The sequence below is a fragment of the Setaria italica genome, chromosome II (genome assembly GCF_000263155.2).
Source record: "Setaria italica strain Yugu1 chromosome II, Setaria_italica_v2.0, whole genome shotgun sequence".
NCBI classification, from domain to species: Eukaryota; Viridiplantae; Streptophyta; class Magnoliopsida; order Poales; family Poaceae; genus Setaria; species Setaria italica.
In genome coordinates this window covers 12,732,942-12,805,030 of record NC_028451.1, presented here as the reverse complement: position 1 = coordinate 12,805,030, position 72,089 = coordinate 12,732,942, and the positions used below count along the sequence as shown (strand labels likewise).

Sequence of the window (72,089 nt, the reverse complement as noted above, 5' to 3'; positions counted from 1 at the left end):
GCATTTCACCCAAGAGTATTCCCAAGGGTATCGTATTTCCCAAAGGAAGGCAGGTAGGTCAAAAGAGTTTACTATGCATATGAGTATATTATAGATGGATAGAGTCAATACTCAATGCAGGGGAAAGGTAGATAGATAGATAGATAGTGTGACACACACATGAATCATCTCAAGATAACTAAGCTAGGGAGAAGGACTAAGAGTTAGCTCTAGGTTCATATGTACTTCCTATATACTGCACAGATCATACAAGCATATCACACATAAACATTCTATAGAACTCAGGCCTATGCACCAAGGCACACACGGGGAGACAGTACTTGTACTGGTTCTACCCAATAAAGTTACTATAATTTCCAAACTCCTACAACGTACCTGAACGTGGGGGATTATGAAGGACCAATAGGGTTGTCAGCACCTGCGGCCTACCCTAGCAACCCATGGGGCAAACTCATATCCAATGAAGTTAAGAAATCCAAGCACCATGCTTGCATTGTTAACAACACTCCAGCCATACTGGGCTACTGTATCAATGGCTGAAGCCACCATAAACATGGTCATTGAACCAATGTCATAGCATAGATCAACTAAGCTATACAAGGTATATATATGCACACAAAGTATATGAGAACCTAACTCTTGCATATGAGAACCAAACACAACACTATATAGAGAAGATGTATACTTTGAATAGAATAAAGTAAACCTAGGAATAAATGGTAAAAGAGCCATACCCTAGACTCCAAGGAGACCTGGAACCTGAAGTAGAGCTACTCTAGCCTAACTGCACTAAGTTGGAAACTGAGAGGGAGAGAGTGAATCGCTAGTTGTGTGTGTGTCCTAGAATGGAGCCCCTCCCCTCATATTTATAGGCTCCAAGAGATAGTTCTGGTAGGGGATCTTTGGGGAATATCCCATAACTGGTAGGGGAGCCATCACTAGTCGCCACATGGAAGCAGATCATGAGGGTAGCCAGATGCAGTTTGGCCGATCCAAGGGTTCGGTCGAACCAATAGTGGCCTCTCTCACAACCATCTTCACGTGGTAGTCTAACATGTGGGTCCCAATGGCGGTTGTGTCCGTTATCCAGTGAATTGAGGTGGTTGTGGAAATTTATGTGCCCTTCAATTCATGGGATGCACACCTGGCCACCTCCCATTGGCTAGAAGTCTGTTTCTTGGATCCATAGAGGGTGCTTTCTCCATCCTTTTGTGATTATTCACTTGCAACCAAATATTCTCCAAGGACAAGTGAAACTACATTATTTGAAACCAAATATGCATGCAAGAAATGTCAATCCTCATTTATTCTTGAGTATATTGACCATCATATTTGGTACTTAATGACTATCAGCAACTCCCCCAAGCTATCCCTTTGATCGTCCTGAGCCAATGCTAAGACTTAGGTAGGGTAATTAGGAGTTGCTACTATGTTGTATTCATAAGTTATGCCAAGCCTACAACAAAATATTCTACCAAGAATTGAATAAGTTGGCATTGATCTTACCTCTTACCTAACTTCTGTGGGGCATGTAGCTTCACCTTGTCTTGGGTGGTTGAGAGATAGAATGGTTTTATAGAGCACCATTCACTCATCCTTTGATCAGCAAATCAATTCGGAGGTTTTGAAATTTTTTCAAAAGAAATCAAAGTTTCTCAAATGATACTCTCGGATCGCTTAATGTGTATGATTCCTCACCAAGGCATAGGATTGCCTTTCTTTCACAACCTACTCCTAATAGGCTTATATGTGGAGTTGTAGGTAGAGAAGAATGAAGGCATACCTGTTCCTCATATATTACTAAGTCAAAGATTGGATCCTTTGGAGAAACAAGTCATACAATCTGATCAAGATGTGCATGTGTGTAGATGATGAATATGGTGGATGGTATATGAATTCCTTTTTTGTATGATCCTTCTCTCTCCTTGCTTTTTTTCTCTTGAGACATGGGCTATCTCTCTTTTTTTCATCATGCTTTCATGAGCATGTACTTTATTTCTTTTTTGCATAGCTCAAGTCTCTTTCGCAAGGATAACTTTGGAGAGAGAGGTGATAGAAAACATGGAGCTTTATTTTATGGATGCATGAAATGATGATTGCTAACTTCCAGTGTAGAAGTTTAGCATATGGTGGTGGCATGTACGTGATTTTGATCATGGGAGTATGACAGGTTTCTCGCTAAGGGTCACAACAATTTGACAAAGCTCAATGAGAGAATGAGTTGTATGTGTGGAGGCTATGTAATAGGATCAACAGATGACCTTGGATAGAAATTTCTCATCATCAAGGAACTTGTCATTTTAGCATTTTCAAAAATAAAACTTTGGATGTCAGCATCACTTAGAACAAGATCATAGCAGCTCTATTCTACCATATCATATATCACAACAACATAGACATGGATCATGCTTTTTGCTACCCACAAGTTTCAAGCTAAGGTTTGATCATGCAAGCCAACAAACTCAAAAGCATAGGTAGGATACTAAGTTGTAGCAAGACATATGAGAGGAAATAAACAGAGCAACTATTCATCATTTCAAACATGGAGAATTAAAATATTCTTACCGCGCATAGGAAAGCAATAAATATTTTTGGTTTTTTTAGATTTTTGTTTGTTTTTATCATGCATATTCTGAAATTAAAGCGGTAAAGATACAAGTTACCTCTCTTGTGGGGGTCCTCTCCCAAGTTAGCTCCAGGCTCACTACTGCTGGTTGGGGTTGTACCCCGTCCAATGAAAGTAAACCTCTAGCTCCTCTCGCTGGTGCCATTTGTTGAGTGTACTTGACAAGTTGGTTCTCCATACTTGTAGCGCAAGAATGCGAAAACATAGGGCAGCATCCAAGCGGGAAAATGAAATTTCCCCAAGCAGTTGCTTACCCTATGTCCGAACCCATAACAAGAAGCAAATGATGGAAGAGAGTTTCCTTACTCGTTTCTCCTGAGTGAAATTGGTTGAAAGAACCTAAGAGCCAAATCAAGAGAGGAGCAAGTACAATGGTTGGGCAAGACTCATCTCCCCCTTTACTCCTTGCAGACCTTAGGAGAACACATGGTCAGATGATGACCGGGGGTAACAACTGGAAGTTGTTGAGGCAAGTGAGACCTAAAAGTGATGGATTTGGTCCAATTGGAGATTCGACCGACACATAGTAGGTCTCCATTGCTACCCCCTATGATACAAACTTCCTTGCAATCATGTGAGGTCATGAAAGGGAAGTTTGGCAATTTGTTCAAGGAAAGGACTTAGAAGAATTTTCAAAAAAAAATCAACTCAGTTTCGTTTTCAGAACCTTTTGTGAAAAGGGGAAATGGCCAAAAAAACTCCAACATGCAAGGTTGGAAAAATATAATATGCAAATGCAAATGTCGAGGAAATCCAAATTCTGGGAAGCAAATATGGGATAACTATTGATTTCCCTATTGGCAAGGACTCACCAAGTTTAAGTCCATTGAGCAGGAGTCTTCTCCAGTGTGTTCAGCTTGATGATGTGGCGTCTGCTTCCGAATAAGTAGATGCGGACGCATGTTCCAATTTCCACCACACTTTCTTGATATTATGAGGTTTCCTTGGTGTGGTTGGTTGCTGCTTGGACTTTCAGGGTTGCGAATCGAGTCGCTGCCCAGGCCTCATACTCATTCTTTAATGCTCAATAACCATAAGTTCTTCATGAACGAGATGAGGTTGTCCATTTCTGGGGTTGTCCCTTCAACCTCCTTGATATGAGTGTTGATTCCCTACTTGCTTTTGATCATAGAGCACTGCTCCTTCCTTAGACGGAACTCAAACTTCTCCTCCTTGCAATTAATGTGGATTCAGATTACTCCAGCCCCCACATCAATGCATGCATCCACGGTGCTAAGGAACAGGCACCCAAGGATGAGCGGAGATTCCTTATCGATATCCATATCAAGCACTAGGGAAGTCAACGGGCCTGAAGCAATCCCGGATTCTCACCCAAATGTCTTTAAAAATTCCTGTTGGGTACCAAACTGATGAATCAGACAGCTGCAGTTGCATAGGAGATGGAGACAAGTCTATGTAATTGAGGTGATTAGAAACTACCTTGGGGATGATGCTGACGCAGGCTCCAAGGTCGCAGAGGGCATGGTTGAAGCGATGTGTCCCGAACATACAAGTGATCATGGGACACCCCATATCTTTCTTCTCCTCAGGAAGCCGATTGAGTATAGCTGCACTACATTCTTCCATAAGCTTCACCTCCTTCGAAGTAGGCATCGGTCGCTTGTTGTTGATGATGTCCTTGAGATATCATGCATATGTGGTACCTGCATCACTTCCAGTAGTGGAACATTGGTGTGGATCTTTTGTATCATTCCCATAAAGCAAGTGAATTGCGCATCCACGGACGGCTTCCTATTGTGCTGGGGGAACGGCAAGATGTTGGTGTCGAAAAACTCATGCGGCGCTGTTTTCACCTTGAGCGCCTTCCTTCTTTCGGGTGCCTTTCTTACCTCGGCTAGCTCCTTCATGTTGGAGTGGCCTTCATTGGATGCCTCAACTTCCTTCATTCCTCCCTTGTTCTTTCTTGCATGGTTAGGATACGGTGGATCGCGAGTGGTCTTATCCCCTCTCGTGGTCACCACACTAGCATTTTCACGAGAAGACTCGGGTTGCCCCAGAATCTTCCTGATCTCAGTAGAGGGAACAACAGCAGTCAGCTGAGCTAATAGAATTTTGTTAAAACTCAGCTGGTTCTTGAAAGCAGAAGAAAGACCATCAAGTTTTATTTTGAGGATATCCATGGTTTTCTTGTTGGCAGCTAACTTTTTAGTGAAACTCTCATTGATCTTAGCTTGCCGAAAAATGAGATCTTTGAAGGAGGGTTGGTCAGGATTGAAAGAATTACCATTATTACCTCCTTGGTAAGGGTGTTGCTGGTTCCACCCTTGGCCTCCATGTGGACGATATCCGTTGTTGTTGTCGTCCATGTACAACACATCCTCCTAATGTAAGGTAGTTATTCCACAAACCTCAGGGTAGTTATTCCCTGAGTGTCCAATGTTTCCACAAACCTCACATGTAATGTGGGAATCCATAGCTTGGACGGTGTTGGACATGACAGCCTTCTCTTTGGTGTAGTCATCCAATCTTTTGATGAGGACGTCAATCTTAGAGGTAAGCAAGTCTACTTCCTTGATGGTATGCGTACCTCTCTAATGGGGTTGGAGTCATTCCTCGCTCCACCCGTGATTAGAGACCATCTTCTCAATCATTTTTGTAGCAGCATAAATGGTAAGCGAGAAGAATGCTCCTCCATCAGCAACATCAATATTGCCTCAGGTTGTTGGAGTCAACCCATTGTAGATGTTTTAAAGAATGAGCCAATTATCCATCACATGGTGAGGACAGGCCGGGATGTACTCCTGAAGCCTTTCCCATGCCTCAGGAATTGATTTCGTAGTTGCTTGCTGGAAACTCGAAATCCTTCCATGAAGGCCGTTGGTTTTGCCCAATGGAAAGAACTTCATGAGGAATGCCACCAAGCACTTATCCCATGTATTAATCTCTGAATGGCTCGCATAGAGCCATTGCTTCGCTCTCCCAAGAAGAGAAAACAGGAACAGTCAGAGACCAATAGCATCTTCACTCACCCCTCTAATGTTGAAGGTGCTACAGTGCTCCAGGAACTGCTGCAGATGGGTGCTCACATCATTGGCTTTCCCACAGAATAGGCTAGCCTGCACCATGGTAATGAGACCCATCTTAATCTCGAAGCTTGCGTTCCCCGTGTCCACCTCAAGGCCTTTCAGCACCTGAGAGGCTGAGAAAGCGGAGTACTCACGAAGATTCTTCTGGGCTATTGCTTTTGACATAGATGGTGCAAAGGAAGCTAGGTCAACTGCCGAGAGAGTAATTCAAGGAGGAACGACACGAGATCATACCCTTCTCACAAGTGACTTCGGATTCTCAGTGAAATGAGTCGGCAAGTCGAAACACGTCATACACTATCTGTCTTCTCATCAAAGATGGAAAAGACACATCAAGGTTAGCCTGCTTGAGTAAAGATCTACCAACTATGAATATAAACATATACAAAGTAAAAACTTTTAACCAGTGTCTTCCCCAGCAACAGTGCCATAAAATGCTTGTTAGTATATTTAATGATCACAAATAAATCTGCAAGCACACGAATATACCATTGTAGCATTTCACCCAAGAGTATTCCCAAGGGTATCATATTTCCCAAAGGAAGGTGGGTAGGTCAAAAGAGTTTACTATGCATATGACTATACTATAGATGGATAGAGTCAATACTCAAGGTAGGAGTAAGATAGATATATAGATAGATAGATAGATAGATAGATAGATAGATAGATAGTGTGACACACACATGAATCATCTCAAGATAACTAAGCTATGGAGAAGGACTAAGATTTAGCGCTTTGTTCATATGTACTTCCTATATACTGCACAGATCATACAAGCATAATGTACATACACATTGTATAGAACTCAGGCCTATGTACCCAGGCACACATAAAGAGATAGTATCCGTACAAGTTCTGCCTAGTAATGGTTCTACCCAGTAAAGTTACTGCTAATTTCCGAACTCCTACAACATACCTGAACGTGGGGGATTACGAAGGACCAATAGGGTTGTCACCACCTGCGGCCTAACCCTAGCAACCCGTGGGGCAAACTCATATCCAATGAAGCTAAGAAATCCAAGCACCATACTTGCATTGTTAACAACACTCCAGCCATACTGGGCTATTGTATCAATGGCTGAAGCCACCATAAACAAGGCCATTGAACTGATGCCGTAGCATAGATCAACTAAGCTATACAAGATATATATGCACATAAAGTATAACATGTAGCATGGTCTCAAGGCATACATGAGAGTATATAAGCCTGCACTTCGATAGAAAAGGTATACAACTATATAAAGAAGATCTATACTTTGAATAGAATAAAGTAAACCTAGGAAAAAATGATACAAGAGCCATACCCTAGACTCCAAGGAGACCTGGAACGTGAAGTAGAGATAATCTAGCCTAATTCCACTAACTTGAAAACTAAGAGGGAGAGAGTGAATCACTAGTTGTGTGTGTCCTAGAATGGAGCCCCTCCCCTCATATTTATAGGCTCCAAGAGGCGGTTCTGGCAAGGGATATTCAGGGAATATCCCATAACCGACGCAGGGGAGGCATCACCAGTCACCACGTGGAAGCAAATCATGAGGGGAGCCAGAGGCGGTTCAGCCGAACCCCTGGTGGCCCTTCTCGCAACTGCCTTCACGTGGTAGTCTGACATGTGGGTCCCAATGGCGGTTGTGTGCGTTAACCGGTGAATTGAGGCGATTGTGGTAGTTTGTGGGCCCTTCAATTCATGGGATGCACATGTGGCGACCTCCCATTGGCAAGAAGCATGTTTCTTGGGTCCATAGAGGGTGCTTTCTCCATCCTTTTGTGCTTATTCACCTGCAGACAAATATTCCCCAAGGACAAGTGGAACTACATTATTTGAAACCAAATATGCATGTAAGAAATTTCAATCCTCCTTTATTCTTGAGTATATTGATGGTCATATTTAGTACTTAACAATCGTCACCAGCAATATATGTGATATGAGTTTGTCTTATCCTTCATACCCTACCTTGAGGTCCACATATAGCCATCATTAGAAGATAAATGAAGAAAAGCAAGTCAAATGCCTCGGTGAGGACATATACTCAATGAGTAATTTGAGAGAATCAAATGAGGGGCTAAGCAAGGTTTGTTTTGAAAACTTATTGAAAAATCCCAAGCTACATGACATGAGGAGTAGATGTGACTTGATTCAAGGTTGTTTCTGTGGCAGAACCACCCAAATTAACTCGGCTAAAGTGCACTCAACCTCGCCTCAAATGCGAAGGGTCACTTTAAACGAATTAACCTGGTAGTCTATCGGGTTTCACCCGATAAACCACTTGTCTATGATCAAAACAAAAGCATTCTCACATGAAGGTGAGTCCAGAGATTACAACAATCTAGATAATTATTACGAGTCCCACAATAAGTTATTACACCCAGCTGTTCAAATGCAAAAATTTAGAGTTTCAGAGGCAGCAGAATAAAACAATAGTCCAATGTCAATACAATAATACCATGGTGAAGCCTGCCATGATATCAATCTTCATGTTCCTCGCCAACCGAGGACGGGTTCCACTCGACCGTCCAACCCGGAGGGAGTTGGGTCGGCCAGGTCAAACTAGCAACCATCTCATCAATATCAACCATACCTGAAAACATAGCCACAAGCAAGGTTGAGTATACTAATACTCAACAAGACTTACCCGTCAGGTGGGATCTAATCCACTGACTCCTAGACATGCAAGGCTGTTTGGCTGAGGGGATTGTTTTGCCAAAAGCATGTAACGTAGGTCCTTACTTTGAAGTTTTTAGCAGCAAAATTCTAGTAGATTAACCATTCTAGGTAAGCACTTATTCTAAACAAGCATGGTGAACAAGCAATTAGATCAAGCATCAATATTAATCAACATCCTTTGTTCCACTTCTTACTCAGTGCAGAAGTGTAGTCAAGCAGTTTCAAACTGTGAGAGGTAGACGATTTGAATCGAGTTTCTTAACCTTGCAAGGTGAACCTAACCCCACGACATATGTGTACCACGGCAGGCCCACCCATGTCAGCCGTCCCCATCAATCCCTAGGCACGTGGTCAGGCCCACTTCCCTTGAATACAATGCCCCACAGTACCGGACAACGTTGTACCGTGACTGCACTTGTACCCACATGATGCACCAGGGGAAACCGGGTTCCAAAGAGAGTGGGGCGGGCTACCTATGTCCCGGTTCGATCAGGTACTAGGCTTTCCCATCCCATACTAGGTATTAGATTTGTACTTTCAAACACTTGACCATAGCTCAAAACACATTTCGACCTTAGCATCTTTTCCTAGACAGATGGGGCAATTCCACCGAGTCAGAATCAAATCCCGGCCCCGCCCGTCATCCTTATGGTTGCAACATAAGTAAACAAGCAACTCCTATAACTCGCGAGTGACAGGAAATCACTCGACTTTTACCGGGTCCTAATTAGCATTGTAGCTACTCGATCTATCATGCTAGTGTTCAAACATAGGTACTTAAGATCATGCAGCTACGGTTTCAAACAACTCCTATGAACGTAAATGCACAAACATAAGTATCATAGATGTTGCATAAACTTTAAATCAGGGTTACGCTCTGGGGCTTGCCTTCCTGATCTAAGTTGGTCAGAGGATCGTTGGAAACCTGGCTAGGGTCTTGATAAGCCTTGATCTAGTGTAGCTCCACGGCAGATTCCTCCTCAGTTGTCGGTAGCAGCTCATACGTTCCGTCTGCGAGATTTGTTTCTACATGAGATGCATATGCAATAATTCAAGATTTCACAATTTCATATGCAGGATACATTTCATATGATAGTGCAAAAGTATTACAACCACAATGACCACATTCACCTAGATAAGGTTTAAACTTAACTTTCTTCATAAGGTAAAGTGCCTTTGCGTTTGAAACCCTGGGTTTGATTGATGGTGATTCCGTACATATATATTGTTCTTTCATTCACTTGAACTCTAAAAAAAAGGTGGGGTCACTCTAGGGTTGCTCCAAGTTATTTGGAAAGTTATCCTGTTTCTGAATTTTTAAACAACCTAGATTTATATTTCCCATTCTACCCTTCTTATTAACTATTTGTTTTTATTTCATTTAACTAGCCATAACTTCAAAAAACAATTATGGTTGCATCAAGTGCGATCTGGTGCTGAAAATGTTACAGAGGCTTCTTAATGTCATCAGTGAGCTACTGTGAAATTTTTGTACACATTTGATTTCTAGAAAAATCATTAAAAATAAAACAACACCCTAATTCAGATTTCATATAGCTATTTTTAACTCACGTTTCAGTGATAGTTTCATTTTGAGATTTTTACAGAAGGTTCGCTGGTTTCAACAGAGGCTTCTGTAATGTTTCCATGATTTATTAAGCAGGACATCTATTTTCCATATTTTAATTGTATATAACCAAGTGTAAACATATCAGCAAGGTAAAACAGATATCAAACAGAAACTAACATTTTTCCTAGTGATACATTTGTATCAGGAATTCAACAAAAGTGGTTTTGCATTTTTACCTATTTTCTTCCATTTATAGTGTAAATAATAAAATTAAGCCTATCATTTCAACATTTGACTCAAACTAGTGGGTTCAACATCTAGACTAGTGTCACAAGATTCATATATAGAATAAGCATGTCACAAGTAAATTAACAGTGGTGGATTTACATTTTTATCATTTTTGTAGGATTTATAATGCATTTATTGGCTTAAACACAAAATAAATCTTAGAGAAAAATCTACAACAGTAACATGTCCAAAACTATTTTGCGAGGAAACTACTCATGACCAGGAGTCTAACAAAGTTGGATTTGCATTTTTAGTATTTTTCTACAATTTCCTATGCATTTCCAAAGTTCCAGCCTTTTTAAATCGAAAATAAAACAGAAAAGATAAAATGTTTCGCGCTCAGGCCACTCGAACTTTCAAACTCTTACAACGGTACCCCTACGTTTTTATCTAAGGCCCTAGAAAGATTTAGGGACTTGCAATGTAGTCCCTGGAGGCTCAGCCGGTGGTGCTCCGGTGAAATCCGGCAAGGAGGGGCTCGGGAGAGGGTTCAGGCGTGACGAGGGGCTCACCTAGGCTTGACGCACTAAGGGGTCGAGGGCGGAGGTGGCTCATCGGTGGTAGTCCACAGTGGTGCTTTGGGCGTGGCGGCGGTGAGTGGTGTCCGGCGCTGGTGGTGGCGAAGTAGGCCTAGAGCAGGCTCGGGAAGCTTCTGGGCTTGCGTGCGGTGCACCGGGAGGGCTAGGGAGCGATGGCGATGGCCGGAGAGCAAGGCTCCATGGCGAGGTGAGGTGGCAGCATTGAGGGGTCACTAGCGGAGGGGGAAAAAGCTCAGTGAAGCGCCGGCGAGGCTTGGGGTCCCTTTTATAGCGATCAGCAATGCGGAGGGAAGCTAAGGGTGCCTGGAGGGGCTTGGGTTGCGGTTAGGGGACATCAGCGTGGCCAGGCAGTGGCACAGGGCAATGGCGGCAGTGGTTGGCCATGGCAAGGCCGCGCGCATGGGCTGGCTACGTGCATTGGCAGGAAGTGATCCGCACCATGAAGGATAGCTTGGTCACGTGCGAGTGGTCGAGCGAGTGGTCTTGTCGCCGGCGGGGACTGACTACGTGGCAGAGTCTCTCCGGCGGCACGACGTGGCGTTCCGGGCGCGTGGGCGCGCGACGGGGAGTGGCCAGGGAGGATGCACGCGCAGCTACTGGGCATCTCCGGGGAATGTCGGGTCGCATCATGGTGGTGGTTGGCCAGTGGGCCTGCGTGAATGCTGAGGCGCTGCGTGGCGTGGCGTGACACGGGTCGCGCGGTGACCGCGGGATGGAGCGCATGTGCGCCGTGGTGGCGTGCAAGGGCAGGATGTTTAAGCTAAGTTTGCGCAAGATTTTGAAATCAAACGTGAAATTTTTCAAATATAAAAGTTCTTGCCAAACTTCAAGCTACAACTTCTACAAAGGCCTTAGGTTAAGAACTTGGCTAGATTTTGAAATAAAAGCGTGCAAGAATCAGAGCAACGCTGGTTCTAGAAAGATAGTTTGAAACTTGAACTAAGTTTGAATTTTACTGAACTTGGACCCGAATTTTGAACACCTTCCACTCCAAACCAGTAAAAGCTCAAATAACAAAAGTTGTTTGTTTTGAAAAGTTCTACAACTTTTATATTGGGTAAAAGTTGAGTTGTTATATTAAATTTTGAATTTAACAACTACCCCCAAATAGTATTTTTTAAGGCATTTTTGGACACTTAGTGAAGTTGAAATGTTTCCAAAAGTTGGGATTTGGACTTTTGACGGTTTTTCTACTTTCCAAACCTATTTTGATGGTTTTGCACATTTAGTTTCTTGTTTGGCCCTATTTGACTTCAATTTGCCCTTTAGGTATTTTTCAAGTTCAATTTGAAATTTGAAAATTTACAAGTGGCAACTTAAGGTTTAGTGATGATTTGAGTGCTTAAACACTTTATTAAACCTTGGAATTGTTTACTTAAAATAGGGATGTTACAGCCTACCCCTTAAAAAGAATCTTGCCTTGAGATTCGGGTGATAAAAAACTTAGTGTGGCTGTGCACGTACCTCCTTGATTGAACATAAAACTGCGAAAATTCTTGTTGAGATACTCTTCTATTTCCCAAGTGGCTTCATCTTTTGTATGATGGCTCCACTGAACCTTAAACATTCTGATCACTTGCCTCCAAGTTTTCCTTTCCTTTCAATCAAGAACTTTGATTGGGAATTCCACATAGGAAAGACCTGGCTCTACGCACACTTCCTCGTGTTCCATAATTTCAATTGGAACTCGAACGCACTTCTTGAGTTGAGACACGTGGAAGATGTCGTGGATAGTAGAGAGTCTAGGTGTGAGCTTAACTCGATAGGCAATCAATCCACAAATTTTCATGATCTCATATGGACCAATATATCAAGGAGCTAAGTTTCCTTTTACTCTGAACCTCTGCACACCCTTAGTTGGTGAAACCCGAAGGTATACATGGCCACCAACTTCGAACTGTAGTGGTTTCCTCCTCTTGTCGAAATAGCTCTTTTGCCTAGATTGGGCGGCTTTAAGGTCTTCTCTTATTATCCTCACCTTTTCTTCCACCTCAATCACCAGATCTGGTACATACACTTTTCGTTCTTCTGCCTGGGACCAACTTAACGGAGTTCGACACCTGCAACCGTACAAGGCCTCAAATGGTGCTATCTTCAAGCTAGCTTGGTAGCTTGTCCTAGTTCTTGTCATACTGAATGACACAAGCTCGCAAAATATCTTCCAAGATTTGATTCACCCTTTCCGTTTGTCCATCTGTCTGAGGGTGATAAGTTGAGCTACGGATTAATTTAGTACCAAGGGCAGCTTGCAACTGTTCCCAAAAGCGTGCCACAAACTGAGCACCTCGATTGGAGATGATCATTTTGTTCAAGTCAGCTTGGGTGAAGATGTACTTGAGACTTTTATGTTCGGTGTAGATATTGCAATGAGCACCCATGAAATAATGTCTCCATATCTTCAGAGCATGAATAACCACTGCTAACTCAAGGTCATGTGTCGGGTAATTCTGCTCATGAGGCTGTGGTCCTCGTGAAGCGTAGGCAATGACCCAATTTGCATGCATAAGAACACATCGGAGTCCAGTGCCAGAAGCATCACAGTAGATGTCAAATGGCTTGGTGTTGTCTAGTTGGGCTAGGACTGGTGCTGAGGTCAATAACTTTCGCAAAGTGTGGAAAGCTTCTTCACATTTCTCGCTCCACACAAACTTGATCCCTTTCTTTAGCAACTCGGTCATTGGCTTAGCTATCTTTGAGAAATCCAAAATGAATCACCAGTAGTAGCCTGCTAGACCAAGGAAGCTTCTGATTTGATGAACAGAAGTGCGTGGCTTCCAGTCCATCACCTCCTGCACTTTGCTTGGATCGACTGCTATGCCTTTGCTGGATATGGTGTGTCCCAAAAATTTCACACTATCCAGCCAAAATTCGCATTTAGAGAATTTGGCATAGAGCTGATGATCTCTAAGGCGTTGAAGAATGATGCAGAGGTGTTGAGCATGTTCTTCCTCATTTTTGGAATATATGAGAATGTCGTCAATAAAAACCATGACAAACTTGTCAAGTTCGGGCATAAATACCGAATTCATGAGATACATGAAGTAGGCTGGAGAATTTGTGAGCCCGAAGGACATGACCAAGTAGTCATAAAATCCATACCGTGTAGAAAAGGCAGTTTTAGGGATATCACTTGGCCGGATTTTAATTTGATGATAGCCAGAGTGGAGGTCAGTCTTGAAGAAAACTCTAGCTCCGGCAAGTTGATCAAAAAGAACATCAATGTGGGGCAAGGGATACTTATTTTTGATAATCACTACATTGAGAGGTCGATAGTCCACACACATCCGTAGACTATCATCCTTCTTCTTCACAAAATGAGTTGGGCAGCCCCAAGGTGATGTGCTTGGGCAAATGAAACCCTTATCTAATAGCTCTTGAAGCTGGGTTTTCATCTCTACTAATTCTACAAGCGGCATTCGATAAGGTCTCTTTGATATCAGTGCCGTGCCTAGTTGCAGCTCAATGGAAAATTCAATGTCCCTGTCCGATGGCATTCCTGGCAAGTCATTGTGAAAAACATCAGCATATTCGCATACTACGGGAATAAACTCCAATCGGGACTCTATTGCCGGATAAGCGCATGAATTTATGCACTCTCGGGCTATCAAGTGAAGTGTTGTAGGTCCATGGGTAGGTGAGTTTATTTGGACAGCCCGTGGTGCAATATCTAGCGTGACTTTGTGCGGAGTCATCCAATTCATTCCCAAGATTATGTCTATCCCTTCCAAACCCAAGATAATAAGGTTGGTTTTGAAAATCTTTCTACCCATCCTGAGTGGTACAAAAGGTATCATTTGGTCGAAAGCAATTTTACTACTCAGTGTTGAGATCATATACAACCCTCTAGTATGATAGAAATTCAATCCGCATTTGCTACTGAACTTGGTCCCAATAAAGCTATGCGATGCACCAGAATGAAACAATATAAAGGCAGGCTGGTTGTGAATAGAGAAAGTACATGTCATAACTGGTGCGCCCTCTGCAAGGTCTGCAAGGTTGGTGAAGTTGAGCCTTTCCTACCTGATCTACACCTTTGACACATTGCCCTTGTTGTTCTGGTTCGAGCTCTGTTCTTGACCCTAGGCCTTGTTCTACGGACACTCTTTGGCAAAGTGACCTGGGTTTCCGCAATTAAAGCATCGATTTCCATTGCTAGTGCAGAGTGGCTATGGAGCATTTGGCCTTAGGCCCTGCTGCTGAAAATCGGGAAAGCGAGGAGCTCCCTGCTGTTGCGGCAACTTGATGACCCATCTGCCCAGCTGCGGAGTCCTTTGGGGAACTCGGGGTGGAATCAGCCTAAATTTTTGAGCCGGCGCACTGGGGGATGGCAATGGAGCCTTCCTTTTCTTGTTTGCTTTAAGAGCCATGATGTAATCTTCCTAAGAAATGGCCAGGTTTACTAGCTTATTGTAAGTGTCCACCTTGATAGGATTTAATCTCTCCCTGAGCTTGGGACTTAGACCTCTACAAAAGCGGTCCCTGTTCTTTTGATCGGTGTCAACATGATAGCCTGCATACTGACTGTAACAATCTAGCCTAATTAAACCATGTTTAATCTTAAGTAAAGTCATTAGAGCATAAAGAAGAGCAATTGGCAGTTGTGAAGACAAGTAAAAAGACACTTTTGCCCTCACAAGATAAACAACTGTTTAAACCATAACTCAAATTTTTGCTTAAGAACTTAAAAATCTGTCCAACTAAGAGTTGTAGAAATCAACTTTCGTAACAACTTTTATGTTTGGTGTTTTGCTTGAATATGAGCAGAAGACCTTCAAAAACTCGAAGTTCAAAACTGTATCAATTTAAGAAAAACAGATAAAGCCCCAACTTTGGAGCTCTTTATCTAAAATTTTCCAAACTAAACTCAAGCTAAACTCTATACAAAAGTTTTAGATCTTCACACCCTTAACAACTTTGACTAGAGGAGTAAGGTCGAAATCTTCACAGAAGGCTTTCAAAACCTAGGTCAAAGTCGGCCAGTTTGGTCAACCCAACCCCAATCAGCAATCTAGGCCAAGTCAGGAATCAGTTCAACCATGCATCTTGGCTTAAGATTATCTCACAGAACTTGAATAGAACACCAGAAAAACCCTTTATAAGAGTTTGAGAACTAAGTTTATACAACAACTTACTCAATTGGACTCTAGTCAAATTCACATCAGAAGCTTTTCAAAATTAGGGCTCAAGTAAGCCAAAACCCTTGAAATCAGCCACACTGCCATTTTTGCCTAAGTCCGAAAATCCAGCGTTCCTCCAAACTTTGAAGGTTTGTATCTTCAAATCTACTGCGATTTTGAACTCGGTTCAATTACAAAAGTTGAACTTGGATCTGAGGACTACAATGGTTGCAAAGGGAGTAAATGCTGCGCAGATCAAGAATCGGGAGTTAATTGCGCTTGAAGATCGGCTCGGCGAAGCAATCCCGCGGACCCCTCGGCTAGAGCACATGTGCACCGCACTCCGCTCGCCGGCCGCCACGTGGATGCCTCTCCCCGGCGCCGCTCCGTTGCCCCCATCCCCAGCCACGATAGAACGCACCTCCCCGTGCGCCCGCGACCGTCCAGCTCCCCTTGCCTCGCCTGCAGCACTGCCCCAACTGCTTGCCTTGCCGCTGCTCTATCCGTGCGCGCCCCGTGATGCTCTGGCACACCCCTGCCACCGTGCCCGCCAACCTGCACCCAGGACAAGATGTCGCAGCGCCTTGTCCTCGTCTGCAGCGCCCGAGCAAAGCCATTCAACTGTGCATGCTTGCCTCGCCTGCCGCACCTCGCCCACACGCCTGCCGCACCACCCACCGGCACCAATGGCCGCCGCCATGGCCGGTTAACCCCGCAGCCGTACCCCAACGCCCCTCCAATCCTTTTGGCCAGCGCCGCAGCTCCGTGTCGCCTCACCACTTCACCCCGGCCCTATAAAAAGGGAAGAAGACCGCCGGAACCCGCCCTTGCCCCCGCCGAAGCTCCCCTGCTCTCGCTCTCAGCTCTGCCACACCCCCTCTCTTTGGAGCTCCCCTCTTCGTCATGCTCCGCCCCTCGCCGACACCACCACCAGCTTCGCCGCCACCTTGCAAAGCTCAGGCGCTCGCCCGTCGCTGCCTCCAAGCCCCGACGCCGCCAGAAGTACATCGTCCCGCTCCGCCACCACCGCAGACCGGTCCGCCACAGTTTCGCCCTTGCCCAACCTTCTCCATGCCCCCAACCGCCGCCAATCGACTCCTGGTGAGCCCGCACTCCTTCCCCGCCACTTGCACCGCCAAAATCGCCGGCTAGTCATCGGAATTGCACCGACCGCCGCCGCACGTGCACTCGAGGGCACCCCTGTGTCTTCCCATTTCTTCCAGGGGCCTTAGTGTGAAAATAAGGGACCCTGCACGTTTAACCCGTAGACCTAGGGGCTAGATCGCAAGTTTACCTCGGTTTTTCTTTTATATTTGGCAGAAAATGTGTTTAACTTTGGAAATTCACCAAAACTCGTAGAAAAGTGAGAAAAATGTCAAATCCATTTTGCTAGACTCATTATAAAGTATAGTTGCTAATAAAAATACTTTTGACACATGTCTCTGCTAGAATTGATGTTATATGTTTTAATCCTTGTTTAAGCCATTTAAATCATAATACATTGCAGAACAATGCTAAAATGGTAAGTCCAACTCTCAAGTGTATGTTTCAGAGAATGGAAGCTTATTAAAATGATGTGGAGCCCAGCTCAGATGTTTAAATCTCTGTTTTAGTTTTATCATGGAAATCTGAGGTTGCTTTTGTCTTTTTGCACAATAATTAAACCAGAGATGATGAAAATGTGAAATAAGTTGGAATAAGTCAGTGGTGTAGTATGGTTTGTAGAAAAATATAGAACAAGCAGAAAGAAAATCACTTTCCTTTCTGGGGGAAGAATAATTAGGCCCCGTTTGTTTCGATGGAATTGAATCTCATTCTAGGAATCTAATTCTAGCAATTAGATTCAATAGGAATTAAATTACATAGAATTAGATTCATTTCAATTTTCTTGTTTGGATGTACAAAGAAACTAATTCCTAGAATTAGATTCCAAATATTGTTTGGTTGATTAGAGAGGAAACTACTTCTTTGGAAAATATAGGTTAAATCTGATAGCTTCAAAATTCCTAGCTTGGAGCTCATTATGCGTCGATGACACCCATGAACAATCTTTACGCAAGGACACATCATACACGAGTTACATACCTCCAGCTAGAAAAATACAGATAAAATACAAGATAATACTTTCAGATGAGCTATAGAAATCGTACATACAATGCCACATATTATTACAAGTTCAATAGATATTATCCATCACTTGATATAGATGAACTAGTTTCTTCACTTGTTGAGCTGTTTTAGAAGCCACCTCTTCCTCATCCTCTCTGGAAGCGCCAACAGAGACTCGTACTTGCGTGCATCACCGGTCAGGATATCAAATAGGTCCAACAAAGTGTCTTCATCCAATCCTTGTACTTCATTCAGTGTGTCTAGAATTTCTTTTGATGTTGGTCCTTTAGGAGCTTCCTCCTTTAGTGCTTCAGCGAACTTGTCCAGTTTTTCAGCCATCATAGAGGTAAAAGAGTCGCCTGACTGTTGCCTCTTTAAACTTCCTGAAGTTGCCGATGATGTGGGCTCTTTGTTACTAAGATCTTCCTTACTCATGTCTTTTGAGCTCTCAGCTGCAGTCCTTGCCGTTTCACCGGTAGCATGGTCTTTGCCAAACACCAAGCTAATTGAGTCCCAGTACAAGACAGTCTTGTGCCTATACCCAGAAGCTTCTTTGTTTTTTTACAAAAAATAAATGGAAGTTTAGAGTCAAAACTAGTACCCAGAAGCTCAAACAACTGATGACGACATGTCTGGTTGTTACATGTCTGGTTGTTACATGTTAAGCACCCTACACATGTTGGACTAAAGGGATTGTGTATCAGATTATCAGATCTTTGGGATATGATCACAAACTACTATAAAGTAGACCTGTGATCACAAACTAGCTATACTATGACACCGTGTTACACTGGATCCTTAGCACAGCCCAATCAAGAAGTAGACCTGCCCTAATGATCAACCTAAAAACTGCCCAGTGATCTTTTGACACTACAATATGGCAGCAAGCCAAAAGCCCAAAACAAAGAAATGTCAACTAAAAAAACCTTGCCACTCAATAGTTTTAGCTCGACAATGCAAATGCAAATGGTCACTCCACATTGCATGATGACCAGATATGGAATTACCGACATTCAGGCTTACCACTCAATATAGGCAAATTATGTACAGCTCTTGGACCTAAATTTAGTGGAACAGACAACCAAACAGAAGCGGGAATACCACCACTCAATTTCCCCAAGAATCCCTAGTGGGCTGTTAGTGAAGGCAGCCATGTTGCTGGACCCTCAGCAAGGAAACAGCCAAATCAGAGGCAGACATGCTCTGAACATAGATATGCTGCTAACCCAAAAATTGACCCCAGTAACTCATCAGATGACCTCTGGATGCTGCGACATTACAGCCAGGAGCCAAATTCAATGACACAAAACCTTCCCACCCAAATCTCTAAAATGCAAGAGTAATACTCACTCCATACTTAACACAAATTAAAGTAAATAAGTGGTTTTTGAAACTTACCGCCACATACTCTTCCCATACAGAATCACTATCAACAGATATTTTGTTTTTGTTCCAATCCCAACCAAATCCACTTGATTCCAGCATACCATTGATGATAGTGTAGTGTTTGTCAAAGGTCTTGTTCCTCGCCATGATGTTGTCTTTTGAGATATCCACATTACACTTTTCTCGGACATTCTTGATAGCAGCTGTATAGACATGAGACTTCCACCCATTCTGGCATCTGTCACCCTTGTTATAGTACTCCACAAATGTGTCAAGAAGAGCCTTGTCCATGTCGTCATTCCAAGAAATGTAACCCCTGCCCGAGCCTGACTTCTTGCTCTTCTCCATATCCTACAAGGAAAAAGTTCACAAAAGGTTGTTAGTAAAATATTAAGGAGCAAAACCAAATATCATAAGTTTGAGCATGCATTGATGATAGAATTTATCATACATTGACCACGTCTTGCTTGGTAATCAGCAAACATTTGGTTAGCTTTGGTATCCCTAAAATTGCTCCATTCATTTGTTGATTGAACATTGGTAATCATACCCACTTCACTTTGAACTTCATGAGGTTCAAAAGATATTACTTGATCAACTTGGTGTATAAGTAAGTCATCCATATCTCTCTGTCTATCAATTACAAAGTTGTGCAATATGCAGCAAGCATTAATGATCCTAATCTGCAAGAATTTAGTAGAAATGAGTTGCATGCTAGCTAGGGTCATTCAGAGATGAATTTCAAGCTAGGTTACTAACTACGGAATACCTGATTTTGCAAGTCAAAATATGAGTTGCTTCTTAGTATAGCCCACCTCATCTTCAATAGCCCAAATGTTCTCTCTATCACATTTCTAGCAGTTGAATGGTGCAAATTGAATAGTTCTTTGGCAGTGGATGGGTTATGCCCTTGAGCAGCCCACTCATTCAAGTGGTAGCGAGTGGATCGATATGGAGCAAGAAAGCCTGGTCTATTGGTGTATCCCGCATCTACTAGATAGTATTTCCCACTTGGAATAACAAATGCATCGTCCCGAGACATTGCATCACGTAGCACACGTGAATCTGAAGCTGATCCTTCCCATCCTGCTAAGACGTAAACAAATTTCATGTGACGATCACAAACCTCTAAAACATTGGTGGTAATCTGCTGCTTCCTATTCCTATACCTCCCTTGGTCAGCCAAAGGCACAAAAACGTCAATGTGTGTACCATCTAATGCTCCAAGGCAATCTTCAAACCACTTCCACTTGGAATCCTCAGGTTGTACAGCTGATGGATCAGGAAGCTTGATAAATTCATGGCATAATGATAGAATACCTCTAAGCACCACATTGAAGTGACGATAGATTGGCTCAAGTGACCATCCATATGAGCTACGAATCATCCTCATCTTAGTGCCATGACCCACTACAAGCAAAAAGATTGCTACCTTTTCTTCTACCGACACATTCTTGTTATCACACATACCACATCTCTCACGTAAGATGGCACATAGGTCATAAAATGATCTCTTAGTTAGGCGCAAACTATCATAGCAATAGACATTTGATCCTTGGTACAGATTTCTTAGCATTTGTTTGCGTGTAGCTACATCTCTCTCAGCCACTTCATCCGGATCAACGATATGTCTAGGTCTCTTACGCTGATACCAGTGCACAATCATGCTCATGACAGTAGAAACAAATAAAGCAGCCACTCTTTTTCTCTTTTTCCTACGTATCTCTCTCATTTGCTCCATGCTTGTATTAACCAAGTCTATGTTGTTGTCAGGCATCTAAAGCACATATGCAAAAAGGAATATTTTAATTTATCATCAAAATGCTACACTATTTTGGATAATCAGAAGACAAAAAATAATCAGTAACTTCATGTGTTACACTATTTTGGATAATCAGTAACTTCTTGTGTTAAAAAACAAGGATTTCAGATTCTCAGTTAACATATATCCATGGTACACATGGAACTATCCTTGTGGTGAAAGTTTTGAAGGTTTTCCTAATGCCTACCAGTCCAAAAAACAGAATGCACTCAACAAGGTTCATGGTCTTTACAGATTTCTAGTTTACATCAACCATAATTTTCTATAGACGATGGACACTAGAGGTTGCTTGTTTCTGTCCAGTTATATATTGCAGAACTCACGTACTTGTTGTTTCTTCCATTTGAAGACGAATGTGTAAGGTTTGGTGCAGTGCATAGCCACATACGTGGTCTGAAACATGTTCCACCTGAACAACCCTCATTCAATTTGATCAACAATCACCCCAAGTAAAATTTCAGAGGGACATATAATCTTTGGTAATTTATTTCTATGGCTACAAAATATTAAACGGGATCTGCTTCAACAAGTCTTGAAAAGAAAATCAGTTGGGGTTTCCATCAGTACCACACTACACAATGCATGATGACCCCGTAAAAAAAATGTACAATGTATCAGACTATCATATCTGACAATGTATCCACTCGCTAATCTTTGAACTTACAATGTATCAGTGCCTCAGCATATCAGTTCCTTGCACCCTTCTTGAAGCCGCCCAGCAACGCCTTAACCAGTAGCTAACAAAAGAGAAAAGAATCTGAGATAGTGAAATAATTGGCCTTAAGTAACATTAAATGAATAATTGAACCTAGGCAAACAGCACATCCAAGGCAAACAGCACATCCAATATTAACAGGCACATGTAAATGGTGATAAAACAGTTATTTTTTATCCAAGGCAAACATTGGTTCATGGAACGGGCAAAAAAAAGGAGCATTAGAAGCTATGCATTTGCATGAACCCTTGCTGACATCTCTTAAGACCACGTTCATCCAGTCAGCAACCATGAAGATTTAGCATCAAGCGTTAGATAGGAACCAATTGCATTTGAAAGGAAAAATGAGATGGCACAAAAAGTTAAGACAATATATGCAACCACATCAGTTTTTAAATTCTAACCATTTTGGATAGGGCAGCTAAAATGAGGGACCGAATGTGTTAGTCATTGTCCAAAGCAGTACCAGTTTATGTACTAGATATATAGGACAATAAAAGGGGTGCTTGTAAGATCATCGTGAGGAATTGAATACACATTGGCAACAAGTTGCAACATAATGCCATATCATCTTATAAAAATAATGCACCGTTACATGTCACACATGCACTTGTATCAGTGATGTCATGGAAGCCTCTCAGATGAGGAAAGGTGAGTTTGCAACCTTTGAACAGTCTTGTTGGCAGAGGCGGGCGCAGGATCTGGACTATGGGTATTCAAAATTGGAGATGGCAAGAAAAAAAAATTTGATAGAATAAATTATAATTTTATAACACAGAATTAAGTGGTAGCATCATTGATTAATAAAATTGATCACAAATTAAAATTGTCCAGCTACTAATGATCAACATATAAAAGTGGCAACATGTGAAATAAATAGAGGCTAAAACAGCAAAATGGTAACAAAGATTACTACTTACAAGCTATAGGATAACTTTGCAGCAGCCCTTGCCATGAAAATCCTCAAATCAGTGGCGGCACTACCCTTCCTCTTCATGGTTCAAACCTAAAAGTTACACAATTTCACATTGAACTAAATTCATGAGCATCCACATTTTGCAAGTTGATGTGCTTCCTAATTTGACAAACAATTGAAAATGGCAAAATGCTCACCTCAATTTCACAAACAATCAGGAATAGCAATCAGTAGACTTGATGAATCACTGGACTCGCGGAGGAATAGCAATCAGTTCTGATAGCAATCACTGGCAATCACTGGTTCGGGCGCTCGGCCACCAGTAAAGCGCAGCGCGCTACACCTGCGCGCCCGCCGCCGCCGGCCCGTCGTCGGCACTCGGCCGTCGCCGGCGTCGCGGCGCCCAACCGCGCGCGCGGCCGCGCGCAGGCCGCCGGGGCAGCCCTGGCAGGGCGGCAGCCAGTCGGCAGCCGGCAGCCGGCAGGGGCGCAGGGCGCAGCCGCGCAGGCCGCCCGGCGCCCGCTGCGGCGCTGGCGCGCTGCCCTCCTGGCTCGGTGGGACGGTGGCTCCAGTAGCCGCCGCCCACCGGTAGCAGCCGAGCCCGAGCAGGCGCGCGCGGCGCGCCCGCCGCTGCCGGTGCGTCGGCAGCTGCGGCCCGCGGCGCCTCCGCTCGGCGCCAATCGCGCGCCGGCCGCAGGGCCTACCGCCGGGCGCCGCCGCCGCCGGACGCCGCTAGTGACCTAGGGTTCGCCCAATCGCGCGCCTGGACGTCCCTGTGCCTGTGCTCACGGTGGCCGGTGGGGGTGGCCGGGTGGGCCAGTGGGGAATTTAGGGTGTGGGCAGATGCAGGCTGGATGGGCCGGATGGGCCAGTTGGGCCAGTCGAGGGAGAGCGAAGTTGGCCTCTGGTGGGCCTTTTTGAGTGAAATGTGTATGCTAGCTTTTGTATTTTTGTTTTTTTCATACATACACCTAAAATACACTATATACATGAAAAGTTTTTGCAAAAATAATGGGTATTCAATTGAATACCCTTGAATCAATGTGGGCCCGCCACTGCTTGTTGGTACTTCCATAGAAAAGGGAAGATTTTTCCAAAATGTCCAACCAATATCAAACTCCAGGATTACACTATTCTGCTGGATGGAGTAGATTAAAGAACAGATTTAGCTAATTCCAGCAGAATATCCTAAAACAACAATATTGAGCTACACTATTGGAATTATAAAACAGGCTATGCAGGCTGCTCTACCTACGACGTGCAAGAGCAACCGCGGCCATATTTCGATTGGACCAGGACCTATATGTAACTTGAAACACCACTAGTAGTAGTAGCATAAAGCAAGCACAAGTCTCAGACTGTAAGCAGTCTCGTTTGTTTCATTGCAAAAGAAAATTCCATAAAATTAGAAGGGCATCTGGTGTATACCAGTAAAACACGTGTACAGACCTATGGTTTACACAAATCTAGTACATATCTCCATTCTACTGAAAGTAGAAACTAGCAAGCTTAAAACTTTTGATAGACAACTAATTAGCAGTTCATGCTTAAAACTAGCAAGCTTAAAACTTAGATCTGCAGGACTCACCAAGGCAGGAGTATTGGTGGTGCACGTCGATCTTCCGGTGAGTAAAATGGATAGCTGCCGAGCTCCTCCTCCTCCCGTCCCTGTGCTTCCCTTCCCTCAGATCTGTCTACAGCCTCTAAAAAAGAACAAATCGGGTTAGGGTTAGGAGAGAAATTGCTGTGTATGTCGACGAGGAAGAGAGGGAGGGAGAGGGGGAAGGAGCACCGGCTCACCGCGTGGCGTGTGGTCGCCGGCGAGAAGCTGCTCGCGCGGAGGAGCGGCACGGGCGGCGCACTCTGTGCCGGCTCTGGAGATCCTCGACGTCGCCTTCTCAGGAAGTGGAGGGGGAGGAGGGGGCAGCGGAGGAGGGGGCCGGTGGAGGAAGTGGAGGAGGGGGCGGCGGAGAAGTGGAGGAGGGGGCGGCGGAGGAAGTGGGCGGCAGCGCAAGGGGAAGGAGTCGGGGCGGCGGCGCAAGGGGAAGGAGTCGGGGGGGGGGAAAGAGTCGCGGTCGGGACCGAGGAAAGGATTTCCTCTTTTTAGGGTCGGAATGTGCGGTAGATAGAGTTGGAATCCTGAGGAATCCCTCTTTCCAATTCCGGGAGCAGCCAAACAAGATGACTTTGGAAATTAATTCCAATTCCAGCCAATTCCAATAAAACAAACAGGCCCTTAGGGTAAATGTATGGAAAAAGATGCCCTTCACTAAAAATTATGAAAAATTCACCAAAGGCTCTATTTCACCTCTGGAATCTACTGTTAAAAATCCATACCCAGATTTGTTATGGTTTCTGTCTTAAAAATAGTTAAGCACACACTACCTTGTCAAAATGAAACAATTTTAATTATTTTTGTGCAACTCTAATAAGCCTCGAATTTGTGCAGTAGCTTAATCATGGCAAGATTAAGTTGCTGGTAAAGTTTCAACTTCATAGCTTACTGTTGATAATAGAAATAAAATTTGGAGATGAACCAAATTAAATGGAAGAAAGAACCTTAAGTAAAGGTAATAATCTTTTTCGGAAGAGGTAAAAAAAACATTTAGAAATAGGATAACTTTCCGATTTAAAGTTTAATAAAGTTAAGTTGTATATATGTACACAATCGTCATCAAGTCAACCCCAGGTGTATACCATAAAACACCTTATCTTATGCAGATAAAGTAGGTGTAGAACTTTGTTTAGGTGAATGTGGTCATAATGTAATTTATACTGCAGTGCTAATTCGTGTTTTGCATCCTATATGAGAAGGCATGGAAGTTGAACTTGATGCATTTGCATTTCATGTAGAGCTGAACCTTTCTGACGGAACGTACGAGCTTCACCCAACACCAAAAGAAGGAGACATAGCTGATCTACATCAAGTCGGAGCCGAGCCCATACCGGAGCAAGCCAAGGACCAGTTCGCTAACTCCCCGTGTGAAGGCAAGCCCTAGAGCATGATTTCCTATCTTTAAATACTTGCAATACAATTGATTGCTTTGATTGCGCATTTACATTCTAGGAGTTGATTGAAACCATAGATGCATGAATATAGTACCCTTGATATGAACACTAGTATGTTAAGTCGAGTAGTTGCAATGCTTAATAGGACTCAGTAAAAGTCGAGTGAGTTATAGGAGTTGTTTGCTTTCCTTTTGTTACAACTATAAGGACGATGGACGGGGTAGGGCTCTGTGAACTATTTTGGTGGTCAGTGGATTGCCCCATCTGTCTACATGAAATTGGACTAAGGTCGAGGTGTGCTAGTGTTCATGATCAAGTGTTTGAAAGTGCTAATCTCATACCTAGTATGGGATGGAGAAGCCTAGTATCTGATTGAACCGGAACGTGAGTGGATTGTTCCACTGTCTCTGGAATAGGGTTCCCTTGCGGCCGCATGTGGTGACAAGTGCGGTCATAGAATGGCAGAGACCAGATCTATGGAGCCTTGTACCAAGGGAAGTGGGCCCGACATGGGTCAGGGAATTGATGGGGACGGCTAACAAATGCAACGACCCCTCATGGTGCGTGGATGTCGTGGGATTAGGTTTGCCATGCATGGTTAAGAAAGTCGAATCGATTCGTCTACCTCTCACAATTTGGGACTGCTTGATCGCTATGCTACACTAAGTAAGAATGTAACTTGATGATGATGTTAATATTAATGCTTGTCATAAATTGCTTGGAAATTATGCTTGGTTTAGTATAGTTGCTAACTTAGAATGGTAAAACAACAGTGGAACTTGTGGCTAAAATATTGAAAGTAAGGACCTACACTAGTCACTTTTGGCAAAAACAAACCCAGAGCCAAAAAGCTTGCATGTCTAGGTGTTGGTGGAATAGTACCATCGAACGGTTAAGTCTTGTTGAGTGTAGTCGCTCAGCCTTGTTGTGGCACATATTTTCAGGTGATGTTAATACCCCCGAGCTCGCTGCAAGTGGCACTTGGCCTCCCCAACTTCCTCTTGGTTGGACGGTTGAGTGGGATCCCTCCTCGGACGGCGAGGACCGGGATCATTGATATCATGATCAGCTTCGTCATGATATCCTGCAACGACGTTTAGCTTCTGCTCAGTTATTTCTTTTATTTGAGAACTCTGCAAACCTTGCTTGAATTTCAAACTTGAGGTTGTAATAATTTGATGCACTTGTTTATTTGAGATGGACTGTTATAATGTCTGTAACCACTCTCCTTCGTGCGAGTCTTGCTTTCTCGATCCTGAGATATGTGGTTTATCGGATGAAATCCGACGGACGACTAAATAGATTTGTTTAAAGTACATGATCGCGTACTAAGTGGCTTAAGTGTGCTTTAGCCAAGTTAATTTGGGCGGTTCCGCCACACTGACACAAGTCATTGAAAGCCTAGGCATACTGTAGCATGTTGTGTGTGCCTTGTGAAAGTGCTAGAAACTCATTCAATTTCCTCTCCAATAATCCTTCCATGATGTGATGGCCCCTGAAGGCGACCTTGAACTCATCCCATGTAACCACGTGATTAGCCGGCAGCATGGCATGATAGTGGTCCCACCAAAGCCATGTGGAACCACGCAGCTGCTGTGTCACGAACTTGGCCATGTTCTAATCCGGGCAAGGCTCCGTAAGGAGTGAGAACTTGGACTCGATGATACGAATTTAGGCGTCAGCGTCGAGAGGCTCCTCTGTTTTGTGGAACAGAGGGGGCTAGGTGCCCAGGAAGTCTGCATAGCTTGCGACTTGCGGCTGGTGGGCGTTTCTCCCACCATATGGCTGCTGGTGCTGCTGCTGTTGTCCGTGGACAATGTGTCGCAGCAGCTCCGTTTTGGCAGCAAGGATTGCCTCCATCGAAGGCAGGGGAGGTGGTGGTGGTGGTGTCTGCCGCTGCTCGCTACCACTTGGTACGAAACCAGCAGGGGTTTGATGTGTTCCGCGCACCATTTGTAAGAGTGAACTTTCCCCATTAATCACACAATTTTGAAGCTTTCTCATAAGAAGATGAAGCAAGATAAATCATGTGCGGAATGTAAAAAGTTCATCGTGCAGTCAAACATTGCGGGCTAGAAAACTGTTTCTTAGGAGAAAATTTATATCTCTTGACTCAAGTGCCCATAAAATCTCATCTTCAGTCAGTGAGTAAGAAATTTAGTGTGCTACAACTTTAGTATTCAACTCAGAGACAAATTCGAATGTTGTCTAGGTTCAAAAATTCCATTTGTGCATCTCTATCCTGGCTGTTTTTCAGCAAACAGTGGGTTACTAATTTGATCATAACTTGAGTTCCACTTGGCCAAATTTCATGAAATCTTTAAAGCATCTCACATGATAAAATCTGAACAACTTTCCTATAGGATGTTTCTGGAACAAAGAGCATTTAGGAGCTTGAAAATTTTCTAACAGTAGATAGCTGAAATTCAAGACAACTAGAAAATCCTTAGGTGATTCAGCAAGAATTTTTGTGAGAACTTCATTAGGTTGACATGTTAACCGTGCAAAGTTTGTTCAAGTTTCCAATTTGCAAGTTTTTAACATGATGCATACACAACCTATCCGTCCTCACAAACAACTGCCAATTACTTGGACTTACGAGGTTAGTGCCGGTGGCAAGGCAACATTTTACGGCTCTCCCTATAATAGCTAGTCTATTTTTCTAACCGTTCGTTAACTCAACGTAAGCGTGGTTAGTTTACCTACAGAAGATTATTCATACAACTCAAATCTTTCATGTCAGCACTCACGAAAGCGTCCACATTCATTACCGTTCACTGTAGAAACAACACCCGCATGATTTGCGCTGTACGGGCAACGCTCATACGCCTAAGATAGCGCATTCACTTTTTATGTGTTGCCATCATATTTGCATATGATGCCAAGGGTACGTTACAGAATCGACATACCCTTGCGCTAACTGTTGTAGGAATTAAAAAGTGCTGGGAGTCAGTATAAGATAACCAATAGTTAACTAGCCATATGAAATAACCCAAAATCCCCTAGGGCTTCTCGTACTAATTTCCATCCTTAACGAACTTCTTGCAAGTTTTATTGAAAAAGATGTTTAGGGCTTGTTGCTTTCTCTGGGTGCTTAATCGGCTCTGATGTCAGCTGTGGCAGAACCACCAAAATTAACTCAGCTAAAGTGCACTCAACCTCATCTCAAATGCGAAAGGTCACTTTAAACGAATTAACCTGGTAGTCTGTCGGGTTTCACTCGATAAATCACTTGTCTCTGCTCGAAACGAAAGCATTCTCACACAAAGGCGAGTCCAGAGATTACAACAATACAGATAATTATTAACACTCCCACATTAAGTTATTACACCCAGCTGTTCAAATGCATAAATTTAGAGTTTCAGAGTTCAAAGCAGCGGAATAAAACAATAGTCTAACGTCAATACAATAATACCATAGTGAAGCCTGCCATGATATCAATCATCGCGTTCCTCGCCGATCGAAGAAGGGTTCCACGATTTCATATGCAGGATGCATTTCATATGATAGTGCAGAAGTATTACAACCACAATGACCACATTCACCTAGATAAGGTTTAAACTTAACTTTCTTCATAAGGTAAAGTGCTTTTGCGTTTGAAACCCTAGGTTTGATTGATGGTGATTCTGTACATATATATTGTTCTTTCATTCACTTGAACTCTAAAAAAGAAGGTGGGGTCACTCTAGGGTTGCTCTAAGTTCATTTGGAAAGTTATCCAGTTTCTAAATTTTTAAACAACCTAGATTTATATTTCGCATTCTACCCTTCTTATTCACTATTTCTTTTTATTTCATTTAACTAGCCATAACTTCAAAAAATTATTTCTTGTTGCATCAAGTGTGATCTGGTGCTAAAAATTTGACAGAGGCTTCTTAATGTCATCAGTGAGCTACTGTAAAAGTTTGGGACTCATTTGATTTTGAAAAACATCATTAAAAATAAAACAACACACTAATTCAGATTTCATATAGCTATTTTTAACTCAAGTTTCAGTGACAGTTTGACTCTAAGATTTTTACAGGTGGTTCCCTAGTCTCAACAGAGGCTTCTGTAATGTTTCCATGATTTATTAAGCAGGACATCTATTTTCCATATTTTAATTGTATATAACCAAGTGTAAACATATCAGGAAGGTAAAACAGATATCAAAAAGAAACTAACATTTTTCCTAGTGAGACATTTGTATCAGGAACTCAACAAAAGTGGTTTTGCATTTTTACCTGTTTTCACATTTATAGCGTAAATAATAAGATTAAGCCTATCATTTCAACATTAGACTCCAACCAATGGGTTCAACATCTAGACTAGTGTCACAAAATTCATATCTAGGATAGGCATGTCACAAGTAAACTAACAAAGGTGGATTTTCATTTTTATCATTTTTGTAGGATTTATAATGCATTTATTGGCTTAAACACAAATAAATCCTAGAGGAAAATCTACAACAGTAACATGTCCAAAACTATTTTGCAAAGAAACTACTCATCACCAGGAGTCTAACAAAGTTGGATTTGCATTTTTTAGCATTTTTCTACAATTTCCTATGCATTTGCGGAGAGCACGGCGCCACGGCGAGGTGCGGTCGCGGCGCTGCGGGGTCATTGGCGGAGGGGGAAAAAGCTCGGTGAAGTGTCGGCGAGGCTTGGGGTCCCTTTTATAGCGGCTAGCAGTGCGGAGGGAAGCTAAGGGCGCCAGGAGGGGCTTGGGCTGCGGTTGGGGGACACCAGCGTGGCCAGGTTGTGGCATAGGGCAACGGCGGCGGCAGTTGGCTGTGGCAGGGCTGCGCGCGTGGGCTGGCTGCGTGCATTGGCAGGAAGTGATCCGCAGTGTGAAGCATTGCTTGGTTGCGTGTGAGGAGTGGCCGAGCGAGTGGTCTTGTTGCCGGTGGGGACTGGCTGCGCAGCAGAGCCACTCCGGTGGTGCGACGTGGTGTTCCGGGCAGGTGGGCGCTTGACGGGGAGTGGCCAGGGAGGATGTGCGATAGGGGATAAGGATGCACGCACGCAGCTACTGCACATCTTTGGGGAATGTCAGGTCGCGTCACGGCGGTGGTTGGCCGGTAGGCTGGTGTGAATGCCGAGGCACCGTGTGGCATGGCGTGAAGTGGGCCGCGCGGTGACCGCGTGCTGGCGTGCATGTGCGCCGCGGTGGCGTGCAAGGGCAGGATGTTTGAGCTGACTATGCGCAAGATTTTGAAATCAAACTTTAAATTTGTCAAATATAAAAGTTCTTGTAAAAACTTCAAACTACAACTTCTACAAAGGCCTTAGGTTCAGAACTTGGCTAGATTTTGAAATAAAAGCGTGCAAAAATCACAGGAACGCCAGTTCTAGAAAGATAGTTTGAAACATGAACTAAGTTTGAATTTTACTGAACTTTGACCCAAATTTTGAACACCTTCCACTGCAAACTAGTAAACACTCAAATAACAAAAGTTGTTTGTTTCGAAAAGTTCTACAACTGTTATATTGGCAAAAAGTTGAGTTGTTATACAAAAGTTTGAATTTAACTACTACCCCCAAATAGTGCTTTTTAAGGCATTTTTGGACACTTAGTGAAATTGAAATGTTTCCAAAAGTTGGGATTTGGACTTTTGACGGTTTTTCTACTTTCCAAACCTATTTTGCTGTTTTTTCACATTTAGTTTCTTGTTTGGCCCTATCTGACTTCAATTTGCCATTTAGGTGCTTTTCAAGTTCAATTTGAAATTTGAAAAATTACAAGTGGCAACTTAAGGTTTAGTGATGATTTGAGTGCTTAAACACTTTCTTAAACCTTGGAATTGTTTACTTAAATTAGGGATGTTACAATTCCATACCTCACGCACCCAAGATGGCATGATAGACACTTCAAAGTTCACAAGTGCATGGTATGGTTTGGAATATCTCTTATGCTTGCTTAATACCATTGGAAGTTATGTTCACCTTAGTCCTTTCTCCTTCACTCGAGGACGAGCAAAGGCTAAGTGTGGGAGTGTTGTTGATAGCTCTTATGTACCAAATATTGGCCGTCAACTCCTGCATAAACATAGAAAACATGAGCATCAACAGTAGTGGTAGGAGTTATTACTAACGAATTCCACAAGTGTTGGTGAATATTTGTATGCAGGTCTAATAAGGGAGAAAACACACCACAAAGAGGAAGGAAATACACTCTCAACATATTAGAAGAAAGCACATGGATTGAAGGGTCCACAAAAAGGATAAAATGACAAGATTCACCGCAAAGCACCCCGTACCCAGTCAGGACCCACCTGGCAGCGACCTAGCCAAAGGTGGTTAGCTGAGGCGGTTGCTAGGGGTTAGCTGAACCCCTTTTGGCTCCGCTCGCTTCCAGCCGCCACGTGTTGCCGGTTACCAACCTTGCAATGATGGTTGCAGAAGATTCCCTAAATATTCCCTCGGGAATCGACCCCCAAGTGCCTATAAATATGAGGGGAGGGGTCTCATTTGAAGACACCACCAACACAACTCTAGAGAGGTTGGAGCTTCATTGCAAAGGCAAGGTGCTACCTAGCTAGTGCTTAGTGTAGGGAGAGTGTGAGGGTTAGTTCAAGGAAATGCCAAGTTTGTCGGCGCCTTTCTCCAAGCTTGTATCTCTACAAATATTAGCTTCCTTTGGTATGAAGTAGGTTCGTATTCGTGATTCCTTTCTTATATAGCTCTTGTAGTTGAGTGAGATCAGTTCTCTTACTCGTGGGTTCGTTGCTCCGTATTTATATGGAGTGTTGTATGTTTGTTACGGGACGTCAGACATAGTTTGATTGCAGTAGTAATCAGTAGCGTAGACGTGGTGTCTAGGCTAAGGGTTATCCTTCCTTTGCCTTATATCCCACGGGTTGCTAGATGTAGGCCGTAGGTGGTCACAACCCTATTTGTCTTTTGTAATCCTCCATGTTCGGATATAGCGTAGAGCTATTGACTAGAGGTGCTTGACTAATTCAGGGTAAGTCAGTGCTCGAAGTGAGTTCTTTAACCAAGAGATTGACCTTTAACTCACCTATAGATCTATCCTTAGGAATCCCCTCTACCCTCGCCACCTATCTTGGTGTGTCCTTGAAAAGACTAAACTAGGAGTTACTACACACACGTTCCCTTAGATTCGATACCCTTGGAATACTCTGAGGTGAAAGCTACAATGGTATACATGTGCTTGCAGATTTATTCGCATCAATTAATTATAACAACACAATGGCAACGTCTAGGAGCTCGGGAGATGAGAGGGGGCAGTAGCCGGCGAAGGTGGAGGCCAGGCTGATCAACCTGACCTCCCCAAGCTGATCAGCACCACCCCCTTCCTTGGCAACCACCTTCGCCCTTCACATGGAAGCCAAGAGGTGTGAGTTGGGTCCCAAAACTCCACCAAGGACTGCTAATAATGCTCGCATCAACGTTGGAGGCAAGTTGCCATCTGGAAAGATCACAAATCGCATGTTCATCATCCTCTCGTGTGATGATGAAGCAAACAAGAATAAGACAGAGGTCGTCATTGCTCCCACAAGGCGTTCAGCAAGGCTCCTCGGGATCAAGTGCAAGAGCTATGTGGAGAAGACGTCCGAGTACTCGCCGGCTGACTACGGAGGTGATAGCGATTGGGAGGACGATAGGAGCCATGGATCGTGGGGTGTTGTAGGCCATGATGACAAAGAAGATGCCAACACGTACTGGGATTGGGCTGACGAGATGAAGAAAAGCAAGAAGGAAGAGGACTGCCGTCAAGACAAGGGCAATGAGAAAGATGTAAAAGACGACAGGCTATAATCGGAGGAGCATGATCATACGTGTTGCACTGCTTGCAAAAAGAACATCCACTACCTATTTGATGCCGTCGACTACATCATGCAAGACTTGCAAACTCTGGATGAAAGAATAGAAGATAATGATCGCTATCAGGAGGACGACTTCAAGTTCTTGCAAAGAAACGTGGGGAAGCTCTTCGGGACGTGCGACAACATGAGGAAGAACAAGGCTCATGGTGAAGGAAGCAGCAACCATCCCATGTGCAAGCAGTGCAGGCAGCATCACTAGTGCATTTATGAGCATCTTTCCCTTTGTACTTCATATGGTTACGACGAGGACGTCGTACATTTTAAGCGTGGGGCGGAGATCACCGCTCATATGAGTTTTTGGATCTAGTTTGGTCGAGTTGAGTCGTGTGAGAGTCTAATTTGGTGTTTTCATTTCAATCAAAAGTAGATAAAGTAGTAGTCTTCTAAAGCGTCTAGGAAGACTTAGGCCTAGATCGCTACTTTAGCATCTTTGTGAGAAGCATGAATAAAATTCGAGGATTGTGCGAGTGTTTTTAGTGCCTACCTTTGCTTGCTTGTCTTCTATTTATCTTTACAACTTTGGATCATGAGCATTGTCTTGTATTCTAAATCTTAGTTGTGGAGTTTAGTAATTGATTTTTTTATGCAATACCCATGTTTTATGATGATCAAGTGCTTCGGTTTTGATTATGCTTTATGAGTAAGGCTTGAATTGGAGCTGATTTAAAATTTAATTGCTTATCTAAAACCTCTGCAAAAACAAGATTGATCAAGTTTTCTACTAGGTTGAGAGTTTTGCCTATGCTACCCAATGCCTAAAAATATTTATTCATACCACCATAAGCAAGAATTGATATTTTGAATTGAGTTAGGATTGCTTTCTCTTGGTTTGCTTTAATTCTAAGCATTGATCATATCCTTCTACCATCTCAGATTGCTAGCCTCATCAATATTCAGTAATGAGAGTTCTTCACTGGAACAATCATATATTCTACTGTATTCCTAAACCCGAACCAAATATTTCTCAAATTTATTACCTATTCCTTGAACACAATCCAATATTCGAAGATCTGTTCTATTTCTGGTCGAGCATTATGAAAAATAAGGAAACATACATGAAAAGGAAGTTTCACCAGAAAGTTGAGCCAGAGGGGAGGCAAGGAGAGGCCAAGCCGATCAGCCTAGTCCCCTCCAGGCCGATCGGCCTAGGGCTTCTTTGCCTCGGTTCGTGCATGGAAAATTCTTGGAAGGCCTTTGGAAGGATCTAAAATAAATTTTTATGGTGTGGTGTTCAAAGGAAGTTCGCAGAAGAGATTGAAAATAAAGAAAGAAAGAGAAGAGAGAGAAGTATTGAGAAAAGGAAAAAAGAAATATGGAAAGAAAGAAAGAAATAAAGGAGGAGTTTTTACTATCATGAAAATCAAGAAAAGTACAAAGAAAGATGACCTTGTTTACGGAATGGATTTTCTTTTCCAGCCATGTGCAATCCGATAATGAGGACATCGCTTGTGCCTCAGAGTCATTATTTTATTTACCTTTGCACATGTCCACCATTCTATATCTTCTCATCCTTGAAAACCCCACATTACGTGGATATTCTTATGATCATTGGCTTGAAAGGTGGGTGACCGTTAGAGAGTTTTCTTAATTCGATAATATAAGTGTTGATTCTAGCTAGCCGTACCCAAGCTCTACCATATAATTGAGTGGCTTTTGAGAGATGAGTGCTTGAAAGAAAAGAGAATAGCTGCCTTTCTAATTAAATGACATGTGAGCACCTGGAAAAGAATTCTTGTTTCAATTTTTTTTGTAGGGAGATTGTTTCATGATGAAAGAAAAATCCTCCAAAGAGAGCCAGAAAGTAAGTGTGGTTGATTCTTAAAGATACTTGGTTCTCAATGAAAGCTGTGGGGAATCTTTGCTTAGATAAATTTTTGAATGCCTAAACTTTGATTATCTTTGCTGCTCCTCTGATCTTTTGTTTGAAGGCTAGGTACTTGACGGACTTGCTCAGGTTTGGTTCAAGATCTTTGTTCAACCATACTGGAGAAGTTTATAGTCGTCTGACTTGCTTCTGGACGAGCAAGAGCTAAGCATGGGGGGATTGTTGACGCTCATTATTGACACACTTTTAGTGCTATTTAACTAGAATTTTCATGATTAATCCTAACCCACCACTTGGTACCTGAAATAACTCTATTATTGTATATGTGTTGTATTTTGGAGTATATTGCATTATGATAGGAAATACAACATAATCAAGGGGGTTTGCATAAAGAGCTTAATGGACATTTAGACATGGGCCATCGAGGGAAGACAGCACGAGGAAGGAGAGGACCAGGAGGGCTAGAAAGGGCCCAAGTCGATCGGCCTGGGACCCACTGGACCGATCGGCCTAGCCCATTTAAGGGCCCGGTCGACCTTCCGTTTCTTCAGCGTGAAGTCTATGGTGATCTCTGAGGTTTTTGCACCAACATTGATCTAGAGCCACAGCCTATTGGAGACTATAAATACCCCCTCATGGACTTCAAGAGATAAGAGTTGGATAGAGAAGAGAAACACCACGTAAACAACATCCATTGCTACCACAAGGAGGAAAAATGGAGAGAAGACTGTATCTACAAGAAGCCACGCAAAGCAGAGCACCAGAGGAAGGAGAAACCTCCCAAGCTGATCGGCTTGGAGGTGCCCAAGCCGATCAGCTTGGGACTTTTTTGCCCCCGTTTGTCATTGCCTTCAGTCCAGTTGATCTATAGGGCAATCTTTACCCAGAATTTTGTCAACATGTGCAAGATCATGGGGTAAAGTCTCTGTTTGTCCTTGGGTTTTGTATGGAGATCTTGATTTGTAATTGTTGAACCTCTTATTTAAGATCCATTTGTTATCTATCATATCTTGATGATGCTCTTTTGTGTAATGGCTAGCCAACACTACTTTGGGTTGCTTATTTGCTTACCTAGAATGATCATCATGCTGTGTTCTTATCATTCAATAATTGAGTACTATCATGTAGTGACAACATGTGAGACGAAAAGTGTTGGGCATGGTTCATATCCACTCATGATAACACTTAGACCTAGTTCTTTCATGCATGGCGATTGCATCTGTAAGTGATCCTAGATCCCTAGGACAAGCATTTTATCTATCTTGTTTGCATCCATACTCTCTATCTGCTTTAATCTAGATCACTAGTTCTTTTGTTAGTTCAATCCTATCATATACAAAGAACCTTCTATTACATAGATTAGTGCTTAGTTAAGTGTGCAAATCCAACTGTTCCACGGATTGATAAACCTTGGGGGATTACTCCAAGGGAAGAGCTACAACTCATCTGTACGCTTGCGGTTCATAAATTGGTATGCTAACTGCCATCAACAAGATCTTGATTTGTAATTTCCGAACCTCTTGTTGAAGATCTATTTGTTATGATTCATATCGTGATGATGCTCTTTCATGTTATGGCTGGCCAGGACTACTTCAGGTTACTATATTCCCTACCTAGAACAATTACCATGTCATGTTCCTATCGTCTAATAGTTGAGTATCCTTGTGTAGTGATAGTAATCGAGAGAGAAAGTGTTGGGCATGGTTCACGTCCACTCCCGATAACACTTAGATCTAGTTCGTTAACTCTTGGCAATTGCATCTACAAGTGATCCTAGATCCCTAGGACAAGCGTTCCACCTATCTTGTTCAAAATCTTTTACCCTCTATCTGCTTTGATCTAGACTACTTAGTTCTTTTGTTAGCATAATCTTATCCTATACGAAGAGCTTCTGGTTACATAGATTAGTGCTTAGTTAAGTATGCATTTCCCTTGTTCTGTGGATTGATAAACCTTGGGGGATACTCTTAGGGAAAAGCTACAACTGATCCGTGCGCTTGCGATTCACAAATTTGCGTGCTAATTGCTATCAACATCCGTGGGGCAAACTCATATCCAATGAAGCTAAGGAACCCAAGCACCACACTTGCATTGCTAACAACACTCCAGCCGTCCCGAGCTATTGTGACCAGAGCTAGAACCACCGTAGACATGGCCATTGAACGATGCCGTGGCATAGATCGACTAGCCTATACATGGTATATAGACAAAACAAGTATGTACTATAGCATGATCTAAGGGCATACATGAGAGCATATAAGTCTATAGTATGATAGCAAGGGTATATGACTAGCATATGAGCATATAAGCCAAGCATATCAACATAACAAGGGTATAATACTAACTCATGCATACAAGAACCAAGCATAACACTATATGAAGGAGATAAATACTTTGAATAGCATAAAGTCAATGTAGGAATAAAAGATACAAGAGCCATATCCTGAACTCCAAGAGGGCTTGGAACCCTGAAGTAGAGCTACTCTAGCCTAACTCCACTAACATGGAAACTATGAGGGAGAGAGTGATTCAACTTATGGTGTGTGTGAGAGAGGAGAGCACACCCCTCTATTTATAGCTCATAGAGGCGGTTACACAAGGGGATATTTGGAGAAACACCCCTAAATGACGTAGGGAAGCCATCAACCACCGTCACGTGGAAGCTGATCACCAGGGTAGCCAGAGGCAGTTTGGCCGATCCAATGGTTCAGCTAAACCCCCGGTGGCCCCCCCCCCCCTCACAACCGCCTTCTTGTGGGAGTCTGACATGTGTGTCCAGAAGGTGGTGCTCTGTGTTGACGCAATGTTAAGGCGGTTTAGGACTGTTTGTGGGCCCTTCAATCCATGGGCTGCCCGTGTGGCGATCTCTCATTAGTTGGAGTTGTGTTTCTTTGCCATGGGAGTGTATTTTTTTCTTCTTTCTGGGCTTATTCACCTGCACCCAAATGTTCTCCAAGTACATGTGGAACTACATTATTCTAAACCAAATATGCATGTAAGAAATGCTAGCTAGTTCTCCTTTATTCTTGAGAATATTGACAGTCATATTCGGTACTTAACAACCGTCAACACTACGCCACATGGGTAATGCATATGCAGTGGTCCACATATTCACACATAGTTACCATCCATGACAAAGATGGCACCAAAATGTTTAACGCTGAATGGATAGTGCTTGATATGCACCGGGGCAATGTATTCACTTCCCGTACCATCGCCTTACTGGAAAGCCCACAAATAAACGTGTCCCGCAGTACACGGCCATGACCTTCCTCGCACAGCTCGATGAACTTTACCTTGCTTACCTTGGTGTCGAACTTCATTACAGAATAGTTAATTGCAGTAAGTAAATGTGCTGGAAGTCAGTTCATATTTATACATAGCCACCAGTATAGTTAACCTCGTACTAGATAGGGCTTCAATTATACTTAAACATATAGCACACCTAAGCGGATCTTTGTCAAGACTCAAGTTTTAGCTTAGAAAACTCAAATTAAGTCATGTTTGTACTATCCCGATGGATATTGACTCTGATACCAGCTGTGGTGGTCGATTTGGTTTTGGTGGAGCTCGGCCGGTGTTGTTGGCCTGCGAAGCAGCTCAGCTCGGTTCTAGGTCTTGACCGGAGGAAGAAAATCGAAGAGGGGAGAGAAAGCACGGAGGGTGCCAAGGCTTAAAGGAAAGGGGCGTGGGTTGAGGGGGTCTTAAAGGAAAGAGAGCATGGACGGTCTTGACCCTGATTTTGATTAAGTGCAAAATATGTTCGCACAACTGCCTTTGATCGTTTAGAACTCTAATTTGCAGCACATAACTCGTACCCAAGTTTTGTAGAAATATTGTAGTTTAGATCATTCCCTCAAACGTTTAGTAAGGGTGAAAGTTCAAAAGTACACTGGTTTGGAAACTAGTCAAGCTTGAATTTTGAATAAACCTAGTTTTTCTCTGAAATTTCAGAGGTTCAAATATAGTCCTCGACCAATTTTGAACAGAGATTTGAAAGCTAAAACATTGATAAATCATGCCAAACTTGTTCTGCATGTCAGTTTCTTGCATAGAACAACATGTTTTATAAAGAAATTTTTGAAAGTTCTTCTGAAAAATCAAATAGCGTCGATGCATGTTAGTGCTGTTTTCAGGACTTTGTGGTTTTTTCAGCTGTTGGCCAAAACAATGGTTTGACTAGATTTTTATCAAAGTTTTGAACATTTAAACAAGATTTTCATACAACCACAACATACCTAGATAAAATGTATATTTCATACTGAAATTTTCATGTTGGTAATCAGATATTTTGGAAAAATAATTTTTAAAGATCAGTCCAACATAGCAAAATTGAATTAATCGACACATAAGTTTCTCCTCTTCTCTAAGTTAAATGCACTATTTGACTTGTGTCAACATTTAAACATGTTTATGTTCCACTTTTAATTTGTTTAACATTCTTAACTATATTTGAGCATAATTTTCATATTTTTTGACATTTAGACCTTTCTATTAATATTTAATTACTATTTAGTTTAATTCCTTCTTTAATCTCATTTCAATGGATAAACCACATCATTTGTGCAACAATGCTCACAGAAATTTAATCATCCCAAAATGCATACATGATTATGCTAATGACCATGATTATGTAGATGATTAGTCCTTAATTACCATGTTAACACTAGAGGTGTTACAAAAGTAGAACCCCTTTCTAAAGTGAACCTTTGATGTCGAATTTGTTTGAGACCAACAGCAGGCGCGGCATGCCAGGGGCCAGAGCGGAGGAGAGGGGTAGTGGCAGCGGCCTGCACAAAAGGGAGGCACGTCGGGGGCCAGAGCAGAGGGGAGGGGTGGCTGGGGGTTGAGCAGAGGGGATTGACAGTTCGGTGGTGGTCAATGTGGTGGGGAGTGGTGGCGGCCTCCACGGAGGGGAATGGAGGAGCAGCAGTTGCCGGTGCATGGATGGGCAGCAGTGTGGTGAGAAAAAGGAACAATAGGGGTATAAGGAGGCGGATGGGCAAAAGCTCGGGAAGCTAGTCCATGTGAGCTTCTCCACTTGTAGTTTAAACTGAGAATTTGGAGCTTTTGCTTTTTGAAGAATCTAACCTTGTTTGGGGGAGCTTGTGGATTTTGGAGCTTCCTGAGGAAACAAAAGCTGCTAGAAGCTGGGTCTCAGTTTCAATATGGCTTAAAGTTCGGTTAGATTACTACCGAAAGTCTGAAACAAGTTACTAAACTCGTACCATGTTGTGAAAATTTTGTTCTCCTGTACTTTCTCATGTCATGTTTGTATTGTCAACAATGGAAGGTTGTAGTCTTGTAGAGAAGGCTGTAGGCAATTAGCTCTACTGTTCTTTTATCCTTTTTTTACTGTTAGTTTTTTTTTTTATCACAAACACATGTTCAGTTCAGGAGGAGGTTACGATTGTTGTAACCATCTTGTGTCTTGAACTGAAATCTTTGCGACAGTCAAGGCTTGTGTAATGAATGGACTTGTCGTTGGTGGCCCGTAGGGTCAACTTCAGTTGTTACAGTTTGCAATGTTTTCTAGATGTGTTTCCTTTGTTGTGTTTGTAGAAGGATGTTGGGAATTACTATGGGTGACTGATGAACTGTATGCGATGATGTTTGCAAACTTCAGTTGTTATAATTTGCCACATTCTTTCTTTCCGATGTTGGTGCTTAACATCCCCAATTTTAGACCTAGGAAAAAGTGAACACAGGTTTTAAGAGAGGGATCAAGGGAAGCAGGGATTCATCCCTCACATGGTTGGGTGATATGGGAGCAATCCCTCTCCGAATAAATTCCTCTTGAACCCAACAACCAACAAATTAAGCTTAATAGTATCATCCTCCTGTAAGCCACACTCATTCATTTGCAATAAATGAGTAGGCGTAAAGTGGATTCCATGCAGCCTCGAACTCCATAAGTCCGTAGGTGCAAGTAGGTGATTGATTACAGTGAGGGTCTGTTTGTTTCGATGGAACTAGGCTGAATTGGAATTAGTTTCCAGGACCGACAAGTTTGGATATTTTTTTTATATTTTGCGAAAATATATATCCTATCAAAAATTACAATTTATATGCATACTACCATTTGAAACAGCTATAGCTGAGTGAAACGACGGAATGTGCACTGTAGCAATCTTACCCGCTAGTTCAACCTGTGGAATCTTCTTCTGTATACATCTTATATTCAAAAAATTATAACTATTCATATGAACTCGGATAGTGATAAACTTTATAAGAGAATTGTGATTACGACGAGATCTATAACTTTGTAATTTAAACTTTTTTCATTTGAAGCCATCTTGGTACTCAAAGAATTGACACAATTTGAAGCCATAATTGGTGGTAAGATTATTACAGTGCACCTTCGGTGTTTCATTCGGTATAGCCGTTTTAGATAGCGGTATGCGTATAAATTTATAATTTTTTATTAGGATATATATTTTTACAAAATACTAAAATAAAAAATAAAAAAATCGACATGTTTGGCCGCACCGAGAATTGGAATCGTGCTTTCCTTGAGTTTTCAGCGTCTCGAATCCTGGCCTGCATCCATCCAATTCGTGAAGGAAAAAACAGAAAGCAATTCCATCTCCTGTTTCATCCTGTACCCAGACTTCATCCCCGACCTCGACACGCCTCCTTCACTCGGCTTTCCCTCGACGACCCGGCGATGGCGACTATGGTTTCGTAGTTATTCCCCTTCCATAGCCCACGCCGCCGGATCCAGAAGAGAAGCCGGCCATCTTCTTTCTCCTCCGCTCCGTGCGACGGATCGAGTCCTCACCCGTGGGATTGAGTCTCACCAAGCCGCCGCCGCTCCGCCTGCTGCTGGCAAGGCTGCTGCTGCCGTCCAATCGAATGGTCCGCACCAAGCTTTGTGGCCCGCCACACCTGCTTATTGATCTAGATCAAGGTAATCTGTGGGTCACAGCCACACCTCCCCTCATCTCGCTGGCATCTATATGGATGTATGACTCGATCTGAGCATCAGATTGCTTTGCTTATTGCTGCTGTGCTTTCGCGTAGTCTTGAAGCTGAAAAAAGTCATTCATGCATCTGCTTGGTTACTTCGTTAGCTGTCTGTTATCATTGCTTAGCCTCCATCAGTTGTTTATGGTAGTTCGATCTGGGTGTTGTGGCGCTGATCTTCTATTTGGTTTTTTCTATTTTGATAGATCGAAAGTCTACTTCGTTGGGGAGCTAGCAATGCTAGGGACACTAGAGATAGCAAGGGACACTAGAGATTTTCTTTCCCAGGATTGCAAATCCATCTGGTGCCCACAGTGAGAAATGTGTTTGGGTGATGCCGTGATGGTGGCGGTAAAACTGCACTTTGGAGTTATCCCTTTATTTCTAGCACCAGCCTAACTAGTACCTAGACCCCTGCAACTAAAAGGTATCAGTTGATAATTTCGTAATACTTCTGAGAGTAGAAACAGTAGCTTACGCCATACTGGCTTCTTTTGGATTGACTTTTGTGAGAGATTAGTAAAATATTTGCCATTTGACAGATTTTCAGTAGACTACAGTATCATGACAATATAAACTGAAACTTGTATACTGTGGAACATGACTCATATCTTCAGGGTACTTCCACAGTTCTGATTTTTTTAATGCAAATGGAGATCAGTAGCTTATGCCCATGATACTATATGCATTCACAAGCTCCTAATCTTCTGAATTTGAGCATGCTTGGTAAGTGGTAATGAGCATGACTCCTAATTTGTCTGAAAGTTGTAATTAAGATGGAACAATGGACAGCCTATTTTTATCCTTTCTTTACAGCATGCATGTGGTTGTATGTTGACTTGGTAGTATACTAAGGAGGGGTAGAACTGGAGCTCATTAATTAAATTCTATCACTGTCATCTCGATTTTTTGCCATGGACTTGTACTTCTAGTGTGCCCACGGACTTGCAAGCTGATTTTTTGAATTGCAAGCATTTATGTGACATAAGCTTTGAAGCTAGGAAATTATAAGTGTCAGTTGGTACCTTGTTGGTTATGTGTCAACAACAATAAGTTTATGTGATCTGAACCTGACATTATGATCTGATTGGTATAGTGACTATACTCTGATTTATGTGATCTGAACCTGACATTATGATCTGATTGGTATAATGGCATCTCGATTTCTAATTATTTATGTGTTCACTTTTAGGCTAGATAGTTTCGGTATGTGTGATGGGGCTGTATGAGATCCAGCAAATAAAACATTGTTGTTGCGTGCCCATTTTATGTTTTTTCCGTTGTCAGCTTCATTTGACTGTCAAACTGTGTGGTAGTATTGTTTGTTGGAAAGAAGAGCTCAAAATGCAACTGTGTGTCTGTATAGATTATACCCAGTATTTATGTTTATAATACAGCACATCCATGATGTCTATCTTAGATAGGGAGTTTGAAGGTGCAACTGCACACCTACTTTGCAGATTTCTGTACTGCTAGATAGTATTCTTCTCTCAGCCCTATTTGTGTCTCGTAGTTTGTCTAAATTGTATGCTTGCTACACTGATATTGTTAGCTTTGATAATGTAATATGATCATATTTTACAGAAAAAGCAGGGAGGCAGCTTGGTATATGCACAAGACTGTCATGAATTGGGACTCAATCAGATTGGTATATGGTCGAGACCATGCAACCGGTGATGCAGCAAAGACCCCAGTTGATGGTGCAAAAGAGATGAGTAACAAGGAAGATGGTACCAGCAAAGAGCTTACTTCATCATCAACTTCCGCAAGCTTAAAGAGGCAGCATGTAGAGCTGTAATTCTTGTTTCAGGATGTGTCATTGTTGCTGTTTTGAGCGTGTGTTGCTGTCATTTTGAGCGTGTATGTGTGGTGTTGTGTTTCCCATGTGCAGGCAGACAGATGAGAGGCGAGAAAATTTAGAGAGGGGAGAGAGCTTGCCTGTGTACAGAAGCAAATTCTATGTTTGAAGACACCCAAACAACATTTAGAATTCAATTCTAGGAAAAAGATTCTATGTTTACCCAAACAGAAAAATTGATTTGAATTAGATTCCAAGCAATTCATTTCCTGTTGAATCCAATTGCCAGAATCTAATTCATGGAATAACTTTCAATTCTAGGGATCCAAATAGGCATAATAGATAGCTTGTATCTGAGATCACAGTAGTTTTATCTCAGATGGTCATGCTGCTTGCTTTTTCAGATCTGCTTTATGATGCCCGTATGCAATATGTAGGTTGGATACGTGAGAGATTAGACCGAGCCATCAATTACTTTGCTTCCATGTGCCATAAACTACAGTTACAGATACATCAGTTCAACAATCTCAACCACAACAAGGTTCTAATACATTACAGTACATAGACTTAGGATAATTGAAAGATACTCAAACACATCACATGGCTATCACATGGCTAGTTAAGTGGTTCAGCCTAATATTATTATTACATAAATAAATGAGAAAACCATGATTTCAGTTTATGTGTTTCAACCTAATATTATCCGGGCACAGAGGAGCAAAGCACAGTTCAAGGTTAAGTGAGGTTCACACATGTTGCAGCGGTAGCCTCGTTTTCATCATCCACCTCTTCTCGGATATGCTGAAAAGGTTGCAAACAAATTATTAGTAGAGAAACTTTAATCGGTTGCGAGAGACGAGGCAACAACTTTTACTCAGAAATAAAAGACTTACATTTTGATCAAGACAACCACAACACTAGAGAAGCTTCACACAGTTTTCAACTGTATCATTGATGCCATCATCGTTGTTCACAATGGCATGCTGAGAGAGATGCAAAGAAATTCTCAATAAAGAAACTTTTTAAGGAAACCAATTTTAATGGACAATAAACGACTTACATTAGCCACAAGCCACTCTTTCAAGAACTCAATGACAGTTTCAGTAGCGATAGCCTGATGATACTGACTCACAGTTCCTAGAAACACACCAATAGCACCACCAGTATCATGACATATAAGAGGGCTTCCTGAGGTACCTCTCATGCCATGGCAGCCGTGATTAACCAATAACATTTTACCCTGATTCACCGTTGGTCCTCTTTGAAAGAAAAAGGAGAGGGGAAGAGAGCGGGAACGAAAAATGTTAGTAGAATAAAATAGTGTGAAGCTTAAAGAAACTGGACAAATTCTAAAACTGCAAAACTTACAGAATAGTTCCAGCAACAGCTGAAGGCATAGTAGGAAGAAGATTCCTTTCACCTAACTCCTTTGCCAAGGCATTAGCCGGATGATAATATCCAACCAAAACAACAATGGTTTCAGGAGGCTTATCAATTGCAGAAGAAAGTCTCACAACAGGAAAATAGTTCACATTTGGCACCACAACACTAAGTAACGCAAGGTCCCTCTTATTGTCAATGTGTAGGATCGTAGCTTCAGACTCCGTAGTTGACCCAAATAATCTCACCTTTAGAATCTCAGGGTTAGTTGAGACTCCTATTATGCTGCTTATGACATGCGCGCACGTTATCACCATCAATGTTCTTTTATCCTGTTTTTTCCCAATGATAAAACCAGATGCAACAAACACAGTGTGTTTTTTTTCCCTTCGTCCACTTCCCTTTATTTTTTGTTCTACAATCATCACAATAGCTTCACTGTGACGGTCAAGTTGGGCATCAGTAGCGATTTTCATCGGATCCGGTGGAGGAGGGCCATGTCCAATATGATCCGGAGGAGGGTCATGTCCCACGTTCATGCTGGTGACACTGATAAATTGAAACAAAAAGGATGAAAATTATCACCGAAGCTTAAAGCTCAAGAGTAACAATGAAAACATAGGCTAACAGCGTCCGGGGAGCAATAAAAATACACCGCTGGCCCTACCTATATATCTTCGCCGTTTCAATCTTTCGTTTATTTATATGTTGCTGATCGCGGTCACCGTAGCATGAATACAGTGCCGCTTCGGCCCCGTCACTCAGCCACCATCAGGGAATCAGGGACGTGCCAGACTACTGCCCAGCAAGCGACTCCCGACGATTGAAAATTCTCAAGACGTAGACAGCAGGAACGGGGAAGAAAAGGTGGCGGCGACGCACACGGAATGCGAAGATGTCGTTTTGTTTAGATGTTCTCTTGTTACTCTCCGTATATGGGCCGCACAGGCACACTGTTTGGGGGCCGGTTGGGCCTCCGTTTTCACTCACACGATTTAGAGCAGTCCGGCCGGTTCGGATCACAAGTTTTTTATATCAAAACGCAAGATCTAGAAGTTAAACACCACATAAATCCGAGCTAACATAAATTAGTTTTGGGCCCACGATCGTTAACATGATTACACACGAATATTCTTTTTCAGCAATCCAAATAACTTAATCTATAATATCAGGTCTTTAGAAACTAAACAATCCAAAATGCACTTAATTACGTAAAAAATCCTAACCAGATCTGTTTCAACAATCGTTTCAAAAAGAAAAGAAAAGAAGCAAAAAAATCTACTGAACCTAGCACCTACAACGGGTAGGAGAGAGACTCCTCTCCGCTCGCGCCGAGGGCGAGGAGGTTTTATGGTAGGGAGGTGGAGAGGGGAGGCCGGAGGAAACTAAGCAGAACATGGCAGAACGCAACAGAAGAAGTCTTCTTCAACCTCCAGCTACGCTACGCCATGGTAAAAAGGTGCATGGTGTGGAACGTTCAAACTCCTGCGAGAGCAAGGCAAACGCTATAGACCTAGGATTCTACGGCGCACAACCCTGACCAGGCCGGCGCCGACAGAGAGAGATTAGAGCGTAGGAGGAGATCTATTACCTTCGCCAGAGACGGGTCAAGTACAGTCGTCCGCGACGCGACGGAGAAGCACCCACCGCCGGCGAGGAACAAAATGCCTCCCTTCTCTCTCTCGCTGTGTGTGTGGACCGATGGGATAAGGATTGGAGGAGGGTAGAAAGGTGGCCGGAGTAATAATGGCTCACGAGAAGCCACACAGCACTGTGTCAGGGCCAGCACTGTTCCACCAGCACCGCCATGAACGACGCCGCCCCGTCCTTTTTTTCCTCTTTGGGGAAGAAGGAATCTGCACGGTAGGCCAGTGGGACCACCAGTCAGAGAGAGAAGCGAGAGACAAAAAATGAAATTGAGCATCTTCACTTCAAGGAGGCACGTGACTGGGTAGAGCCGAACGAGCCTACGTGCCGGGCTCGAGCTCGATTCGAACTAGTGTGCATTCCTAGGTGCCTTAAGCTTAGCTCAATCGAAAGCTCGTCAAAGCTTGACTCGAGGCACGGCTTGGGATGGATGCGTATGTGTGGAAATTTCGAATTATCCGTATTCGTATAAGAAAAAAATGCTAATATTGTATTCAAACGGATATATCTAGAATCAATTTTGAATATTTTTCTCTATCTGGTTCTATATTCCAATTCGACAAAACTATAGAATATCCGACACAGAAACCATCTAAAACTTATTTTTATGACTAATTTCTGATAGAAATAATGTTAATTTTAATATTGTTAATTAAATAATGGTGTACTCCATGTAAACTATTAAAAAATATCTATATAGCAAATGAATAATTATGTTAATTTAATATTATTAGCAAGATGCCCGTGCTTTGCTACGGTGAAACGATATTGCTTAGCGCGCGACATTTTTATCATGTTGTGTAACTATTGGATTTTCCATACATGCAGCGGCGGATGCACTGTGCAACGAGCGAGGGCACATGCCGTTCCTCAAATCATTGCATTGTTTCAGTGTAGCAAGCACTGTAGCGCATACATGTTTTGTTATTTTTCAAGCCAATAAATGATCCCTAACGTTTGAAAATTAAATATGCACCTAGAAATTAAAAAAATCTTAATACTACGTATGGATACATGTGATTTAATTTTGTGAAGTTCAATTCATTTGAATAGCTCTCGCTCAATGCATCACAGCGTGAGAGCTACCATACTCATCTCCCATCAACTAATGGAAAAACTTGCACAACTATAGGATTTCAGAATTTCCGATAAACTAAATAGTTAAGCAACTCTGTCAAACTCACCCTTTGCCTGCTCGATTGCTCCGCTTGGACAACTCACTATCGTATCCGTGTGCACGTGCAGCCATCGCAGCTTGTCCATGCCGGCATCCCGGATGTGGAATGGCGGATGGTGCCTTCCACGCTGCCTCCTCCATCTCCCTTCATCGCCGTCTCAGTCGCGTTGGTTCCTGTGGCAGGGTTGGGAGAGGGTCAAGAGGGCAGTGGCGGGCCCACTTTGATTCAAGGGTATTCAATTGAATACCCATTATTTTTGCAAAAAAATTTCATATATATATAGTGTATTTTAGGTGTATGTATGAAAAAAACAAAAATACAAAAGCTAGCATACACATTCGGCCCATCCGGCCCATCCGGCCTGCCCACGCCCCCAGTCCCCCACCGGCCCACCCCCACCGTGAGCATATTCACGTGCACGGCTCTAGGAGTCCAGGGTGCAGGGCTCCAGGCGCGCGAACCCTAGCAGCGTCCGGGTCCGGCGGCGGCGGCGGCATCCGGCGGCGGCGGCGGCGGCATCCGCTAGGAGGGCGGCGAGCAGCATCCGGCGGCGGCGGCGGCGGCTCCCGGCGGCTCCCGGCGGCGGCGGCGGCGGCATCCGCTAGGAGGGCGGCGGGGAACAAAATGATCCCTAACGTTTGGAAATTAAATATGCACCTAGAAATTAAAAAAAATCTTAATACTACGTATGGATACATGTGATTTAATTTTGTGAAGTTCAATTCATTTGAATAACTCTCGCTCAATGCATCACACTGTGAGAGCTACCTCACTCATCTCCCATCAACTAATGGAAAAACTTGCACGTTTTAGAATTTCCGATAAAGCAACTCCGTCAAACTCACCCTTTGCCTGCTCAATTGCTCCGCTTGGACAACTCACTATCGTATCTGTGTGCACGTGCAGCCGTCGTGGCTTGTCCATGCCGGCATCTCGGACGTGGAACGGCGGACAGCGCCTTCCACATTGCCTCCTCCATCTCCCTTCATCGCCGTCTCGGTCGCGTTGGTTCTTGTGGCAGATTCAGATCAAGGACTTGGAAGGGTTGGGAGAGGGTCAAGAGGGCTTGATAGACAAACGGACCGAACTGAAGCTGGCACAATAACTATTTGTCTTTGCCAAAAGCCAGCCCAAAATTATGTCCGAGCCTGATAATAAGCAAAGTTATTATCGAGTACGGAAAATATGGTACACATCAACTCGATTACGGGTTTCTATTTTTCTTAGTGGAGATTCTAGCTGGGCCTGGTCCATGGCGGTCGGTGATTGCCCGAGCTATGTTGCTTCCTCAAAGAATTGAAGCAGGTAGAGAGCTGCTTAAGAGCAACTCCAGTAGCATATGCATATTTAAGGGGTGAGAAGGTTTTGTGAAAAATTTTGAGCTCATCTTCATCATCACACTAAAACTATGACCTATATTCTATTTGAGGACTAATTTGCGAAATGAATCATGTTTTCAAGGGTCAATCCACACGCCCCACGCCCCACACCGGCACCCCATCACCTGTGCCGACCCACCGCCGCTCATCTGCCCTCTGCTCCCTTTCGTCGTCCACCCTCTACTCCCTCCCTCGCCCTCTAGTTTCCCTCTACTCTCTCCCCTCATCCAGAGGACGAGGACCCCACCGTGGAGCTCCCTCCTTGCTCGCGTGTGGCCGAGCTCGCCAGCCAAATCCCGTCGCCAGGCTCCACCAAAATCAAATCGCCGTTGTGCATCACTTCACCACATCCCTAGCTCCGCCTTCGACCTCTTCTCGTGCATCCTCATGCCTCATCCCACCGTGGATTAAAATTTTTCTGTCCGCCATTGCCACCAGTCACCGAGCTCGAACTTCCTGTCGATCTCTGCCCTGGGGCCACTGCATGCGCCTCCGCCATGGCTGCCACCATTGGGAGCTCCGTTCCCTTTCCCCTGCGTGTGGTGGAGCTCAAGCTCGTGCAGCAGAGCTCGTTTGCCCACATGCGGTGGCACCCACCCTTCACGGCGCGCAGCCGATCGACGCACGGCCGGGGCTGCCAGGGGCAGTCGGCACTCGGTCGGGGTGGTGCACGTGGGCTACTTGGCTGCTCTAGAGGGTGGTTGGAAGTGAGGACGACAGTGGCGGGAGGGAGGTGTGCAGACGGCAGGCGTGAGGGAGAGAGACGGAGCCCTATGACAAGTAGGACCACTTTTCAGGACGGACAAAAAAAAAAAGAGACAGAAGCCATACTTGCTTTAATATTAGGTAGAAACTAGTGATATACAATGATAAACTTTAATTAATTTCATTAGGGCTATTCATATTAATTATATATATTATGTATTTAATGGTTAAATTATATTATATGTATTAATGTACTTATTTTTATTGTTAAAGGATATATAATTATGGAAATATTTATGTTTAAATTTATTTTGATATATTTCATTATTTAAATATTAATAAATATGCTGTTGTCAATAAGCTATCTATTATGCCATAATTTACTCTTTACTACTCGTAGCATGATTTTTTATCAACAATAAAACTATCGATAAAGCAAATTGATACTCGTTATGCAAATCCAAATTTAAGTTCCAAATCAAGTAAGTATTCGAATGCAAATCCAAATTCAAACTATTAATTGTATTCATATAAGAAGATATTTGTATTCATATATTTATTTGAATTAAATGTGATAAATAGTACTATCTGAATTCAATTCCATGTGTATTCAATCCGAATGCATCCCTAGACACGGCGGCTCAGTTGGTGCCATTGCCACAGCCACTTGTCTATCACCTCCTGCGCACTGAGGACCTATCTTCTTCTTGGCTGCAAGAGGATGGAGAGCAACGTGAAACTCATGTGGTCAGATATCAGGTGTTGAACATTCACATGTGAATATTATTGGTATTTCTTAACGTTATGAATAAATCTGCAAGCGCACGGATATACCATTGTATCATTTCACTTAGAAAGTATTCAGGGTATCATTATTTATATTTTCCCAAAAGATGGCATTGGTGTAAAAGGGTTTATCAGATACATATCCATGACAATATGCTTAAGTAACAGACCAAAGTTCATACGGGGTAAGCCATGATATAATATAGAGGGGTAATGTGACACACACAAGCCAATCTCATAAATAAAGAATAAACAAATAAAGCTAAGGTTAGGGGGAGCAAGGCATAAAAGGGGTCCTAGTGGTATCTATTCATACTAGCAAGGGTCATACAAGCATATGATTAGAATTAGGTGTAGTTAAACTTAAGAAAGTCATCAGTCACTAAGTAGAGGAAGTGAAATGTCCAATTTGCCCCTAAAAAGCTCTTTTTGGTGTCAAATAGGAAACTTGACATTTGATATACAAACTTGAACTTTTGTCCAAATAGGAGTTGTAAAAATTTTAATTTCAAACAACTTTTATTAATAGAACTTTGGCTAATTTGGAGTGGGAGAAGGTCAAAAACAAGAATCAAATCAGGAGTACATCAAAATTCAGCAAATGACCTAAACTCGAGTCAGACCCCTAATAGGAGTTGTAGTGATGCGAGTGTGTTACAACTTTGTTATACTGACCCAAGTCTAATTCACAACCAAACCTATTCAAAAGCTCAGTCAAAGTCACTCAAAACAGTTAAACCAGCACAAATGCATTTCTGCGCTACGTCCGGAAGAACGTCCAAAGCGTGCATCTTGGCAAGCCCGTTCCCCCTAAAAGTTGAACTGAACTCAAGAAAAGTCCTGAATGGAAGTTGAATTCCTAAGATCAAAGAACAATTCCTTCAATAGCACCCTTGCCTAATTCAAATCCTGAACCCCTCAAAAGTTGCATCGAAACTGGCCAAAATCCCTGAAAATAGTCCAGTTCCTAAAATTGCATAAGTCTGGGACGAACGTGTTCTATCGATGTTTGGAGCTCCTTCACATGAAATCCATTTAGTTTTTGGGTGAAATCCTTTTGTAAGACTTGGAGCTGGAGGTTAGGGCTACACATTGTAGAAAGGAAGTTTTGGGCGTGCAGTTCAAAAGTTCCTATTTTAAATGCCCCAAATCCCGGCTTGTTCCCTATCCTTTTTGCTCTGCCCCAGCGCGCCGCCGCTCCGTGGCACACCCTCACCGGCAGCCCGCGGGCGCCCTATCCGCGGCCACAACGGGACAAGTCATGCGCCATGACCCCCAATCCGGCGCCCCGCTTATCTTTTCCCCCTTCCAATATCCTCACCGTCCTATCCGCGCTCGAGCTCTGCCCGCCCCGATGCGCCACGCCGCCACCTTGGACCGGTCGGCTCCGCCTCCCCAATGCACCGCCCAACTGCGACGTCTCAACACCCGGTTTCGCCAACCCACAGCCGCAGCAAAGCCGCTTCTTCGCACCCGAAATCACCCCAGGCCAATGGCCACAAGATAGCGCTTAGAGCTTGCGCCCTGTCGCCAGAGGCGTCCGCCCCCACTGCTCGAGTGCAAGCGACCCTCCGACTCCCCTCCACCAATCACCACCCAACCGGGATGACTCACGGTACCGCTTCGCTAATCCCTCCGCCCAACAAAGCCGTGCTTGCACGTCCCAAATCCTCGCGAGCCAATCACCGTGAGATCTTCCCGGAGCTCCGCACGCTCTTAGCCAATGCACGCCGCCAGCCAATGGTGTTCCTTCCCATTCTTCTCCTAGACACCACGTCTACGTTACTGATTACTACTGCAGTCTAACTACGTCTGACGTCCCATAGCAAACATACAATAGTCCATATAAATAGAGAGCGATGAACCCGCGAGTCAAAGAACTGATCTCACTAAACTACAAGAGCTATATAAGAAAGGAATCATGAATATGAACTTACTTCATCCCTACGGAAACCGATATTCATAGATGCACAAGCTTGGAGAAGGGTGCCGACAAGCCCGGCGCTTCCCCGAACTACCCCTCACTCTCTCCCTACTCTAAGCACTAGCTAGGTAGCACCTTGCCTTTTTAATGAAGCTCTAAACTCTCTTGAGTTGTGTTGGTGGTGTCTTGAAATGAGACACCTCCCCTCATATTTATAGGCACTGGGGGTCGGTTCCTGAGGGAATATTCAGGGAATCTTCTACAACCGTCATTGCTTGGTCAATAACTAGGGACACGTGGCAGCTAAAGGCGAGTGGATCCATAAGTGGTTCGGCTGAACTAACGGTTCAGTCTGGTTCGGCCGACCCTTGGCAATCGCCTCAAGTAACTGCCTTTGGCTGGATGGCTACTAGGTGGGTCCTCACTTGGGTACAGGGTGCTTTGCGGTGAATCTTGTCATTTTACTCCCATTTGTGGTCCCTTCAATACATGTGCTTTCTCCTGATTGGTTGAGAGTGTATTTCCTTGCTCTTTGAGGTGTGTTTTCTCCCTTAATGGATCTGTATACAAATATTCACCAACATTTGTTGAATTCATTAGTAATAACTCCTACCACTACTATTGATGCTCATCTTTTCTATGTTTATGTAGGAGTTGGCGGCCTACATTCGGTACTTAAGAGCCATCAACAACACCCCCATACTTAGCCTTTGCTCGTCCTCGAGTGAAGGAGAAAGGACTAAGGTGAACATAACTTCCAAAGGTATTAAGCAAGCATAAGAGATATTCCAAACCATACCTTGCACATGTGAACTTTGAAGTGTCTATCATGCCATCTTGGGTGGTTGAGGTATGGAACAGCCTTGAATCAAGTCACTTCTACTCCTCATGTCAAGTAGCTTGGGTTTTCTCGATAAGTTTTCAAAACAAACATTGCTTAGCTCCTCATTTCATTCTATCAAATCACTCATTGTGTATATGTCCTCACCGAGGCATTTGACTTGCCTTTCTTCATCCTACTTCTAATGAAGTCTATATGTTGAGCTCAAGGTAGGGTATGAAGGATAAGGCAAACTTATATCACATATATTGCTATTGACGATCGCTAAGTACTAAATAAGACCATCAATATACTCAAGAATAAAGGTGGATTGGCACTTCTTACATGCATATTTGGTTTCAAATAATGTAGTTCCACTTGTCCTTGGAGAATATTTGGTTGCAGGTAAATAAGCAGAAAACACGATTCTAGCCAATGGGAGGTTGCCATGTGTGCATCCCATGGATTGAAAGGCACACAAACACCACAACTGCCTCAATTCACCGGATAACGCACACAACTGCCATTGGGACCCACATGTCAGACTACTACACGTAGGTGGTTGCGAGAGGGGCCACTAGGGGTTCAGCCGTACCACATCTGGCTCCCCTCGTGATCTGCTTCCATGTGGCAACTAGTGATGGCTCCCCTATGTCGGTTATGGCTTCCACGAGGAGTTATTACTAAGGAATTCCACAAGTGTTGATGGATATTTGTATGCAAGTTCATTAAAGGAGAAACACACCACAAACAACAAGGAAACACACTCTCAACCAATCAGGACCAAGCACATGGATTGGAGGGCCCACAAACCGGAGTAAACTGATAAGTTTCACTGCATAACACCCCGTACCCACATGGGGACTCACCTGCCAGACACCTAGCCAAAGGCGGTTGCCTAAGGCAGTTCCCTAGGGTTGGCCGAACCCCTGGTGGCCTTGTTCGCCTCCAACCACAACATGTCAGTCGTTACCGACCTTGCAATGGTGGTTAAGGAACATTCCTCTGATATTCCCCTCGGCAACCGACCCCCAAGTGCTTATAAAGACAAGGGGAGGTGTCTCATTTGAGGACACCACCATCTTGGGTGACACCACCAATACCTCTCAAGAAGAGTGTAGAGCTTCATTGCAAAGGTGGAGTGCTGCCTAGATAGTGCTTATAGTAGGAAGAGAGTGAGGGGTAGTTTGGGGAAGCGCCAGGTCTGATGGCGCCCTTGTCTAAGCTTGTACCTAAAAGGATGCTGGCTTCCTTTGGTATAAAGTAAGTTTGTATTTGTGATTCCTTTCTTATAGTAGTTCTTATAGTTGAGTGAGATCAATTATCTTACTCGCGGATTCATCGCTTCGTATTCGTATTGAGTGTTGTACATCTGCTACGAAACGTCAAACGTAGTTAGACTGTAGTAGTAAATAGTAGTGTAGACGTGGTGTATAGGCTAAAGGTTATCCTTCATTTTCCTTATATTCCCCAGGTTGCTAGAGATAGGCCATAAGTGGTGACAGCACTATCAGTCCTTTGTAATTCTCCACGCAGATATAGCGTAGAGCCGTTGGCTAGAGGCACCTAACGAATTTAGGGTAAGTCGGTGCCTGAAGCGAGTTCCTTAACCAAGAGATCGACCTTTAACTCACCTATAGAGCTTTCTTTAGGAATCCTATCTACCCTCACTATCTATGTTGTTGTGTCCTTGGACCGACTAAACTAGGAGTTAGTACACACACGTTCCCTTGGATTCAATACCCTTGGAATACTCTGAGGTGAATGTTGATGCTATGGGCCCAACAATCCACCTGGGGGTTACACAAGTAGTTGATTTGTAGGTGAGGGTGGTTTCGAAACCAAGAATTCAATGGTAATCACGAGAACACAAAAGGGGACACAAGGGTTTTAGATAGGTTCGGGCCTCATGAGAGTAATACCCTATGTCCTGTATGTTGGTGGATTGTATTGCTCAATGATTTGATGCCCTGAGTTGTTGTCTGTTGCCCATAGGGGGCGCCCTCAGCTGCCTTATATAGGTTGATGACCAAGAGTTACAAGCCGAGTTGAACTTAATCTACTCGGTATTACATAGGAAGCAATCCAAGTCGGACTACAATACGCGTTCCATAATGTCCGGGTAAATTTGGACAGCCTTGTTGCCTTGACGTGTGCTCCAAGTAACTTCATATCCTCAGCCCGCACACCCTGGTCAGGTGGGACCACTTGTCAGGTCCAACCAGTATCTTGGTCGGTGGGGATCCATGGGTACCCATATCCCTCAAGCCCCTAAGCGATGTGTAGGTGAACATGAACTTGAGGTCATCACAGTGAAGCTTTGAAATAAGGTCGGCTGAAGCTGCGATGGCGTCATGGTGACGGAGAGGCTGCACGGTGCTCAAAAAAGAAGAAAAAATCCGAGCGAGCGTAGAGCCAACATATAGAACGAAGACGAGTGCCGAGTTGATGGATGCTAGCATCCAGTAGGTCGAAGCGAAGGTTATGGAGGGCATCGCAAGATGCACTCCATAGGATAATCAATCCAATGGTAAAAAAAAAGTTGATCGCAGAAACAAGTCCAAGTGCCCCAGCACAAGGATAGGTGAAGCCACGGAGGCACGCGACAAGAATTAGGCGCCAAGCCCCCAAGGACGAGGATAGGTAGAGCCATAGAGGCACACCGACCTGAAGTAGGCGCCCAGCCCCCAAGCGTGGGAGCTAGACGAGTCATGGAAGCACGTCGAGTCACCTCCCACCCTAAGCCAAAGAGGTTGCCTAGGCAACGGAAGACACGCCATGTCGTCTATGGTGCCCAGCCTCTGAGCCTAGGAGCTGGATGAGTCATGGAAGCATGTCGAGTCGCCTCCCACCCTGAGCCAAAGAGGTCGGCTGGGCGATGGGAGACACTCCATGTCATTTGCGGTGCACAGCCCCTAAGCCTGGGAGCCGGACGAGTAGTGGAAGCATGTCAAGTCACCTCCCGCCTCGAGCCAAAGAGGTCGGCTGAGCGATAGGAGACACGCCAAGTCGTCTGCGGTGCCCAGCCCCCGAGCCTGAGAGCTGGACGACTCATTGAAGTACACCGAGTCGCCTCCCATCCCGAGCCAGAGAGGTTGGTTAGGCGACAGGAGGCACGCCGAGTCGTCTGCACTGCCCAGCCCCTAAGTCTGGGAGCCGGATGAGTCATCGAAGTACGTCAAGTTGCCTCCTGCCTCGAGCTAGAGAGGTTGGCTAGGCGACAGGGGGCACACCAAGTTGGCGGTGGTGCCCAGCCCTCGAGCTGGGAGCCGGACGAGTCATCGAAGTACACTGAGTCAGGACATGTAAATAAATCTTGCTGAAAACAGTCCAATTCGTCAACTTTTCAGCCCTCTTTCTCAAAGTTTCTAATGTGAGCTCAAGTCAAACCTTATCTAAAAGTTTTAGTGCTACAAATCTTTGACAACTTTGATTACTGGAGTTTGACCAAAATTTGCACAAAAGCTTTTCAAAAGATAGGTCAAAGTCGACCAAAACGGTCAACCCAGCCAAAACATAAAAAATGTGCTAAGTCCGAGAGCAGTTCAAAGTATGTATCTTGGCAAGCAAGTTACTCACAAAACTTACACTAAACTTAAGAAAAGCCCTTTATAAGAGTTTTAGTACCTAGTCTGTAGAACAACTTTAGCAATAATGCTTTGGCCTAATTCAATCGGAAAGCCATTCAAAATTCAGGTCAAAGATAGCAAAAACCCTGAAAATCAGCAAACTTGGAAATCTGCCTAAGTCTAGATGATAGGCATTCTAGCAAACTTTGGAACCTCATAACTTCAAATTGGTTTCGAATTTGAACAAAAACATTGTGTAAAAGATGAAGCTTGATGATAGGGCTACAAGTGTTAGAAAGGTGAAAATTCATATTTAGTTCAAAAATTTCAAACAAAATGCTCCCAAACCCGGCCCTTTCACCCTACCCGCTTGGAATGTGCGCGCCAGAGTGCACTTTGTCGCGACGCCACGCAAGCCGCCCGCCACGTGCCCATGACTCACCGGCAACCCACCGCTCACCTATCCCCGGCAAGGAAGTGACGGGATGTGCGCCCTACTCCCCAATCCTGCGACGCGCTGATCTTCTCCCCCCCCTGACACGATCCCCCTTGCCCTCTATCTCGCGACATCGCACATGGCCGCCCGCTCCCCAGCTCTCTACGCTCTGCCACCTCACTGGCCGGCTCTGCCTCCCCAACCCCCGCGCTCGACGCGACATCTCCTTTCCCCAGCTCCGCCAACCAATGGCCGCAACAAACCCGCGATATCGCGCCCCTATCTTGAGTGCCCAATGGTCGTAAGATCGTGTCCCGTGAGCTCGCATCCCACCGCCAATGGCGTTCGCGCCCAATGCCCGAGCGCCAGTAGCCCCAGCTCCCCGCCGGCCCTACCCGCCAGCACCAGAGCCACCACCTCACTCGCCCGCATGCACCCATGGCTATAAAAGCTAGCACTCCTCACTGACGCGCCCTTCTATGCCCGCTATTCCTCCGCTGCTCCGCTGCTTCCACGCGCCGCTGCACTGCCCAGCCGTGGAGAAGGTAGCTTCACCTAGCGCAGCCCTGCAACACCGTGCAAGTTAGCCCCACAATGCCACCGTGCAGCTCCAGCGCCCGCTCGTTGCCCCCGAAGGCCTACTAGCGTTGGAACACCTCAAGGACTGCCGCTGCTGCCGCAAGTCTTCCCCACCCGCATTCCGCCCCGACAAACCCTCTCCGTCGCCGCCTCCTTCACAAAACTTCCTCCCGGTGAGCTAGCGCACACCCCCGTCTACTGCTTCCCCTTGATTCGCCTGTGAACTCACCGGAATTTCATTCCCACCACCGCACCCACCATGAGGGCACGGGTGTGATTGGGAAAACACCACAGAGATCTTTTTGTTAGAACCAAGGGCTTACATGTGATGTTTCGAAAAACTTCAGGGGCCTGCCTGTAAAGTTATTTCGGTTTGGTTGTTTGATTTTGGCAGATAAATAGGATAACTTTGGAGATGCATTGAAAAATGTAGGAAGCTCGGAAAAATGACAAATAAATTTTGTTGGACTCACTGAAGCACATAGTTTCATGGAAAAATAACCTTGCTCATGTTACTGTTAGAAATAATGCTCTATAGTTTTGTCTCTTGCTTAAGCCTTTTAAATCGTGGTAAATCACAGCAAAATGTATAAATGGCAAATCCACTTCTAAAGTGTTTGCTTCTTTGAGTAGAAGCTTGGAAAAATAGTTAGGAACCTGGTGTAGAACGTTAAATCACTGTTTCAACTTTATCTTTGAAATCCAGGGTTAAATATTTCTCTTTGCATAAGTTTTAATCTAGAGCAGAGAAAAATGTGAAATCACATGGAGTAGCTTAGTTCTGAAGTATAGTTCTTAGGAAAAATGTGGAACACTGAGTGTAACTTGGTGAGATGTGCCTTTTAGTTTGTGGAAAGATAAATACTAGATAAATATGGGAAATAGTTGTCCTTCACTAAAAATCAGGAAAACATCACCCAAGTCTCTGTAACACACCTTCAACCCACTACTAAAGTTTCACCCTCAGAATCGTTGTAGATTTTGAGATAAAAATGGTTAAGTACATGATACCTTTGGGTCTAAAACAATTTTAATTATTTTTGTACTAATCCAATGGATCCCAAATTTTTACAGTGACTCATTGATGGCATGATTGAGATACTGCTAAATTCTCAGTATCATATGTTGCTGTTTGAATATGGAAACAAATTTTTGAAGATGAATCGGTTTAAATGAATAAAGAAAACGTTAAGTCCTAGTAAGCTTAAATGGTAATTTATGGAAGAGGTACAGAAAAACATTAGAAACCAATAACTTGCCAAGTAAACCCTGAACAATCCCAAAGGTGATCCCTACCTTCCTTGTGAAGATCTAAGTTGTAAGAACCTTAAATGTGTACACAATCACCATCAAAGTCAACCTCGAGTTTTATACCACAACACACCTTACTTCATCAAGGAAATGAAAGTATAGAACCTTGTTTAGGTGAATGTGGTCGAAATACAACTTATACTTCAACAATAATTCATGTCTTGCACCCTTCATGTGGAAGCATGGAAAAATTGAACTATCTGCATATGCATATCGTGTAGAAGTTAATATCGCCGACGGAACCTACGAGCTCCTCCCTACGCCAGAAGAGGAACCCGCCGCAGAGCTACATCACGCAGAAGCTGAGCCCGAGCTAGATCAAGACCCTGAAGACCTACTAACTTTCTATGAACCTGAAGGCAAGCCTTGGTGCATAACCCAATTTTCTAAATTCATGCAATATCTATGTTCTTATGTTTGTGCATTTAAGTTCATAGGAGTGGATTGAAAACTTAGTTGCATATTGTTAGGTACCTATGGTTGAATACTAGCATGATAGGCCAAGTAGTTGTTGTGCTAAATAGGACTCGGTAAAAGTCGAGTGATTTCTTGTCACTCGTGAGTTATAGGAGTTGTTTGTTTACTCATACTACAACTATAAGGATGATGGACGGGACCAGGAATGGTTCCAATATGGTGGTTTGTCCCGTTTGTCTAGTAATGCACTTGCTTAGGTCAAAACGTGTTGGCGTTCATGATCAAGTGTTTGAAAGTACTAATCCCATACCTAGTATGGGATGGGGAAGCCTAGTACCTGATTGAACTGGGGCGTGGCTTATATTCCTATTGTCCTTGGAACGTCGTTCCCATGGTGCATCATGTGGGTGCAAGTGTGGTCACAGTATGGCAGAGACCGGGACTGTGGAGCGTTGCATGCGAAAGGATGTTTGGACCTGACACATGCCTAGGGATCGATGGGGATAGCTGACAAGTGATGTGACCCTTCGTGGTGCGCGGATGTCATGAGATTAGGTTCGCGATGCATGGTTAATAAATTCGAATCGATTCGTCTGTCTCTCACAGCTTGACACTGCTTGATCGCTATTCCGCACTGAGTAAAGATGGAGCATGATGATGATATTAATCTTGATGCTTGTTCTTTAATTGTTTGGTAACTATATTTTCTTAGTATAAGTTGCTAATTTAAACTGGTTAATGAACTTAGAACCTGAGCTAAAATATTGATAGTAAGGACCAACTTTAGACGCTTTTGGCAAAAATAAACCCACAGCCAAAAGCCTTGTATGTCTAGGAGTCGGTGAAGTAGTTATCACCTGTCAGGTCAGTCTTGCTGAGTATTAGTTGCTTAGCCTTGCTTGTGGCATAACTTTTCAGGTAATGTTGATAGTTTGGCTACTAGCGCCACTTGGCCTACCTAGCTCCCTCTGGGTTGGACAGTCGAGTGGGATCCCTCCTCGGATGGTGGGGACAGAGATCATTGATGTCATAATCGGCTTCGTCATGATATCGTGTATCGACATTTAGCTTCCGCATGTTTTACTTCTTGTTGTTTACAACCTTGCAACTCTGTCTTAATTTCAAAAACTTTGATGTAATAAAATGTTGAACTATGTTAATGTGATGGGAATGTTGTAATCTCTGTACCCACTCACCTTCTTGGAGCAATGCTTCTTAATCCTGAGTAAGTGGTTTATCGAATGAAATCCGACGGATGACCAAGTTGGCTTGGTTAAAGTGCATGATCGCGTGTCAGGCGACTTAAGTGCATTTTAGTCAAGTTAATTTGGGTGGTTCCACCACAGCTGGCATCAGAGCTCGAAGTATAGCAGAAAGAACAACAGACCTTAAACACCTTTTCTGAGTAAAACTTGCAAGAAATTAGTTTGAAAAATTCATAAGTTCATTAAGGATGAACTTAGTACGAGAAGCCTTAGGGGAATTTTTGGGTTATTTAAGGTGGCTATTAACTATTGGTTATTTATACTGACTTACAACACCTTCCGCTCACATTTATCATATGTGTGCAGAGTTCCGCATCGTGAGTATGCGAAGGGTGATAGGATTCGATTCCAACGAGCCTATCATCACGGTTGTTTTCGCCCACATTTATTACATGTGCGTAAGGTTTGGTATGTTAAATCATGCGAATGGTGGTACACTTCGATTCCAATGAGCCTATCATCACGGTTGTTCACCCACGTCTATTATACGTGCGCAAGATTCCGTATCACGAGTATGAGAAGGGTTATATGGTTCTATTCAAAAGGATCTATTTCCACGGTTGTTGCACTGCCCATGCAGTGTTAAACGCATGGGTGTCATTTCTATAGTGAATGGTAATGTTTGTGGATGCTTTCATGATGTGCTGGCATGAAAGGTTCATGTTAAAATCTTCTACAAGTACACTAACCGCGTTTACGCAGGAAATGATGATTAGCAACTCGACTAGTTACTATAGTGAGAGCCATATTGATTGCCTTGCCACCAGCACTAATTACGTAAGTCCAAAGCTTTTTGGCAATTATTTCAGTTGTGAGGCTGACTAGGATGTGCATGCATCATGAATAAAAGTCGCAACCTAAAAGACGCAGCTCGAACTCACTTGTAAATCTTGTAAAAATATTAAGCGTGATAAGGATTCTTTAGCTGTCTTGCTCCGCTGTCCGAACTTGTCAAAATTTGTTTAAGCTGTTTCCTTAAGTCTTCTCCAGAAACTTGGTATAAGAAAGTTGATAAAAAATTCCTAAACATAATGCTGATAAAATTTGACGAAGTTTGCCCAAGTAAGTTGTGAGTTCTTTTCAGCCTAAGTGAACCCCTGTTGCTGAGTAGTCAGTTGTGCACTAGTTGGAGTTCTTAATTTTTTGACCACCTTAAGGACTTTTTATGTTAGAAACCCTTTAACCAAAGTTGTTAAGCACTTGACTAAGGGCCTGTTTGGATTGAGGGTGTTAAAGTTTAACACCCTAGTTTTTAACACTTTTTAACACTTTGAGATCCAAACAGATGTGTTAAAACTTAGGTGTTAAAGTTTAACACCCCCAAAAACTTTAACACCTCAAGGGGGTGTTAAAATTTGCTAAAGGTGTTAAAAGTGGTCCCCTCCCCACTTTATTCCCTGGTTGCCCCCGCTCTCTCCTCCACTGCCCCTCTTCTCCCTCCCGTGTCGCGTCCTCCCACCAGCCATCCCCGCTCGCAGATCCACAGCGCGGCCTCCAACGAGGCCTCCACCGCCCTCTGCAGGCCGTCCACCCGCCGCCCTCGCAGACCTCCACACGCGGGGGCCCACCACGGTGACGCCCACAATCGCCCCGAGCGACACCCGCACTGCGGCGGCGAGGTCCGGTGCGGGCACCCGCTCCACCACGGATTCGAGCACGTCGCCGTAGAGGTCCGCGCCGCTCCTGCGCGGGCGGCGGGCAACGGCCTTGCGCGGGTGGCCTCGCACGGGCGGCGAGCGGCGGGTTGTCGCGGGCGCGGGCGAGGCCGCCGGCCTCGATCTGCACGAGCTGGTGGGGGTGGCGGTGGGAGCGGCGGCGGACGAGCAGGTCGTGGGGGATTCGCTTGTGGCGGGGGCGGTGGCTGCGTCGCCGGCCGCCTCAACGGCGGCAACGGCCGGAGGTCTGGGCTCGGCTGCTTCACGAGCACAAGCGGGCGGAGGTCGGGGCTCTGCGGCCGGTGCCGGCCCACCTCCACCATCGTCGTGAGCGGGTCGATGTATATCGCGTCGGACATCGTCAAGCTCGGCGGCGGCAACGACCTCTGGTGCCGTGTGCTGCTCCCAACTTCGCTGGCGACCCTCGCGGCCGCGGCGCCGGCGCGCGCCGGCTTCGCGACGCGGAGGGCGGCGGCACCGCCCCCGCCTCCCCTATCGGAGCGCCGCCGCCACAGGAGGAAGCACGAATAGAAGGCCACCACAAGCACGAATAGAAGAAGAGAGAGGAGGAAGGAGGGGGGAGTGGGGGTATAATTGTCATTTCTAACCTAAGATGTTAAAGTTTAACACCTCATTTGAAGGTGTTAAAGTTTAACACCTTGTTAAACTTTAACACCCCCTTCCCAAACAGGCCCTAAGAATCTCGTGGTAAAATTTTAGCTCCAATGGGTCTCTGGTTTGAGAGTTGTGTTCAGTTTACTTCAGCTCTCTTCCTGAAAATTCCAGCATGTACCACTTGTTAAGAACCTGAGCTTATCACCTTGTTAAGATATGTTTTAGCTCCACCTTTGAATACCAAACTTGCCACACACTGTCTAAAGAACATCCTGGTAAAATTTGAGAAATTTTGGATGCATACTCGCTGAGTTATGAGTTTTCCTAACTTACCAAAAATCTGTTTTTGATTTCTGAGTATTGATTCCATTTCTCACTTGTCCCTTTTGTTCAAGATGGCAGACCCCGTGTACGTCACTGTTGGCATGGATGGCACCTAGCACTTGACTTGCCTCCACTTTGTGGGTTTTCCCGCCATCTTGTGGGATACCGTGCGTTCGTTTGGGTACCCGTTAGCGCCCATTTATGCGGGACGCGTGTACCAGGACCACAGGATACCCCGGAGCTGCGTGCACGTAAAGGTGCCCCCACCCCCTGAGCAGCCATAGTGGCCACCCTTGGAGGTCGTGGCTAATGGGCATACACTTGAGGACACGTGAGAGTTTCTAGTGCTACAGGCACTGACGCTGTTTTGCAGGTAGCATCCTCTTGAGATCGTGTTGGACCCGATTGGCTTGTTCCCCGCCAGGTACAAGAAGGATGCTGGTTGCACCGCATGGATAACATGGATTTGTTGGGTATACTGGATCCACAACGCATGATCTTTACTTTGGCCCACTGCATGAATGTGCTCTACCGGATGATCGAGATGCAAAGTAGAGCTATGACCACTTTGATTGGATTGGCAGTGGCCAATCAGGTTGCTCTCACCATCGTGTAGAACCGTATGGTGGATTTGTCACTTGAGTTGGTGCAGAAGGACGTCCAAATTTTTGATATGCAGACCCGGATCACTGAGCTAGAGGAGGAAATAGAGGACATGGAGCATGACATGGAGTTATTAGTCGATCAGTTCTATGATGTGAACATGGAGTTGGCGGATGTTAATGAGTATCTACAGGAGCACCACACTGAGCTTGATGCTATCCATGCCTTATAGGTGCAACAGGATGAGCCCATGGCTCAAGAGGAGGAGCCTAAGGAGATCAAGGGCTCTTCGAGCATGGATTTCGAGGAGATCGCACCACAGCCCCAAGTTGGCGACGTTCCCTCTCCTGCACTTAGATTTGCCTCAGTAGGCAACCTCAACAACTTCTAGATGTGTCATCAAGTCTTGAGTAGTTCTTTTGTTTTACTCCTCGGCGACCTATATTTTTGGCTGGTGATGTAATAGGTTAGCCTTGAGTTCAGTATCTCTTTTGTCGAAAAACTTGTTCCGAGCACGGACTTGCTGTATTCATGGATTAGTTGTAATGTTTGAAAAATTTGGCAGGATTTCAGTGGTTGTTTCTTCTCAGTTTTAACCCTGTCTCCACTCATTTTTGAACTGAGGTTTGAATACCAAAGTTGTGTGAAAACTTGTGTTCTAACCTCTCATAAAATTTCAGCTCCCTTGGATCTGTCAAACTCGCGTTAGAACCAAAACTCCGCTGCTCAGCTTGCTAGAAAACAGCTCGGACAGCGACTCGCTAAGTTCACTAATCGACCCCTTTTCCTTCCGATTCAGTCAGCAAGCGTAAAATAACAGTTGTTACATACAACATGTCCTAACCGTTGACCAAGGATGAGAAACATTGTGCATTTCTATTCAATAAAAGACATAATTGTTGTTTTCTCACTATCAGCAAGACAAATGCTTATGATTCAGCACATAATTTTTCCTTGTGATTAAGCAAGCTTTTGAATTATGTGACTAATGGGAAGATGAAATTTTGCAGATGGTGCATAGCACATGCTCCGGCTTTGTCCCCAGTGGCAGCGAGCAGAGGCAGGTGCCTCCACCGCCTCCTCCTACCCTGCCCATGCTAGAAGCGATCTTGGCTACTCAAACTGAGTTGCTGAGGCACATAGCCTAGGGGCAGCTGCAGTAGCATCAGGGAGGAAGAGTTCCTCAGCAACCTCATGCTGCTCACTATGAGGACTTTTTGGGGACACAACCTCTTCTGTTCCATAAGACGGAGGATCCGCTCAACGCCGACGTTTGGATTCGTACCATCGAATCCAAGTTCTCTCTCCTCACGGCGCCCTACCCGGATGAGAACAAGGCCCGGTTCGTAGCGCAGCAGCTGTGTGGTTCTGCCCATCTATGGTGGGACCACTATCACGCCATGCTGCTAGCCGACCACATCGTCAGTTGGGAGGAGTTCAAGGCGGCTTTCAAGAGCCATCATATCCCGGAGGGTCTCCTAGAGCGCAAGCCCAATGAGTTCCTAGATCTTACCTAGGGAAACCGTGATGTCCTGCAATATGCACAGGCTTTCAATGACCTGTGTCACTACGCAGGCTACCATGCGGTTTCTGATGAAAAGAAGAGGGACCAATTCCGCAGAGGCTTGAGTCTTGAGCTCAAGGAAAGGCTGAATCCCATCAAAGTGGATTCTTTCAATGAGCTGGTGAAACTGGCAATTTCCCAAGAGGATTGCATGAAGGAACTCAAGGCTGACATGAAGCGGAAGGCTCCAATGCTATCATCCAGCCCGCCTGCTCAGAAGTTCAGGATAGTTCCCCCTCCAGCACCTCACAGGCCAGCGCAGCTTGGGAGATGGGTTGCTCAACCTCCACCACAGGTAGCACCCCGTTTCCTCGGATTCCAGCTGCAAGGGCCACGGCCTAGTCTTCCAATGCCGCTGCACCCTGCCAATGGAAATCATTGTTTCACTTGCTAGAATACGGGACACTTTGCCAAGGACTGCCCCCGCAACAAGAATCAATGGCCTGGCTAGAGTAATGCAATGGGCAACAAGGGGAAGAAACCCAGGGTGCAAGTTCGACATGGCAGGTTGAACTTCACCAACCTTGTAGAACTCCTGGAAGGCGCACCAGTAATGACGGGTACATTCCCTATCCATAACCAACCCGTCCTTATCCTGTTTGATTTGGGAGCATCTCATAGTTTCATTGGGACTAAAACTAGTGCTAGATGTGGGTTGAGTTTCTGTCACACAAAAGGGTCATATATGATCTCTACCGCAGGTGGGAAAGTAGGCTCATACCAAATGAACCTCTATGTACCTATCAAGTTAGGAAGGACCCTTTTTAAGGAAAACCTCCTTATCCTTGGTTTAGAGGGGATAGATATTATCTTGGGTGTGGATTGGATGACTCGGCACCTAGTGGCACTAGACATCTCTGCCCGAGCAGTCCACATAAATTCACCCAGATATGGTAGTTCAACCATACACTTACCCCACCGAGAGTGCGTAAATTCTTGTGCCTATCCAGTGGTTGAAGATCGATTGGAGGACATTCCAGTAGTATGCGAGTACCCCGATGTGTTTCCATATGACTTGCCAGGTATGCCACCAGATAGAGATATCGAGTTTGCTATTGAGTTGCAACCAGGCACGACACCAATTTCTAAGAGGCCATATCGGATGCCACCCGCAGAGCTGGCACAACTGAAAACCCAGTTACATGAATTGTTGGAAAAGGGTTTCATTCGCCAATGTACATCACCTCGGGGTTGTCCAGCATTGTTTGTGAAAAAGAAAGATGAGAGTCTGCACATGTGTGTGGACTACCGACCTCTCAATGCGGTGATAATAAAGAATAAGTATCCATTACCCTGCATTGATGTTTTGTTTGATCAGTTAGCTGGAGCCAGAGTATTTTCCAAGATTGATCTTCGCTCTGGCTATCATCAGATCAAGATTCGACCGTGCGATATTCTTAAGACTGCTTTCTCTACACAGTATAGACTCTACGAGTACCTGGTTATGTCATTTGGGCTCACTAATGTGCCGGCTTATTTCATGTATCTCATGAATTCGATGTTCATGCCCGAGCTTGACAAATTCATCATGGTATTCATCGATGATATCCTGGTATACTTGAAGAATGAGGAGGAACATGCAGAGCATCTTCGCATTGTTCTTTAGTGCTTGAGGGATCACCAACTGTATGCCAAGTTCTCCAGGTGTGAATTTTGGCTGGATAGTGTTAAATTCTTGGGACACACTATATCCAGCGACGGCATAGCAGTAGACCCAAGCAAAGTGCAAGAGGTGATGGACTAGAAGCCACCCACTTCAGTTCATCAAATTCGAAGCTTTCTCGGTCTAGCAGGCTACTATCGCCGATTTATTCCTGATTTCTCGAAGATAGCTAAGCCAATGACTGAATTACTAAAGAAAGGAGTCAAGTTTGTGTGGAGCGACAAATGTGAAGAAGCTTTCCACACATTGAGGAGATTATTGACCTCCGCACTAGTTCTAGCTCAGCCGGATATAACTAAGCCGTTCGACGTTTATTGTGATGCCTCTGGCACTGGACTTGGATGTGTTCTTATGCAAGACAACCGAGTCATTGCCTATGCCTCACGAGTGTTACGCCCACATGAGCTGAATTATCCTACTCATGATCTTGAGTTAGCAGCGGTTATACTTGCTCTGAAAATGTGGAGACATTATCTTATGGGGACTCATTGTAACATCTACACGAATCACAAGAGCCTCAAATATATCTTCACTCAAGCTGATCTTAACATGCATCAAAGAAGATTGTTGGACTTGATCAAGGATTACGACTTAGAAGTGCATTATCACCCTGGCAAAGCAAATGCAGTTGCGGATGCTCTCAACCACAAGGCCCATTGCAACTGCTTGTCGGCAACCAACTTCGTCGAAACGTTATGTCACGAGATGGGAAAACTCAACTTGGAAATTGTTTTCCATGGCACGTTGAGTCATATATCCATTGAACCTACACTGCATGATCAAATAATTATGGCCTAGTTAATGGATAAGGAAGTTAAGCTCATCAAGAAAAAAGCTAGCACAAAAGGATGAGGGCTATAAATATTTCTGCCAAGATTGGCATGGAGTTGTACGGTACCATGATAGATTGGTCGTACCGAATGCTACCGATTTCCGGAAATAGATTATGGATGAAGCCCACCTTTCTAAGTTTTCAATTCACCTCGGTAGTACCAAGATGTACCATGATCTCCGACAAAATTTCTAGTGGAGTGGGATGAAACTAGATATTGCACATTATGTCTCGGAATGCGACACTTGTCAATGAGTCAAAGCAAGCCACTTGAAGGTAGCTGGCACTTTACAGCCGCTACCTATTTCCTCGTGGAAGTACGAGGATATAAGCATGGACTTCATAGTCGGATTGCCTAATACCTCTCGCAAGCATGATTCCATATGGGTTATAGTGGACAGACTTACCAAGATAGCGCATTTCCTTCCCGTACACACCACTCACTCTATCCAAAAATATGTGGAGCTGTATCTTGACTGGATTGTTTCCCTACATGGTGTGCCAAAACAATCATCTCGAATCGAGGTAGTCAGTTTGTAGCACACTTTTAGGAACAATTACAGTCTTCGCTTGGCACTAAGCTGATTCGTAGCTCCACATATCACCCCCAGACAGATGGACAAACTGAGAGGGTCAACCAAATATTGGAAGATATGCTACGCGCTTGTGTCATCCACTATGACCAGAGCTGGGATAAATAATTGCCTTTGGCAGAGTTCTCATACAACAATAGCTACCAAGCTAGCTTGAAGATGGCACCTTTCGAAGCTTTGTACGGTCGTAGGTGTCGAACTCCATTAAGTTGGTCCCAGGCAGGAGAAAGGACTGTATATGGACCGGACTTGGTAATTGAAGCAAAAGAAAAGGTGAGAGTTATCCGAGAAAACCTTAAAGCCGCTTAGTCCTGACAAAAGAGCTATTCCGATAAGAGGAGGAGGCCTATACAATTTGAAATTGGCGATCATGTATACCTCCGAGTATCCCCGACTAAGGGCGTACAACGCTTCGGAGTAAAAGGAAAGTTGGCTCCACGCTATATTAGTCCATATAAGGTTGTGAAAATTTGTGGACCTATAGCGTATCGGATTAAACTTCCAGAGAAGCTTGCAGCAATACATGATGTTTTCCATGTCTCGCAACTCAAGAAGTGTGTTCGAGTTTCGACACAAATTCTTGCACCGGAGGAATTGGAAATTGAACCTTATTTATCTTACCTGGAGTATCCTGTTAAAGTCCTCGACCGAAAGGAAAGACACACTCGAAGACAAATAGTGAGAATGTTCAAAATTCAGTGGAGTAATCATACGGAAGATGAAGCGATATGGGAAATAGAGGAATACCTCAACACTAACTTCCGCGGTTTCCTTTTCGATCAGGGAGGTAAGTTGCACAAGCCACACTAGTTCTTCTCTTCACTCGAATCTCGGGGCAAGATTCCTTTAAGGGGGGTAGGTTCTAACAACTCTACTTAAACTAAACTTGGTTAAGCTGAAATAGGAGGCTTAGACACTAATCTAGCACATGAAAATTCCTTTTTTCCCTAAAAAGCTTAAGTTTGGGGTTAATTCAAAACTTGAACTTTTGTATAGAAACTTAAAGTTGTGCCAAAATAAAAGTTGTAGAGTTTTACATTTCTAACAACTTTGATTATTAGCACTTTTGCTGGTTTGGAGTGGAAGAGGTTCAAAAACTAGAATCAAAATCAGTAGCTTTCGAAACTCCCTTCAAAAACCTTTAAGTGCTGAAAACAGTGCAATTCCTCAACTTTGCAGCCCTCTTTCTCAAAGTTTCTAATGTGAGCTCAAGTCAAACCTTATCTAAAGTTTTAGTGATACAAGTCTTTGACAACATTGATTACTGGAGTTTGACCAAAATCTGCACAGAAGCTTTTCAAAAGTTAGGTCAAAGTTGACCAAAACGGTCAACCCAGCCAAAACATAAAAAATGTGCTAAGTCTGAGAGTAGTTCAAAGTACATATCTTGGCAAGCAAGTTACTCACAAAACTTACACTAAACTTAAGAAAAACCCTTTATAAGAGTTTTAGTATCCAATCTGTAGAACAACTTTGGCAATAACGCTTTGGCTTAATTCAATCGGAAAACCGTTCAAAATTCGGGTCAAAGACAGCCAAAACCCTGAAAATAAGCAAACTTGGAAATCTATCTAAGTCTAGATGACCGGTGTTCTAGTGAACTTTGGAAATAAAAAACTTCAAGTCGATTTCAAATTTAAACAAAAACATTTTGTAAAAGTTGAAGCTGGATGATAGGGCTACAAGTGTTAGAAAGGTGAAAATTAATGTTTAGTTCAAAAATTTCAAATGAAATGCTCCCAAACCTAGCCTTTCCACCCTGCCCACTTGGAACGTGCGCACCAGAGCGTGCTCCATCACGACGCCTTGCATGCCGCCCGCCGCATGGCCGTGACTCACCGGCAGCCCGCCGCTCGCCTATCCCTAGCGAGGAAGTGACCGGACGTGCGCCCCACTCCCCAATCCCGCGACGTGCTGATCTTCTCCCCCCTGACACGATCCCCCTCGCCCTCTCTCTCGCGACACCGCACATGGCTGCCCGCTCCCTGGCATGCTACGCTCCGCTGCCTCACTGGCCGGCTCCACCTCCCTAACCCCAACGCTCGATGCGACAACTCCTTCCCCAGCTCCGCTAACCAACGGCCGTGACAAAGCCGAGATATCGCACCCCTATCTTGAGTGCCAAATGGCCGTAAGATCGCGTCCCGCGAGCTCACGTTTCGCCGCCAATGGCGTTCGCGTCCAATGCCAGATTGCCAACAGCTCCCCGCTGGCCCTACCCGCCAGCGCCAGAGCTACCACCTCACTCGCCCGCATCCACCCGCGGCTATAACAGTCGGCACTCCTCACCGATGCGCCCCTTCGCGCCCCTGTTCCTCTGCCGCTCCTTTTCTTCCACGCGCTGCTGCACTACCCCGACATGGAGAAGGTAGCTCCACCCAGCGAAGCCCCGCAACACCGCACAAGTTAGCCCCGCAGTGCCGCCACTTAGTCCAGCGCCCGATCGTTGCCCTCCCGAAGGCCTACCAACGCCGGAACGCCTCAAGGACCGCCGCCACCACCGCAAGTCTTCCCCACTCGTGTTCTGCCCCAACAAACCCTCTCCGCTGCTGCCTCCTTCACAAAACTTCCTCCCGATGAGCAAGCACACACCCCCGTCTACTCCTTCCCCTCAATTC

General features: G+C 44.1%; 2 protein-coding genes and 2 long non-coding RNA genes across 4 annotated transcripts; 1 reads left to right on the top strand and 3 right to left on the bottom strand.

The window, feature by feature from the left end:
* Positions 1-18,017: 18,017 nt before the first annotated feature.
* LOC101774554 lies at positions 18,018-19,692 on the bottom strand. The gene is made up of 2 exons (XM_022824273.1): positions 19,359-19,692; positions 18,018-18,521 (listed from the first exon to the last, which is right to left on the bottom strand). The coding sequence occupies exons 1-2, from the start codon at positions 19,690-19,692 to the stop codon at positions 18,070-18,072; spliced, it is 786 nt and encodes a 261-aa protein (XP_022680008.1). The 3' UTR covers positions 18,018-18,069.
* Positions 19,693-21,812: 2,120 nt separating this feature from the next.
* LOC101781003 lies at positions 21,813-27,666 on the bottom strand. Its single transcript, XM_022824272.1, has 4 exons — positions 27,559-27,666; positions 24,598-24,691; positions 24,386-24,500; positions 21,813-21,903 (listed from the first exon to the last, which is right to left on the bottom strand). Exons 1-4 carry the CDS (start codon positions 27,664-27,666, stop codon positions 21,837-21,839), a joined length of 384 nt encoding a protein of 127 aa, XP_022680007.1. The 3' UTR covers positions 21,813-21,836.
* Positions 27,667-42,003: 14,337 nt separating this feature from the next.
* Positions 42,004-44,496, top strand: LOC105913687. The gene is made up of 2 exons (XR_001163276.3): positions 42,004-42,372; positions 44,013-44,496. It is a non-coding gene; the product is annotated as an uncharacterized LOC105913687 (long non-coding RNA).
* Positions 44,497-44,680: 184 nt separating this feature from the next.
* LOC101780739 lies at positions 44,681-47,330 on the bottom strand. Its single transcript, XR_214613.2, has 5 exons — positions 47,198-47,330; positions 45,595-46,155; positions 45,287-45,485; positions 45,120-45,209; positions 44,681-45,027 (listed from the first exon to the last, which is right to left on the bottom strand). It is a non-coding gene; the product is annotated as an uncharacterized LOC101780739 (long non-coding RNA).
* Between the last annotated feature and the right edge of the window lie 24,759 nt (positions 47,331-72,089).

Excerpts from the sequence above, each read along its gene's own strand:
- LOC101781003 (XM_022824272.1), bottom strand. The coding sequence starts at position 27,666 with ATGGAGGCAATCCTTGCTGCCAAAACGGAGCTGCTGCGACACATTGTC. Across the intron at positions 24,501-24,597 it reads CGGCGACCACACGCCACGCG|AGGCTGTAGACAGATCTGAG; the intron begins GTGAGCCGGTGC and ends GTTCTTTTTTAG. Across the intron at positions 21,904-24,385 it reads CCACCAATACTCCTGCCTTG|CTACTGGTTAAGGCGTTGCT; the intron begins GTGAGTCCTGCA and ends CTCTTTTGTTAG.
- LOC101774554 (XM_022824273.1), bottom strand. The coding sequence starts at position 19,692 with ATGGAGAAGAGCAAGAAGTCAGGCTCGGGCAGGGGTTACATTTCTTGG. Across the intron at positions 18,522-19,358 it reads TGTATGGGAAGAGTATGTGG|AAAAAAACAAAGAAGCTTCT; the intron begins CGGTAAGTTTCA and ends TTTATTTTTTGT.